The sequence below is a fragment of the Nicotiana sylvestris genome, chromosome 6 (assembly GCF_000393655.2).
Source record: "Nicotiana sylvestris chromosome 6, ASM39365v2, whole genome shotgun sequence".
Lineage (NCBI taxonomy): Eukaryota > Viridiplantae > Streptophyta > Magnoliopsida > Solanales > Solanaceae > Nicotiana > Nicotiana sylvestris.
This window is the reverse complement of record NC_091062.1, coordinates 134,877,363-134,949,451: the sequence shown is the minus strand read 5'-3', so window position 1 is coordinate 134,949,451 and position 72,089 is coordinate 134,877,363. Positions and strand designations below refer to the sequence as shown.

Here is a 72,089-nt window from a genome sequence, read left to right as displayed (position 1 = left end):
ATTTGGGTCACATAAATGTGCACCCGATTTAAGAAAAATAAATTATTTAAGACGCGCCTAAAACAACTAACGTATGGTTGTTTTGGGGAAGGCCGTAAAATTTGCTAAACGGCATGTCCCGAATTCTAAGTGTTGTAATGTATATACAGTTAGAGGGCCCCGCAGCTGAGTCTATTTTATTTGACGAGGCTCGTCTCGTTCTACTTTTAAAAGGAATTCGCGACGTCATGGATATGCCTCTCGGATCACGTCACAATCAATGTACCCGTGATTAGAAATACATTTCGAATCCGTCGAGATTTGGATTTGGGTCACATAAATGTGCACCCGAGTTTAAGAAGGTAAGGTTTATTAAAGCGTATCCTAAAAAGACTAACGTGTTGTTATTTTAGGAGGGTTGTGAGATTTGCTAAGCAACCCGTCCTGGAAACTAAATGCTTCAATAATATACATTTAACGAGGGCCCCGCACCTGCGCGTTTTGTTTATTTTCATCGAGGCTCGTCTCGTCCTTATTTTAAAAGGATATCCTATAGCAACTACGTTTCTTGTGGTGTTTGTCTCTACTAATTGAAAGCAGTAAATAGCCCTAATCGATTACATGATTGCGAGCTTACTTATAACAGGATTTAAAATGCTTTTACAGAATAATAAAACGTGACTGCGATTATGGACAACTAGTCGAAAATTATGGGCCCAAACCTAGCTCATGCGAGATGGCCAGACTTGGGCCCCTGTTTTTCGATATGGGCCTAACTGATTTGTTTCGATTTGGGCTCGGCCTTCATGAGATTGAGGCCTAGAACTGATTCTTTGTTCTGTGAAATGAGTTTATCAATTTATATGGGACAATCTGGCAAAAGGAGAAAGAACTTTAACTAAAGTGGATAGTTTTCCTATTTGGCCTACATTAGAGAATATATTACACCCTCAGACTAAGTCTAAAAATACAACTTATTACACTGGGAATGTTTTTCACCTAACAGCACACATACATGACTAGCATTCATTAACCTACATTGATACACTAAGCATGTAGGCTACTTCTATTATCCAAACGAAAATGTAACTACTATATACTACATGACATTTAACACAACAGTCCACGTGTATATAAAAACAATCTGCAGGTCCTCTCTTTTGCATTCATGTTCAAACTCTCAGTTACATTAGTGGTATCGATTGTGTACCTGGTAAGGAGGACAAAGAAGAAAGGAATGATCAGCTAGGCAATATGCAGTGAATACAGCAGCGGCAGACACACAGCAACAACACAGCAATCAACCAACTAAACCAAGTGTTTTCCACAGTCCACGAACAACCAACAATAGTTCCCAGAACAAAAGAAACCAGCAAATAGTCGAATGCCAAACCAGTAATTCCAGACGAAGAGTAATGAACACCAGAAGTAAAAGAAGTTCGATGCAGCAAATAACAACAGTTCAGCAACCAACAAACAGCTCAGTCAGTGCAGATGACAGAACTTGGCCAAGGCAGCTTGACCAATATGAATTCTTATTCAACTTTCAGATGGTGTTTGGTTATAATCTATTTGGAAACTAACTTATGTTTTTCAGCTTTCTTTAAACTCAGTAAACCTTCCTTCAGACTAAAAGTTTCAGCTTTTAAACTAAAAATTCCAGCCTTTTGTTTTCTCTTTTTCTGAAGACTAAAAGTCCAGCCTTTTTTCAGTTCTCAAATGGCCTATTTATAAGCCAAAGTGACCAAGTGCAGCTAAGCTGCCCTCATCTGCAACTTGCAGTCTGCCCATACCCTGTTAAAGCCCATGCCTAAGCATCTTTGGTGCCAGCCCCTTTTGTTCCCCATGCCTGGTTTTGTTTAATCAAGAGTTATGGGCATCATTTTATTATTCATTTTAAGCCCCATACTCTCATGTCTTGCTCCCCATTGGTATTAGTTTAATCCTAAATTAGTACCCTACTTGTCAGCTCATTTAAACTAATCTTTCTGTCCTTTTTAACACCCCAGAATACCCCTGCTTAACCTTGATTATTACTGCCCTGCCTATTGCAGCATCAGGGCAGTTTTGAACTGATGAAAGTTCAAATTCAAGGCTGCCTGGACTGAACCTTTCCAGTCAATTTTTACAATGCAAACAAACCATTTTAAACAATGCTGGGGCATTCAGTTAGTGGCAACGTTCAATTAGTTCTATGACATTATTAGCTCATCTGATTCATTAGTTATAGAAAACTAATCAACGACATTTATCGAGTCGACTATACTAATTATAGCAAGTAATAATCAGTCGCTCATATAAACAATACGTTCGGGGACTTAAAGGGCATCAGACAATTTTGTGTTCAATTACTGGGAACCTATATAAGTTTATTCATGCGACGACTATACTAATCGGACATGCTTATCATAGGATACATTTGAATCATACACAGAACACAATCGACCAAATAAAAGGTCTTTTACAGAGATGAAAGAATTTAAGAAACTATCAGAAAGTAACAAACAATCAACACAAAGCATGCTAATGACTTAATCAACAGTTGATATAAACGAAAAGGGAAAGAAAAACTTACCGACAAAGTTTGAAATCAAAATGGACCCCAAGTCAGACTCAACTTCGAACTCTTGAGGCCGAACAAACTTTAATCAGGGTGTTCTCACATGAGAACACCTTGATTAAGGTCTATTAGACCTCAGACCCTTGTCGAAAACCGGCCGGATTCCCCAGGTGCAGGTGTTCTAAGGTCTGGATTTCCAGATCTGATTTTTAGGGAGTTGTGGGTAGATTCGGACCAAACCAAGCTTGGTTTGGTCACGAGGAAGGTCAGGGGGGTGTCTGGTACAAAGATGGGGTAACTTGGCATAGGTCCGGGTTCGACTCAAATCTTCAAATGAAGATTCGAGACGAACGAAAGTGATTCGAGGCTAGGGAGTAACAGATCCATGTTCAGGAGAGTGAAGGGGTCTTAGGGTGTTCGGGAGGTGGCCACCGGCGTTCATGCCGCCGGGTTTTGGTGGAAGGGAAACTAAGGCGGCTTGCTAGGGTTTGGGGGTTTCAGGCTGGGGAAGGAGACGAGTGAGGGGTGGGGTTCGGATAGGGGGTGCGGGGTAAAGGGCTGAGTTTATATATGGAAGGGGAAGAGAGATTGGAGCCGTTAGATCAAGTGATCTGAACGGCTTAGATCTATTGGTGGGTAACAGGACGGGGTCGTTTGGTATGGGAACGGGGTCGTTTTGGTTTAGGTGAGGGGTTGGGTTAAACCGGCTAAATAGGTCGGGTCATGAGGGAGCCAGGGACCGTTGGATCAATGAGGTTGGACGGCTCAGATCAACTTGCCTGAAACGGCGTCGTTGAGGTGAGTTGGACAGCCTGATCTGGACCGTTCCTTTGAATCAGATCAACGGCTTCAAATGGGGACGCCGATACGACGTCGTTTGAGTCCGTGCTTGGGCAGGCTGGGTTTGGACTGGATCAGTACTATGGTTTTGGGCCTTGTTTCGGGGCCCAAATCGGATTTTCCTTTTCTCCCTTTTTTTTTTCAATTTAAACAAAAATTCCTAAAACAATGTAAAATTTAAAATAAACCTACACGCATATTGAGTGACACCCACAACGATAAACACACATAAATGGACAATAAAAAATAAAAATAATAATAAAATAAAAAAAAATGGTTAGATCACAGCTTAGAACGAACGATGCACATAGACATATATTTTTTTGAATTTTCTTTTAACGACAGGCATTTTGTATTTTTTGTTTGGTAATGACTAGATGTAAAATGGACAGACCCATAAATGACTAACAACACATGTCACGGAAAACTCGAAAAATTGTACAGCGAAATCATTTGTCACTATTTTTATTTTCTTTTGGAGCGATTGCTCGTAAAGCAAAAATCACGTGCTTACACTCGTGACTTGTGACACCCCGGTTAGGGCTGTGTCGGGTTGGATTTCTGCATTTCTTATTCATACTTTCCGCTATTTGGTACTATTAAACCATGTTTATACTATATTTGTGTTAAATTACTGTTTTAAAGGATGAGTTGTCTTAGACTGGCTGGCCTTGTCTTTACGAGAGGCGCCATCACGACCAGGGTCGGGATTTGGGTCGTGACAAGTTGGTATCAGAGCCTAGGTTACATAGGCCTCACGAGTCATGAGCAGGTTTAGTAGAGTCTCGCGGATCGGTACGGAGACGTCTGTATTTATCCTCGAGAGGCTGCAGAATCTTTAGGAAAACTTCATATTCTTGAATTTTTATCGTGTGTCCTTTGATTCAGCTTGAAATGTAACTCTTTGAATTCCTTCCACGCGTTCGTGTGCGAGATACAATCTCTGTGTGTTGATGTTGGGCCAGTCTAGAGGACTTGAGGCCGGATTTTTGCCTATAGCTTGAGCACCGAGGTGCTGATTGTGTGAGCAAGTATTTTTGAACTTATATGTTCGGTAGTGTCCCTATTAGTGGGAGTGATGGCTGGATAACTATGTGATGAGTATGTTAGTACTGCGAGATGTATCCCTCTTGATTTGAGGTATGCCCCGAGTTATGGGTGTGCAAAGAGTCTTTTCATGTGTCCTAGTTGGGAGTGAAGTAAATTTCATGTTGCGGTATGAGTTTAGACTCAAGAAGACTAAGTGACTGTGTAATGGTTATAACGGTGGAAGGAATACATAAATGTTAGTTTAAGGCGAAGAAGGTGGGTTATCTCATGCGAAGTGTTCTAAGGTTGTACGATCCTTATGTGTCTATTAGATTTGCGAGTAAAGGATATGTGTTGCAACTTAAATTGGGTCACTTAGTGAGTGGGTGTAACTGTTGCGAGAGTGGAATGCGAGATTTGCAGAAGAGTTAAAATTCTAGATGATCTGTGTTTTCACAAGCTTATAAAAGATTTGAGTTTAATCTCATTATGGTATCATGGCATCAATAGAGTATAATCGTTATGAGTTATTGAGCATGTGTTGATCTATGGCTTCGAGCCAAGTGGGGGAGTCCACTATTGAATAGTTGATTGCACAGTTATGTGCTCTAATGGTTCCAGTTCGAGGCGTATTTGTAAATCAGTTGTGGCTCGAGTAAAGGAAATTTCAATAAAGGCTATGTTATGCTTTATGGGTGTACGATAATTGAGGAATGACTTGAGTTGTGGTTGGTAACGAATGCTCGGTGCATAGAGCAGGAAGTTGCTTGGTTATATTAGAATGAGGTCACATTCTACAGTGTCGGAGTGCAAATGAAACACAGGTTGTTCGGTTTGTTCAATCAATCTAACTGCGATTTGAGTAGAGTGGATGCCTCTAGAGAATGGTCCTATTGTGTTCAAAATTTTACATGCAATAATTGGAGGCTTTCAAGTTGTACTTATGGATAGAAACTGAGTTTTCCTTGGAAGATGTCAAGACTTGTGGTGTTTTCCATATTAATTGTGGGATTCTATGTATCAGTATCAGGAGGTAACAGATTTAGATCTGCAGGAAGTTCTTCAGAGCGAAGTATTTCGAATGTGGTGCTTTTGGGAATATTTAAGAAAGAATATCAAGTTGAAGATGAATCAGAAGGAAATTTAGATAGATGGGGTAGCTTGATAGTAGACCGAATCGGTATGGTAAGGATATGATTAATTCATGGTGTGTGTTCGAGGTAATAAGTTATTTCAAATATTTTGCGGCGATGCTCTTAGGTGTTGATGGCTTGCTTAGCTTGATTGAGTTAGAAGGATTCAGTCCTAACAGGTCTGATTTGTGCAAAGGGAACTCGGAGAGTTCTTGATGGTTTTAGCGCAGTTTGGAGATGTATATTTTCTATGGGCATGCGTAGCATGGGATGTATAGTGATTTTCTTCTAGATGGGACCAATGGAAAGTTCTTGACTGGTTGAGTATGTAGATGTTTGTGGCTCGGAAGGGATATGAATTTCTCGTGGTTATCCTAGAATGGTACGGTTTATACGGTATGTTAGGTAAGACTGAGATTTGCATGTGTAAGGTCACGGTTCAGATTTGAATGGAAGGTCATAAATTCTTAGGCAGCGCGGGCAGTTTCAGATAATTAGAGAAATGAACTTCAGATGATTTGAGAAGGGATCTCCAGATGATTAAGGAAATGATAACGCTAATTGAGGTGATTTGACGAGGTTATATGTTCCAGAAAGAGTCAATGTGATTGAGTTGATGGTACTTCGGTAGTATTGCAGCACTTCTTGTCAGGTTAGCTGCTGATATTCGGGTTTGCTTGGCAGCACCAAAGAATCTTAGAGTATCTCCCGTGGGGTGATTGGGTACTAGAGGTGAGTTATATATGAGAGTGGCGGAATTGGGATCAGATATGGTAATTCATGTGTTTTATGAACTTTGAGACTGGGAGTTCTCATATACAGGTTAGCTTGTGGTTGTGGATGGCAAAATGTGGGTAAGTTAGTCAGATATTAGTATGTGCTATGATTCAGTCATTATGGACCTTCGAAGGATTATTTATCTGTTGTGTGTAATGGAGTTGATGTATGGTCCATTGGTAGACCTATATGGGATATGTGTTTGGCATCGAGACAGTTTTATTGACTTCAAGTTGCTGTTGGCGAAGGATGTGTTGCTTCGGTTGTTTTGAGCTATTAGCAATTATGGGGATCTATGTGTTACCTTTCTGTGTTGTGAGACGATACGAACTGTTGGTTATAGGCACCTATGGTGCGGTTCTATCAAAGTTTTATAATGGAAGTCGAGCGGGAAGAGTAATTTGGTGTTGCTCGGTGAACGGCGTATCGGTTATGTCCTATCGGGTGTGCGTGGTGTATATTATTTGTTTCACCATGAGTATGATGAATTGCTTTGGTTCCAGATATCAAATTGTGCGTGGTTGTCGATTTCGAGCATAGTGACTTAAGGTAGTTCCATGTGGAGCAGTGTTTAAATAAGGTCGCGCATTGCAGTGAATATATGTGGAGGTATGACCTTGCAGGTTAGATTCATGTGTTCTGTTCCTATGATGTGAGACGGGTTCTCTGTCTTGTGCTGTAGTAGTAGTAGTGAACTTGAGGTTCAGCTCTTTCATTTGAGTCATTTTCATGATTTGAGTATGTTCGGATTGTTGCGTATTGATGCATATATTGTGCAAGTTGTGGCTTAGGTCTGTATGGATGTGTCATGTCACCAGAGTAATGTGTTGGATTAGAGGAGATCATTGGGGATCATTAATAAATACAAACGGATTCGATTTCAGCATGTTTGATGGGTAAATATCGAGGTTGGGTTCAGAAATTTGCTATGGTCCTTGCCAAAGGAGAAGTAACCTTATGGATGATTGATCTGAGAGATGGTTATGATTTATTGCGTGTTTCATTTATCATTGACAGTATATGGAAGTGTTGGAATGAGACTTTAGTTGATAAGAGGTTTCTACCGGTATTCGGGTGTTGTGTGCAGCTGCTGTGAATGAAAGTTATCGCTACATGTGTTTGAGTTACGTGGTATATCGGATAATTGCACTTGAGGTTGCAGGCATGGGTTACTACAGCTAGTTCGGGTCTATTCAAAGTATAGGTGTGCGGTTTTTATCGTATTGATGTTTTCAGAAGTGAAAATGTGGTTCTATGGTTTATGGGCTAGATTGGATTGTGTAATTTTAGTTAAACGGTGTTATCGGACCTATATGAGATAGGGTGACGTGGGATCACCCCCGGCTATATGCATGGTAAGGTTATTCAGCGATTGATGGGCTTTTAGAACAACTCTAGGTACATTCGAGAACGAACGTGTGTTTAAGTGGGGGAGGATGTAACGACCCGACTAGTCGTTTTGAACTTTTGCACTTTGATCGCCAGTTCCCGGGCATGACTTGCCCCGTCTAACGTATTATGACTGATGTAGATCGTTGGTTTTGGTTTTCAGGAAAAATCGGAATGAATTTGAAGGAACAGTCTCAGTTGAAAGCTTTGAATTTGAAAGGTTGACTAAGAGTTGACTTATTTGTATATGATCTCGGATTGGAAATTTTATGATTTGGATAGCTTCGTTGGGTGATTTATGACTTAGGAGCGCGATCGGAATGCATTTTGGAAGTCCGTGGAAGGATTTGGCTTGAATTGGCAAAGTTAATATTTTGGCGAATTCCGGTTGATAGGTGAGATTTTGATCCGATGGTCGGAATGGAATTCCAAGAGTGTACCTTCGTTATGTCATTTTTGATGTGTGTGCAAAATTTCAGGTGATTTGGACTTCGTTTGGTCGACTTTTTGATCGAATTCGGATTTCGGAAGTTTTGGAATTCTTAGGCTTGAATCCGAGGGTGATTTGATATTTTTGATGTTTTTTTGAGCGTTCTGAAGGTTGGAACATGTTTGAATTATGTTATGGGGTGTGTTGGCATATTTGGTCGGGGTCCCATGAGGCTCGGATATGTTTTGGAAGAGTTTTTGGAAGATTTTGCCATTTTGAGCATAAGCATGTAATGATCCAAAAGTCCATTTTTTAGTTCTAGAGATCGAAATTTGATTTTAAGACTTCCGGAATTTTGATAATGAATTATAGGAGTGATCTGGAAAGTTTGGTCTAATTTCATCAAGTCGCGATTGGGTTTTTTATGCGAATCATGAGTTAATTGTTTAACGAGCGAAATGGATATCGCACTGAGCAAACGAGCTCCGAATTGAGTTTCGATTGAAGGACTATGTTCGTATCATTATTTGTGACTCATAGGAACAAGAATCATCGAATTCCGAGTTCGTATGGTGGAGTTAGAGCCTTTTTAGTGAAAATAAACATTGCTGGTGCAGCAGGATCTGGTGCGCACCTTTAGCGACCGGATTTGTCACTTTTAGCGACCGGAATGGCTCTTTTAGCGACCAGAATAGGTTTATTAAAGCTGTTGCGTTTTTCTGCTCATTTTGACCTTTTTTTTGGTGAAAGAACACGGCTTGGGGCGATTTTTGAGCAAGAAATCATGGGAAATCTTGAGGTAAGTCACTTGTGATCATTTCTACTCCATAATATTGAATTATTATCGAATAATCCGACTAGATTACATGTTTTTGAGGTGTAAATTGGGGATTTGGACCTAGGGATTTGAAAATGTAAAATGATGATTTGAAGGACCAAATGGTATCGGAATTGGATAATTTTCGTATGTTTAGACTCGTGAAAGTAAAAAGGATTCGATTTTTGTGAATAATTCCAAGATGTGGGCCCGGGTGTCGGGCTTTACCAATTTCGAGAATTTTGTGGTAATTTGATTATTTTCGAGTGGGATTTGTTACCATAGTACATTTTGATGTTTTTCTACTGATTTCGGCTAGATTTGGAGCATTCAGAGGCCGATTCGAGGGGCAAAGGCGTCGCGAGCTAGAGGATTTGCACATCGTAGTGCTATATTGAGGTGAGACACGTGTTGGATGATGAGCGCAGGGTCTTTTACTATCGGGGATTGTGACTTGGTCCATCCCAATTGAGGATTTTACGCATATTTGATTGAAATTTATTTGTTATCATCATGATTTTGGCTGATTGCCATACTTGGGCTTCGTGCTAATTATTTTAATCCTTCGGGAATTTTTATCACTATTTCCTCACTGCTTTGATTTATATTTAAACTCAGTCATGTTTATAATTATTGTTTTACAAACTCAGCCGTTTTTATGCAGATTTGAAAACTCAAATGATATTTCTAAATGGTATTTTGGGCTGAGAACCACTGTTTTACAAATGCCCGAGGGGCTTATGATGATTTCCGGACTGAGTGAGGCTGAGGGCCATATGTGAGGATATGCCGAGTGATATGAGGCCGAGGGACTGAGATACTTTATATGCCACGCGGTGGCTTGAGTGATGTGAGGATATGATGAGTGATGATGCCACGAGGTGGCTTGATATAGCGCTTGGGCCGTAAGGGGCCCCTCCGGAGTCTGCACACCCACAGTGAGCGCGTGTACCCATTGTTCTGAGTGATTGATACTATGCCCGAGGGGCTGATATGAGTGATTGTGAGGTAGCCCGAGGGGCTGATACTATTCTGAGAGTGAGCCCGAGGGGCTGTTACTATTCTGATATTGAGCCCGAGGGGCTGGCACTGTTCTGATATTGAGCCTGAGGAGCTGATTCTATTGATATTATGCCCAAGGGGCGGTTTGTTGTACATGTTTTGCCCGAGGGGCTTTTACATTTCTATCATTTTTGTTACTCACTTGTAAACTACTTGCTTTACTTGTTGGAAAAAGGGATTTTCACTTGATTTCTCACTGTTTTACTGTTTAAAGTGATTTTACTGCTTCAGCATGGAATGCCTTGTGTTTTTGCGTGATTACTTGCCTTCAGTCTTTATTTATTATTATTACTCACTGAGTCGGAGTACTCACATTACTCCCTGCACCTTGTGTGCAGATTCAGGTATGTTTTGGCTGACCGGAGGCAAAGTCATCAGGGTTTAGCAAGGTAGCTGCCGGCGTTCGCAGCACTGCTTTTCTCTCTCCTCATTTCATTAGTCTGTATTTGTACACTCCAGGCTTTCAGTTGTATTTATACCCTAGTAGATGCTCGTGACTTGTGACACCCCGGTTAGGGCTGTGTCGAGCTGGATTTCTGCATTTCTTATTCATACTTTCCGCTATTTGGTACTATTAAACCATGTTTATACTATATTTGTGTTAAATTACTATTTTAAAGGACGAGTTGGGTTAGATTGACTGGCCTTGTCTTCACGAGAGGCGCCATCATGACCAGGGTCGGGATTTGGGTCGTGACAGAAGGTTTACAAGAAGATCAAAAAATAAGAGATTGTATCAAGAATTATGTACAAAAGAATATGAGAACGTCCTCTAGCGTCGAGGGAATTGCACGCATAGAGATTCAAAAAAGAATCGATCTGATCCAGGTCATAATCTTTATGGGATTCCCAAAATTATTAATAGGAAGTCGACTGCGTGGAATCGAAGAATTACAAACGACCTTACAAAAGAATTTAATTGTGTAAACCAAAAACTGAACATTGCTGTCACAAGAATTGCAAAACCTTATGGAAACCTAATATTCTTGTAGAATTTATAGCTGGAGAAATAGAAAGAGTAAATATGATTTTCAATACTTTGCTTATGTACAACTACAAAGTACCAAGCATTCTAATTGGATTAGATTAATATCAATGGATCCTTTATCAGTCATTCATTGAATGATAAATAACTACAAGTGACGGAGACAGACGATTTAAATAACGGAAAATCCAATATTTAAAAATTGTATCGAGAATGACTGGAAAGGTGGAAACAAGACCAGATATGATTTGATCATTATGAACAAATCCAAAATCTTTATAGATAGAGCCAATCATTAATTCCCAACCGTGGGGTGAATGGAATCCGATACATAAATCAGTTAATAAAAGAATAGAAAAAGCTTTTACTGTGTCACTTAAGTTATATAGGAATTCCTGAGCCCAAGAGTTAAGAATAACAAGTTTTTCATTACCCAAAATTGAATACCCGCTTAGAATAATAAAACAGATGATATTTGTCGAGAAGTGCAAAATCGTATGGATACGATTCTCATTTTGTATCTTGATTAATTGGATCGTTTCTTTATGGATTCCTATCCCAAACTCTTCGAGATGTGTTTCCGAGTATTCCTTGATCATTTCGTCCAAGAAGAGGAGTTCCTCTAATTCTATGAATTTTTCTAGAAGACTCTTTTCTTGAATATTATTCAAAAAAATTTCGGATTGCCCAGTATTCCACCAATTGGTAACCCAAGATTCCAGACATTTATTAACTGAGAAAGAAATCCACCAGGGCAAAAATACTATAGATGCAAGATAGAAAAGAGGAGTGAATGCTTTCTTTTTTGCCATTTTTTCATCTGTGAATTGTTAATCAACCCATTCGTACACTCTATGCGATCGAATATTTCTTACACACATGAGTTTTATACAAGGTATCGGACTAATGAATCTATTTTCTTTGTGATTTTGTGGTTAGTCTTTGAATCTAGAAAGAATCCAGAAAAAAGCTAAGAATTCACTTCGAATGAAGAAATTCAGAATATTGTTTCCTGATACTGATATCTCAATTTCTCAAAATACTTCAATTGGTACACGCAAGAAATAGGCTAATTCAGCAGCCTTTTGTTCAATTTCTCGTGGAGTCAAATTCTCATCAGTACGAGTCAAGGGAATGGACCCCTGGCCTCGGATGTCCATATAAAGAACACGACGAGCAGAAATACCCTCTTTAACTTCTATTCTAACGGACTGAATATCTTTTATAAGGAATCGGAGGAATATGCGACGATTTTTTCCCGGAAATCCCCAACGAAAAATACAGACTATTCCTTCCTTTCTATCGAATCGATCATAACCACTACCTACATTCCAGGAAATTGTGCACCACAAATAAGAGCTAATAAAGAGACCCGCAATTCCGTAGAAAGACATCACGAGTCCTTGTGGAAAAAAAATGATTTGCTGAGGCGGAAAAATCAAACTAGTGGTTGGTTAATGAGACTCCTAGCTTAATTTAGATTGAAAACAAAACGGATTTCTATATTATAGTTATAATAATAGTAATGGTTTCAAAGTAGATAAATGATATCCAAAATCGATAGGTTTAAACTACTCGTTCGACGAATAAAGAATTGATAGTGGTCCAATAAAATAAAAGCATCTACGTCAATTCATACCCATTACAATTTCATTCAATTAACAATTAAGAAGTATCATAAAAAATTGAAAAACTTCTTTTTTCCTGGTCAGGTCAATAAAGTCATGAAATTCTTCGTTTTTGATTTTTGATAAAAAATGGATTTATCTGAACCAATACATGATTTTCTTTTAGTCTTTCTAGGGTCGGGTCTTATATTAGGGGGTCTAGGAGTGGTATTACTTCCCAATCCAATTTATTCTGCCTTTTCCTTGGGATTGGTTCTTGTTTGTACATCGTTATTCTATATTCTATCTAACTCCTATTTTGTAGCTGCTGCGCAGCTACTTATTTACGTAGGAGCTATAAATGTTTTAATCATTTTTGCTGTGATGTTCATGAATGGTTCAGAATATTACAAAGATTTTCATCTTTGGACCGTAGGAGATGGAATTACTTCGATGGTTTGTATAAGTCTTTTTATTTCACTAATTACTACTATTTCAGATACGTCATGGTACGGGATTATTTGGACTACAAGATCAAACCAGATTATAGAGCAAGATTTTATAAGTAATAGTCAACAAATTGGAATTCATTTATCAACAGATTTTTTTCTTCCATTTGAACTGATTTCAATAATCCTTTTAGTTGCTTTAATAGGTGCAATTGCTGTAGCTCGTCAATAAAAAATTTCTATTAAAACTTGGAATTCAAATAAAATTTTGTTCTGTCTTATCACATTCATTTTCCTTCAATTCTATTTGAATTCCTGTTGTATAAATAGAAAGACTTTAGGTCAATCTAGTACCAATATATTTCTTTGTTCCATACTTGTTATATACTAGTCAATTAAATCGGTTGAATTGTTGTTCATATTGAAAGGAGTCGAGATTGATAAGGAGTTGTTTAATGATTCTCGAACATGTACTTGTTTTGAGTGCCTATTTATTTTCTATCGGGATCTATGGATTGATCACAAGTCGAAATATGGTTAGAGCCCTTATGTGTCTTGAACTTATATTGAATGCGGTTAATATAAATTTTGTAACATTTTCTGATTTTTTTGATAATCGTCAATTAAAAGGAGACATTTTCTCAATTTTTGTTATAGCTATTGCAGCCGCTGAAGCAGCCATTGGACTGGCTATTGTTTCATCAATTTACCGTAACAGAAAATCAACTCGTATCAACCAATCAAATTTGTTGAATAATTAGTATTAATCATCTAGATTCTAATATTGATAAATCGATTTTAATTAGCATGTTTGCTACGTAAGGTGTGATCTTGTTTGCAAAACATAAGAAATCAAAGTATTTTGGCCCTCTCTCATATCTCATAAACCAATCCAGAAGGGGGTTGATTAGAAAATTATGATAACTCATTGATTCATCTGGTATATAAATATATGATTATATGATTCGTTTCTAAGTTTACTAGATCGAAAATTTCTAACATTCAAAAACGTATAGACCCAATGTCACATTCAGTAAAGATTTATGATACGTGTATAGGATGTACTCAATGTGTCCGAGCCTGCCCCACCGATGTATTAGAAATGATACCTTGGGACGGTTGTAAGGCTATACAAATTGCTTCTGCTCCACGAATAGAGGACTGTGTTGGTTGTAAGAGATGTGTTCACTTCTTAAAATATCCTATATACGTAGGCGGGAACAGGGGAAGGGGTCAGATTTATCCCGACGGCAGCAAGAGTAACAATACTGTTTATAATGCTACAACAGTAGGTATAGTAAGCAAAATCATACGAAAAGAAAAAGGTGGGTATGAGATAACCATAACGGATGCGTCAGATGGACAGTCCTTTCCAACTACGAAATTTGTTTGCAATGAATTTGTACAGAAAAATAAAGCTGCAATCACAAACAACTATAAAGAAAAAAGGATTTTATTGATAAACGTTGTAAGTTACAACTCGTTTATCCCCTGATTCTTCCCTCTGATTTGACATATTTGACATGTCTTTTGATCTCTGAATGAATATACCAAAAGTTTCATGGGATTTCGGAGATTTCATATTTGATCTCTTTGTGCATATTCCGAGAATTTATGGAATTGCTGAGACCGTCTTTGAAGGACACATGTAGTCTTATTTATAGGCATGAATTAGGGTTTGGGTGGAGTAGCCACCAAGTAACCCTAATAGACTCCTAATATTTCAAGAGTTGAGTTGTCTTGAATATAGGAGTTATCTTTGTTAAAATTTCAGTGTCTACAACAACAAACCTTCTTTTATATTCTAATTATGTTTCTCTTGAAAAAAGATTCTAGTGTTCAAACCAAACTATTAATCAAAATTTTGGACATAATGCGGCTGTTCATATGCTCATATTTACAAGTAGGAAAGAAATGAACTCCAACTTTGTAAACATAGTGATCATCTTTTGAAAGAAAACTACCAAAAGTTGCATTCTACTAGAACAATTCAGTAGAGAAGGATAAACAGACAATTCCAAAGTTGAACACCACTTGCATAAAAAAATCCAAGTCACTTGCTACAATTTGAACAGAGCGACTGATTCTTATTCCTGAAAACAGAAGTTCATTGACATTTAACACCAAAGCCAAACTTAAAACTGTCCTTTGATCTGGGATGAGAGGCGACAATTAAGACTGTTCTTCAACCTTGTTCTGCCACCATTCCATGAATTTCACCTGGGCAGCCATGGTGTCCAGCCTATATAACTGCAGCCAGTGGTTGGCAACTTCCTGTCCGAATGTCCAGCCAAAGACAGCTCCAGCTCCAAAAGAAAGTGCAGTACCTACCGAACAGAACATAAGTAAGCAATAAAATCATTCGTCTTAATCAGTCCATGGCTCTCCCAAAATCTTGGTTTTAAGCAATAATCTTGTTTTTTTAAAAAGATGGTAAATCTTGGTCGTAACAAAAAATTAATACAGTAAAAGCCCGTTCTGTTTAGTGTTCTCCACAAAATTATGGTGAAATCTTTAACAAGTTGCAGAGACATTAAATCGGGGGTTTAATTCTAAACTAGGAGGAATTGAAAGTATAAAACCTGAACTGTATCAACTTTGACCAAAAAGGGTGGTAACTATTAAAATTGTCTAAAAACTAGATTTTTTTTTTTTTTTTGAAGACGTAATTAAGTAAACAAAAGTGTGCTCTCTCCAACGGCTTGAGCTTTTAGATGAGATGTCACACACTTTAATAATTTTCCTATAAAATGAAATTAACAGTTGATCTGTGTAAGATTTTTACTTTCTTTAGGCCATGGACAAAGATGCAAGAAGAAATCAATCAAGTCAGATAGAAAATCGCCACATTGGTGGAAAATAGTCTTACAGATTTCAACTGTAAAAGGCCACAGAACAGATTAGAACATGGCAACAGTCCGTTTTAGCTCGTATACAGTCAGAGGTAGTACGGAGAGAGCAAGAGAATCATTACATGTAAAGATTTTCTTATGGAGCACACTCTGGGAAGATGAAGGAACGGAAGCTGAAGAAGGACAGGAAGAGGCGGATGAAGCCTTGTGTGATTTAGGGGACATAGAGTTTCACAAGATAATGCAGCAGGAAGATCCAAAATTATTTGGTTCTTTCAGGCTTAATTCATATCTGGAATGATGGGAAAATAATGGGCTTTTAAGGGTTTTATGGTGATATAGCAAAAGAGAATTTCTGAGATCTGAAGAGAACCGATATTTAAGGCCTTCTAGGCACTTGTTCTGAACATCTGACATAAAACTGTGAAAGACCTTGAGTACTCAACCAAAAATCTTAAGGCAACAGGTGGATTGTGCAAAGACATCTAAACTCCTTTGGATGCTCTTTTATACCCGAAATGCCACTCTATATGACTCAACAACACTTATGCTCGTTTAACCAGATTTTGGAGTTCACATGTGAAATCTAATGCAAACTTACAAGTATGACAATAGACTAACCAAAATTCGGCTCTGATACCATGCAAACAAGAAAAAGCACACCTATTTATAGGTTTTAAACACAACAATATGATATTTGTCCTATATGGGACATAATCTAGCATAAATGTGTTTCCCTTTGTCTGCATTAGTTTGTTAGTGTTAGTATGGTACCCTTTTATCCTGAGTTTGCTATTTTCGCATATCTTGTTATGTTATTACTTGTCACAAGTACTTCCTTAGTTTGCTATCAGTGCTCCTTTTATATACTCTATTGCTATCAGACCTCGGATTTAGTTTTCTCTAAATATATTGTCTTGCTATTATTTGCTATCGGTACTTCTTTCATATTCTTTATTGCTATCTACAATTTAGTTTTCTAAATATATTGTCTACTAGCGCTTCTTCCATCTTCTCTAGCCGAGGGTTTATCGGAAACAGTCTCTCTGCCCTCCCAGGGTAGGGGTAAGGCTGCGTACATCCTACCTTCCACAGACCAAACTTGTGGTATTTTACTGGGTTGTTGTTGTTGTCGTCGTCTTTTGAGAAGAGAATGTTGAACCGGCATGCATCGGGGGGTTATTAACCCGTTAAATATTCTTTAACTCCAACATTTTGATATTAAAAATTAACACGCTAACACAAAAGAATACCTAGAAAAGTACTTAACTTGTTTGATATAGACATTGTTGATTATCATGTGGCAAAAGCTTCTCGTAGAATCACATTTATCAAAACATATATGAAAAATGTTCGAATCCTAGGATACTTATTCCTGGAGTCTCTGGTTCCTAAAAGACTTTAGTGCTTAAACATTCATGCAATGAATTCGTAAAAAACATGACAGCAATGTGCGTGGGAGTTGAGTAGGGATCAAGTTCAACATACCATGCAAACTCCTGGAGTACTTCCAAGCAACACCTGCAGTTGAAACAGCTCCGATTATGCCTCCTACAGCACTGATCTTTGCTGCTTCCCTAGCAGTCCTCAGCTGGAAAGAAGAGCGGAAAATAGCACATCAGCTCGAAGTGGTTAAAGGGAAAAAAAATAGAGGAATGGTTTCTGACAAACAGAAAACAGAAACAGTAGGATCATCAAAGGGAAGAAAGGCAAAAATATGCAACTTCATTTGATGTTGGCAATATATTCCATACCCTCCTGCTCACAGTGACAGACTAACCAATAAGCATTTAACATGCACAAAGAGAGAGCGAGAGAGAAAAGATGGTTTCAAGATGTTCAGTGAAAATGCTCTCTATTGGGGAATGTGCCAGAATCACTTTCTCTCTCCCACCCTCATCTCTAAACCCCGACAATGTTTTTCCTAAATTTGCCCAACTATGGATCGAGGGCTCACTTTTAATTCTAGTGGCAAAACTTTTGAATTAATTAGTATCAACGAGGAAGCTAAGGGATGGTATATTTACAGAAAAGCAAGATTAAAATAGATGACAGCAACCTCCGAGGGGTGTGCGAAGCTTTGATCCAAGCTTCTCTTCAGACCGGCAACAGCTGCAAAAGATGGGGAGAAAGGTACAAACATACACTTTTCGGGTGGTCCAAAATTTTAACAGTTATGGTCGGTTCGTTAGAATTGAAGCTACCATAGGGGCTACCAGATCTGCAATCGTTATCCCGGAAGGCAATTACAATAAAGGGGGGGGGGGGGGGTTATAGCAGGGATGCATACAAGGTTATCTATGAACATACGTAGACCCAAGATTTTATCTTTATGCTGATCAATCGAGGTCTTATAAGGAAGCTGCTAATATATCACATTGGCCACCTACAACTAAGGCCAATGTTGGGCATGGTACACTCCAGGAAGAGATGGGAAATGAAAACTTCCTTTCGAAATGTCTCATAGGCCAGTTCAATGACCCATTTAGCTAGAGCCCAAAGGCAAAAGTGATTCAGAAATGGTTCACAAGCATATGGCAAGAAATAGTTCACAAGCATATGGCAAGTCACAGCTGGTCTCAAGATCACTCCCATCGAGCACAACCAGTTCCTTTTTGAGTTCCCTTCCAGATTCGAAGCAAACAGAGTCAAAGCTGGTGACTGGTTCTGGAATGGAAGAAGATTGAACTTGAAATGGTGGTCTCTAGTGGCCGGAGCATATATGAAATTTGCAAAATCGGAGCATCGAGGTGAAAGCTTTTGGAATTCCTATCCACGCATGGACGGCGGACCCTGTCAAGTTCATCGGAGACAAGTGTGGTGGCTTCGTCGATATTGACAATGACACTAAACATAGAGTCCACTTTTTTTTGGGCACGTATCTGTGTGGTTAATCGAAGAGAAGAATTACCAAAAAATTTGGAGTTGATTACGAAGGACTGGGGCTTTGAAATCTTGTTACTAGAGGATGCGCATACAAAAATCAGACCCGCCGGAAAATCCTTTTCCGATGAAGCAAGGGAGAAGATGACAGGAGTGGGTACCTCGAACCTTGCATCAGGCACAGTCTCACATGTAGAAGGACAGGTTGGCAGGAACCTTGCGTCAGATACAATCTCACATGTAGAAGGACAGATTTGAATGCTGGTTCATTTGTTAAACTAATGGGTAAAGGGCCACCAGGTATACTGGTCTCTGATAAAAAGGGTAAAGGGCTTTCCAATCAATCACAAAACTTGGGCCCAGAAGCAAATCAAGAATATGACAAAAAAAGCCCAATTAATAAGAAGACCATATCAAGGAAGTCAAAGGTTAATCAGAAAAACAGTGTGGAGGGTTACTGGGCTTAAACCCGACCCAAATGCTTTAAAATTAAAAGAACTGGCAGCTGAACCCTCATTCTCGAAGGAACAGAACAGGACACAATCTTGCCCCATGACTTTGGCAAACCAGAGCTCAGACAACTCCCCTTCAGACGCAGATAATGAAGGGATCCCACGAGAGAGAGTCCACAGGCCACTTTGCATACACTCGCCAACACTGGATTTGGTTCCAGCAATTAGCTCAGACACAGACTTTTCTTCTCAGGCAGTATGTGAAGCCCTTCCACTGACAAGGTATGAGGGAGGTCCCAGCGCACAGCTAATTGACACTCCATCCACAATCGAGACTTTAAAATGGACCAAACTCACTATGGTCAAGGCATGCAAGGCCGTTGGGGTCAATGTGACAGGGTTCGAGCATGATCTTCTGAACATAATTCTAAGGGTGGAGCAGCGAAGACAAGTCCAAATCCAACAACAGAAATCAAAACAAAAGGTAGGGAAGGAGAAATGGAATAGAGGAGAGGGGGAAAGGAAGAGATTAGCAAGTGGTATTAATTATGACAGAAGAGGGCAGCAGGTTAAGGGGTTGAAGGGTAGGCAATACCATTCATGTTCTGGATGAAGCTAAAAATCTTGAGTTGGAATGTGCGGAGGTTGAATGAGGATTGGAAAAAAAGCACCATTAAATCTCTCATCAGAAGTGAAGGGTGGATATTTTGTGTTTGCAGGCGACTAAGGTAGAAGATTGCTCTACTAGAATGATTCAACAATTATTGGGGAATAGATGGGCTGATTGGGTGGAGTTAAAAGCAAGTGGTACAAGGGGAGGGATTATGGTGATTTGGGACAAAAGAAAGTGGGTCAAATTAGATGCACTCCGCGGGTTCTATTCCATCTCTTGTATGTTAGAAAGCACCACAGAAGTGTTCAGATGGTGCTTCACAGGAAACTATGGACCACACAACAATCCAGAGAGAGAAGTAACGTGGAGTGAAATTGCAGGAATAAGGGGACTTTGGGAAGATCACTGGATAGTGGGAGGTGACTTCAATATTGTTGGGTTTGAGAGCGAGAGGCTAAACTGTACTAGAAGGTCAAAGGCAATGAAGTTGTTCTATGATGTTATTCAGGACCTAGATCTTATTGATTTACCTTTACAGGGGGCTCAATATACCCGGTCTAAAGGAGACAATTGTTTGCAGGCTTCAAGAATTGGCAGGTTCCTTATCTCCAATTATTGGAATGACTCTTTAATGCTGTGAGACAGATTGCCTTGCCTAAGGTGATTTCAGATCATAGACCAATTATTTTGGAGAGTGGTGACTGGGATGCAACTCCTTCCTTCTTTACGTTTGAAAACATGTGGCTTCAATCAGAAGGACTTTTAGGCAAACTAAAGAGCTGGTGGCAGAATTACACATTCACTGATAGTGCTGATTTTATCCTTATGCAAAAGCTAAAAAGCCTAAAGAAGGATATCACTACCTGGAACGGGGAAGAGTTTGGGAAGGTGGAAACCAGGAAAAATAGGGCACTAGAGGAACTCATGCACTAGAACAGGCTGCAGAAGACAGGCAGTTAACTTTATCTGAGGCTAGCCAAATAGCTAGTATAAGAATAGAACTACAATAGTTAGCCAAAGCAGAAGAAATTTCATGGAGGCAGAAATGAAGGTGTCTTTGGCTTAAGGAAGGGGACAGAAACACCAAGTACTTCCAGAAGATTGCCAACTCTCATAGAAGAAGCAATTGCATAGACAAACTCATGGCCGGGGATGAGATCATAGAAGATAAGGAGCACATAAAGCAAGAGACACTGGATTTTTTTGAAAACTTGTACACTGAGCAGGAAAATTGGAGGCCATCTGCTAATTTTGAAGAAATTGCAACCATTACAGAAGAAGAAAAGGAGGAGCTGGAGGCATCTTTCAATGAGGAGGAGGTTCTTGCAGCTTGACAAGATCAGAAGGAACTTTCTATGGGAAGGGACTAAAGATGGTCACAAGTTCCACGTCTAAAGTTATCTTACCAAAGCACCAAGGGGGACTAGGAGTCAGGGACTTAACTTTGCACAACAAATGCTTATTGATGAAATGGCTTTGGAGATATACACAGGAGGAGCAGAGCCTATGGAAGAAAGTTGTCAATGCCAAGCATGGAACCCAAAGCCACCGGTGCACCAAGCTATCTAGATCACCACATGGCATTGGAGTTTGGAAGAGCATCTGCAAACTCTGACAGGAGTTCTCACAAAACCAACATTTTGCAGTTGGAGATGCAACAACAACAAAAACAACATCCCAGTATAATCCCACAAGTGAGGTCTGGGGAGGGTAGTATGTACGCAGACCTTACCCCTACCCCGAGGGGCAGAGAGGCTGTTTCCAGGAGACCCTCAGCTCAAGAAAGCATCAAGTGACGATATATTAGTACTATTGATAGACTCATAATATAATAACATAAAATACATAACATACATAAAAGAAATTAAAATAGCAAAATAACAGCCATATAAGAGAATATAGGAAATACGAGAGAGATGGAAGGACAAATAGCTAGGCAACACACCCCTAAGGTATGACTACCCTGCTCTCTTTCAAATGGTTAGTTATCCAGACTCAATAGTTCATCAGTGCAGAGAAGGCAACTCATGGAACATAATATTTAGAAGGAACTTGCAAGACTAGGAATATGAGGGTCTGCTCGGACTTCTTTCCTCACTCAACAATTTCTCAAGCAACACACTAATACCTAACCAGTTCAAACGGGGTAATGCAGATGCAGGAAAGTACTCAATCAAAGTAGCCTACAAGTTAGCAGGAACTCATAATATCATAACTAACCATTGGCCTTGGAAGTTAATATGGAAAATCAAGTTGCCACCCAAAGTCATCTGCTTCAACTGGACTGCACTTTATGAGGCTTGTCTGACACGGGACAACTTAGCCAAGAGGAATTTTCAGATTGTGAATAGATACTACATGTGCCAAAGGGAGGCAGAAACTCACAACCATCTTTTTCTTCAATGCACTGTTGCAACAGATTTATGGAGTATGTTTATATCACTCTTTGGACTTAGACAGGTCATGCCACATAATAAGGGATGCTTTCGAGTCTTGGAGTTACTGGAAAGTTGATAGAACCATCAGCAAAGTTTGGAAGATGATACCTGCAGCTATTTTTTGGAGCATTTGGAATGAGAGAAACAGCAGGTGTTTTGATGGAGCATCAACTTCTCCCCACAAACTCAAGGCAAGATGCCTTATGTATTTGTATAGCTGGGCTTGTCTATCCCCTATAGACTCCCCTAATAGTTTTTTGGATTTTGTTAGCTCCCTAGTACTAGTATAAACATTTGTAAGGAGCTAACAATTGCTACACTCTTTTGTAATTTATGCATCTTCTTGATGCCAGCAATGAAACCAATTACTTCATCAAAAAAGAGAGAGAGAACAAATGTTAAATTGTCATTCCAAAAGTTGTGGTAATGCATCAGAACTAGTTTAAAGACCTTGCCCAGTAGCTCAGAACTGGATACAGAAACGAACAAGGACTAAAGTAGCTAAAATGAGGTAGGGGACAACTTCTCTTCTTTTTCCTTAGTTGTTGCTGTTTGTGAGAGGAGATGACAATTAACAGAAACTGGGGATAACCCCCAGTAGCACACGACAGAAATTTTAAGAAGTGGCAGTTGCCCACTTGCCCTTTGTATGCCCACTTCTCTTTCTCATTTCCCCTCTCCCTGACCTATCTCATACTATTTGGAAGAGGGAAAGGGAGACAAACAAGAACTGTTCCAAAATTCTCCTCTTTGTTTGCATGAATTGAAGAAGAGAAAAGAAAACGAAGCGAGGTAGTTATACTTGAACAGAGTAGAAAGAGGTAAAATTTTATGTTTCTCCATCAATAAGTCAAACAAGCATCTTTATTAGCAACTTTTTCTCATAAGTATTAAGTGTATTTATTAGCTACAAATGCTCGAAAGAGTTATGGGGAAACACGGAAGGAGCCTGATAATGTTCTATAATGTTCTATCTCCATGGCTGGGCTACTCTTCTTGTCTTGTACCCAGCTTCCAAATTTGAAGCATCAGCAAAAAGAGACCGGGCAAGAGTGATGGTGTCCGAGAGAAAAGGGTGCTGGATTTTTGCAGTGGTGCAGGGTGTAAATATTTGGGAACACAGTGACCGGAAAAATCATTTTACCAGTGAAATTCTATATTTTCAGGCAGAAGCCTTCTCTGTACGCGCTCAATTTTGGGTGGGAACACGATCTGCCATGTGAGCCTCAAAGGTTTAATGGACAGATATGTGACCCACTGATGACTGACCCTACAGTTCATGTGTCTAAATGAAAAACAGTGTCAAGTATAAGGGGCTGTCGATGTATTTGGGCCCAGGAGAATCCATTCCAGGTATAAATTCATCAACTATAAAAACAAGCTAAATTAGTAGGTGACAGCAAGAAAAAAAACGTTCTTAAATAAAAGTTTTAGCTATTGAGAAATGCAATAAAACCAAAAGATTCTCCAGGACACCACTCAATCAAGAGGAGCTCTGAAGAGATAACTTACGCCAACTTCAGCTAGCACTACGAAGAAATGCATTCACAGTTGCAACAGATGCATACCAGCGGTAAATCAACTTAAAACCAAATTCCAGAGAAAGCACAAAGAGTATACTGAAAGAATTAAGCACAAAATAATCTGTTACAAACTAGAGAACTAAAATGACATTCAAAATTGAATTAAACACCCAAATTTGTTACAATCACAAAAACCACCCACCCAAATTGTAATATGGCATAAAAGGTGCACAACCAGTGTCCAATCGGGAATCAAACAGCTTGTACCAATTAAGCAAATCAGCCGAAGATTATCCATAATAAAATCAAAACACAAATTAAGCAAAGAGAGAAAAAGCAAGAAGCATACGGATCGATAGATACGAATCAAAGAGAAATGCACAAAGTCCAATGAAATGTAAGCATATGAGCTGATCTGAAAGCACAAAAAAAGGAAGAAGAAGAGGGAAAGGGAAATACAGTGGGTCCGTGAACTGGGTCAGAAGCAATGAACTCCTCGACATCAGATTCGGACCAAGAGGGGAGTGGCTTGTCGCGCTTAATGAACCTGGAATAGTTGTCCAAGAAGGAAAATCGCTCGCCCCAAAACTCCTTGTATCCTTCCCAGTATTTCCTGAAGAAGGATTGCGATGAAGATGATGAGTCCTCGCTCATGTTAATCAATGGTTAATTCAATGATTATAGAGTTGTTGTTCTTCTTCTCCTCTTCTCAAAAAAGTGGTCCAATTTCGGGATTCTAGAACTAGGCCTAGGTTGGTGTGATGAAATGATGTAGTAGTGATACTGATTGTTCAATCGCAATCCGACCCGATCCAACTCCTATACGAGGAAAATGGTTCGCGGGGGAATGACTCGGGCTACTCTCCGGTGATAATCGTCTTTAATTCTGGGGCGGCTGGAACAAGTCTAATGCCAAATATTAATATGAGGCCTTTTTTGTATAGGCTGAATACATTTATGGTCTTTGATAAGTAGTCTATAGTTCACTTTCGTTTATGCCTTGTCTCGATCGGCTCTTATGCCGACGTGTTGGATACCACCCTTAGGTGCAAGGCATCTAAGAGGCGGGACATAGCCGAGAGGGAGAGCAAGAGGTCAAGACTACAGGAGGACAGTGTGGTGCTCCATTTGGGAACAAGGGCAAGCATGGTCGTGGTCAGTATAGACCTACTTATATAGCACTTCAGGTTACTTCCGAGGCACCCCCAGTCCAGCAGGGCCAGCAGCAAACTTAGAGATAGAGAGGTGGATCATCTCAGACAGGGTCACGTTCATGTTCTACTTGTGGCTGCACTTATCGTACCTCGGTTGGGGAGAAAAGCTTTTTTGTTGCCGGAAATTTCCTCTTCGCTTTATTAAACTCGGTATAGCTATTAATATTGACCCGCCTCTACGGGAGGTGGGTGGGGGTCCTAGCTGAAGGAGGGTAAATTTAAGAATTAATTTTTTCTGACTTAGTTGTTGTCGTATTTCTTTTCTTCCCGGTACCGTGAAGAGATTAGGCTTATGCCCAAGGGTTAGGAAAACGGGGTTGATAACTTCGTGGGGAAGAGGGGAAGAAAGACTATAGAAAGGCTAAGTGAAGTACTTATAGGGACTTCTTTAACATTGTACGGATAGCATGTTGCATTGGCTAAAACTTTAACCTCATATCAGTGCCTAGGGCCTACTGAAGCGCTGCAGATCCTAGCAGAGTTACACAAAAAGCTAGCAACTCGATCTAGAGATCGAAGAATGGGAGAACGACCCGAACAGGTAAGAGATACTGGCGATAGGCCTCAGAGATACAATCGATGTTTATATGAAGACACTTAAAGTTGGCACCATTTTTTATTTAGACACCTAAACTTAAGGGTGTTCCAATTGAGCACTTATAGTATCCTAAACTTTTCTCATTAGTTACTTCTTGCTGAGTTGGCATATAGAGCGAACTTCACCCAAGATACGCGCGTGAAGAGCCCAAAAAACAGATTTTATCTTCATTTTTGCTTCTTCTTCTTCTTCTTCTTCTTCTTCTCTCTCCACCATCACTTCTACCATTGTCTCCCCACTTTCACCATTGTTGTGCCTTCACCATTAATTTAGCTCGAAAGTTTGAACCAACAATCGTCTCAGTTGATTGAAATCGAAGTGAGACCGTATTCTTCATTTGAAGTCAAAACACCATTAATGGAGTCTTTAAGAAAGCTTGAAGGTTTAAAATGGGTTATTTGATTTGATGAAAATTTGAGAAATTAATATTGGGGGTAGTATTCGCAGGGAATCTTTAGCTGAAGTTATAACAAATTTGGAGGAGTTTCTCTTGAAATTTTGGATTAAAATCGTGGTTGGAATAAGAATACACATGAAGATAGTGAAGAACACCAAGAACAATGATTTCAAGAACACCAATATGACCTTTTTTGTCTTCTCTTTTGTTAATGATGTGCCATTTTCTGATTGGGTGTAAATTAAAGTTTTTTTTTCTTTTTGAGAATGTTATTTTATTTTGTTTACTAAATAGATTTTAAAATAGTTTTTCTTTTTTTTTTAAACTCAAAATGATATATGTCCTTTTTTTATTTGTCATTCGCCACATCAGCAGCGAGTGCATTGCACACACTTTGTAAGTTTGGCTAATTGTCAAAAAAGCGTAATTGGTACAAGTTTAGGATAATATAAGTGCTCAATAAGAACACTTTTAAGTTTAGGTGTCTAACTGAAAAATGGTGACAACTTTAAGTGTCTCCATATGTGTTCAACCTTTTTTATATATAATTTCTATCTTAATTCAATATTTTTTTAAAAGGAAAAAAGAAGAATTAACTCATATAGTCGCCCATCTAATCTCTGAAATTAAAAATAGCCAGCGTATGTGTATGTGTGTGTGTGTGTGTGTGTGTGTATATATATATATATATATATATATATATATATATATATATATATATATATATATATATATATATATATATGTATGTATATATATGTCGGCTTGGAAAAGTCCTTCAATTAGTGACTATTACTGAAAAATGGAGCCTTCAAAAATTGGGGGACTAAAGCACTTGCCTTAGTGGCTTATGCATTAGAACCGGCCCTGCTTTAGTTATTGGATTTTACTCCCTTCTTTTAGTTATTCACTTTTGAAATGATAAAGTAATTTAAGAATATATATATATATATATATATATATATATATATATATATATATATATATATATATATTAATTGATAATTTTATTCATAATAATAATAATAATAACATTTCGAAAAATCTTTAAAAATAATTTAAGAAATAAATAGTTAATGATAAGGGTAAAACAGACAAAAAATATTATCTATTTTTTGATTTGCTATAATACACAAGTAAACATAAAAGTATATTTTTAATATAATGAAAAACTAAAAGTAAACGGAGGAAGTACAAATTAATTACAAAAACTATACACGTGTACTCATTCATAAATTTGTCCATTAAAAAATTAATGCAAAATACATAAGTTACCACATGAACTATGCATCAAATTCATGTTACACACTTTCTGACAGCGAAAATCATATTACACAATACACACTCAACCTTTCAAAAATTTAACTAAGACACGCCACATTTGACAGCTAACATGTGCGTGTTATACACATAAAAGAGGCGAGTGAATGTAAAACTTTTGGGTTTAAATTATTATTTAAACGTCATATGTCCAGCCTTTTTTGCTTTAAACGTTTTTTTGAGTCAATTCTTCTCTTTTCTATTGTTAGTTATTTCATCTTCAAATAATTTGGTCCATTTTCCACAACCCACCACCCCACCCGTTTTCTCTTCCCTTGGACACGTACCTAGTCTTCTCTAGTGATTAAACTCTAAACACAAAAATAATCTTAGAGCTAGATCCAAGTTGTAAATTATTAGTCATCTCCTCCAAGTTTTAACATTTTTAGATCTGCTAATGAAATCAATGACTGATTTCTCCATTTGTCTCCAGATCTGCTAATTTTTTCTTTGACTTCAAAGATCTAATTTTTTTTATTGAGTGGGTGTGAAGAAGGGGGCTATAGTGTTTGTGGGTTTTTCTCTAAAAATTAATAGTAGTAGTGGTGACTGTTATGACAGTGATGGTGATAAGGTGTGGCAATGGTGATTTTAATAGAGGAAAAAACTTTTTTTGTAGAAGAAGATGGATGTTGGGTGGATGTCAAAAATATTAAAATTAAAGTTAATGTATAGGTCAAAATCTGCCAAAGGTATTTAGCATGAAGTGCGATGTGGCCGAGGTCGACTAGTAAACAGTGGAGCACGTAGCCAGGCGGTCAATAACGACCGAGGTCAGTCATCAAGGACAGTACTAACGGCTAGTTTTTATAATAGGATATTTAAGTCTGTACTTGTACTTTTAGGATTGACTGGGAATATGTCCCATATAAATAGAAAAAAAAGATGAGGGGAAAGGGCATGTTATATTTTTTGATGAGAACACTTTTGGAGAAGAAGACTCCCTCTCTAGAAAAGATATAAACACTACCTTTCTAATAAGATTTTCGCATCCATTATTCCACATTTTTCCATCAGATCCGAGAATAGTTCCAATATTTTAGGATTTGTTTGTCATTCATCACTGTCAGAAAGAAGAATCATCCACCTCATTCAATATAGAGGGAATCGTTTTCTTTATGTATATTAATGCAATTTATTGTTATTTATTACTTGATATTCTCCGATCATTACTCAAAACGCTTAGAATATTAAATGCACACTGCATTTAATCCCCCCACCAATACTATTTTATGTTATTTGTGATAATCAGTTATAAATTTAGGGATATTATCATAACTAGGTTTAATCCCTCATTATCTAAAAATAATTAGTTTAACTTGAGATTTACATTTTTTGGTCAAACAATTTGGCGCCATCTGTGGGGATTTCCTAGTTAAATAATTAGGCTCTTCCAGATCTATAACTAGCACGGTTTACAAAAGAGAAGAAGAAGAAAACTCATTTTTCCTTGTACACATGGATCTGACATGGTAGGTAACGGAGAAGAACGAATGAGGGTAATGGATGACCTCACCACAAATCTCTTAAACACCATCAATGAGGTTTCTGAGATAAAAAGCGAGGATATAACGCTTAATGCCTCTCCCAGGCGACGTGGGTTACCCCTCCCTCACGGCAGTATCACAACATCCCATCGTAAAGGAGCTTCCACATTCACAACGGAAGAAATGCCACGAACAGTGAAAAAACTCCTTGAGACTTGGCTAACTGACATCCTCAGCAAGCCCGCCCAGGAGACAGTCAGAGAAAACGCAAGGGCTTGCATCACACTGACAGTGGTCAAGCAGCACATCCCTTTCCCTCTAATAATAGGTATCACTCACAATGTTAGTAATGCAGGTGACGGCACCCTCACAACCATTTTGAAAAAGATGGAGGAAATGAAAAATGAGAACAAAGTGCTTCAGAACCAAATGAGAGAGCACAAAGAAAGAGTCGACAAAATACTCTTGCCAAAAAGAGATGTTGGTCGGTTTGTCGAACAAACATATAGTGATGAAGTTGGACCCCATGCCATACCAAAAACCTTCAAGATGTCACCCTATTTAAAAATATATGATGGTACAACCGACCCCGAAGATCATGTGACTCGCTATGTCACCGCTGTAAAAGGCAATGACCTCGCCAAAGAACAAGTATCCTCTATCTTGTTGAAGAAGTTCGGCAAGACCCTCACCGGAGGAGCATTAACTTGGTATTCACAACTGCCCGTGCGTTCCATCGATAAATTCGAAGATATGGCCGACAAGTTCGTAACAGCCCATGTTGGGGCCAAAAAGGCAGAGGAAAGAGTGAACAATATATTGGCCATCAAACATTCACCCGGAGAGGGATTGGGGGACTTCCTCGCTCAATTCAACTGAGTAAGAATGACCTTACCAAATGTATCGGAAGGAATGGCCGTAGCAGCTTTCCAAAACGGGTTGAGCAGGAATAGTTCAAGGGTGACCAGAAGGTTATTAAGTCGGCTTATGAAATATTCTCCAACCACTTGGGATGAAATACATAATGCCTACTTTGCCGAGGTCCGTGCAGACGAGGACGACCTAAATGGTCCAACTCATAGGTTGACCTCGATACAGGCCGATCCAGGAAGGGTCGAAGAAATTATGTCAAGAAAGATCTCGCAGCTCCACGACCTAACCGAGAACGGCATCAGCCATATATCAGATACCCAAGGTTTGATTTTCCCTCATTATGATGCCCTTGTTATCACTTTACGAATATTAGATACAGATGTGAGGCGCATTATGGTGGACGATGGGAGCGGTGCATGTAGTATCCACCCTCGAGTACTTGCACGAATGAAACTCGACTACTAAATAGTGTCGTGTTGCATCACAGTAACAGGTTTTAACAATGAAATTGAACAAACATCTGGAGAAATCACACTCCCCGTCCTGGCCGGCGATGTCACTCTAGAAATCACATTCCACATCATGGACTAGGACACAACGTACAACGCCTTAATAGGTCGATGTTGGATATACACCTTGAGGGCCATCCCCTCCAGCTTATACCAAGTTATCAAATTTCCAACCCCATGGGGAATATTCAGCATACGATGAGAAAAATGCACATCTCGAGAATGTTACCGCATCACCCTGGATTGTACGACCACCCAACAATGAAGGGCAAAGCAAAAGAGGCATAACAATTAACAGGGTCGAGGTCGAGTTACGATGAAAAAGAAGACATCATTAGAGATCTCAAAATAGTAGAAGCCACGGAATCAACCATAGAAGACCTCGACCCCATCCAACTTGATGACAACGACCACAGCAAGAAAGCCTACATTGGCTGCAAGCTTCAAGAACTAAGTAAATTCCATCAATTCTTAACTGCTAACGCGGACTTGTTTGCTTTTAGCGATGCAGATATGACAGGTATCCCATCCCGAGGATATTGCTACACACAAGTTGAACGTCGACCCATTCCACCCCCCTGGTGAGGCAGGTTAGCCGGAAGTTAAATTCCTCAATAAATGACGCAGTGCGTGAGGAGATCGAAAAATTATTGGAGAATGTCTCCATCAAGGAGTCAAAATACACCAATGGGTCGCCAATATGGTCATGGTGGAAAAAAAATGGGAAGTGGCGAATGTGCGTGGACTTTACAGATCTAAATAAAACATTGCCCCAAAGATTCATTCCAATTACCTCATACCGACCAGCTCATTGATGCAATGGCCGGGCATGAACTGCTAAGCTTCTTAGACACCTACTCAGGATATAATCAGATCCTCATGGAAGAGGAGTATCAGGAGAAAACCACTTTCATCGCCCATCAAGGAACGTACTGCTATAGAGTTATGCCTTTCGGACTAAAAAATGCAGGGGCGACATACCAAAGGTTGGTGACCAAAATGTTCAAGGATTAACTCGGCAAGACTATGGAAATCTACATAGACGATATGTTGGTTAAGTCCAAAAGGAGAGAAGATCACATCTGTAACTTGAAAGAAGCCTTTGATATACTCAAGTGACACAAAATGAAATTAAACCCCGAAAAGTGTGCATTCGGCATAACCTCAAGAAAATTCTTGGGTTTTCTAGTATCAGAATGAGCCATCAAGGTCAACCCCGACCAGATCAAAGCCATAGAAGGAATACCAGAGCATTTAACCACCAAAAAAGAAGTTCAGAGGCTGACTGGCCATGTCGCCGCCCTATCAAGATTCATCTCGCGATCATCCGACCGATGCCACAGGTTTTTCGGCGTACTCAAAAAGGACAACGGCCTCCAGTGGACCTCCAAGTGTGCCCAATCCCTGAAGGAGTTGAAAGCTTACTTATCTTCATTGCCACTGCTGTCTAAACCAAAACTTGGGGAGCACCTCCTCGTCTACCTAGTTGTATCTGAAGTAGCAGTGAGTGTGGTCCTGGTCCGAGAAAATAAAGGTTCGTAATCTCCCATCTACTATATTAGCAAAACTTTAGTCGATGCCGAGACGAGGTACCCCCACCTCGAAAAATTGGCCCTGGCCTTGGTCGTAGCTTCACAAAAGCTTAGACCCTACTTCCAGTGTCACCCCATCTCGGTAGTCACAAACTTTCCCTTGAGATATATTTTGCACAAGCCCAAGCTACCGGGCAGGTTAGCCAAATAGGCCATAGAATTAAGCGAGCATGATATCACATATCAACCGTGAACGGCGATAAAATCACAAGTACTCGTCGACTTCGTCGGTGACTACAATGCAAAAGTAATGCCCGAAGTCAAAAAAGAAGCAACACACTTCTCCATTAACACAAGATCTATTGATTTTGTACACCTACGGTGCTTCTGATGCGTCGGGGTCCGGACTGGGACTTGTACTGAAGTCCCGACAGGCGAAGTGATTCGCCAGTCCATAAGATGCCTGTTGATACCCAATTTCCCTATATATTTTTAGTATGCATAAATACTTTCAAAATAGAATATATATGCATATATAAGCATGCATAAGATTTTTATAATTTTCCTATAATTTTAAAGAGTTTAAATTGATTTATTTTCTTCCCTTTTACTCATAAAATCCCCAATAATTATTCCTCAAATTATTGTTGTGGTGATTTAGTCATTTATTTTCTATATGTATGCCAAAATATGGTTAAAATATTTTTTATGCATTTTTATAATTGCATTTTGTATTTTTAAAGCTAAATTGTATATAGCAATATTAGCCTTATTAATGTATAATTACAATTATATGTATAAAATCGGCCTTCCATATTTTTAAAATGATAAATATATATTTTAAATCATTTTAGTATATAAAATTATTTTTTTAAAATTATCTGTTATTTATTATAAATTATATAGGGGAAAATTGGCTATTTAAAAATATAGCCAGATTTGCATTTCAATTTTAGCCTTAATTTAAACCCAACCCCAGCCCAATTTCATATTAAAACTACCCGACCCAAACCCTAAACCTGCCTACCCAACCCAGAATAAATTGAATCATGGCCGTTGATCTGAGAGATCAACGACCCGTATTAACCCCTTCCTTTTTTATCCCAAACGACCCCTAACTCTAAGTCATTTTCCAAATCCGCCGCCTCTATATTCTCTCATCTCCTCTCCTCTCTCAGCAACCCAGCCAAACCCTAGCCCCTTTAGCCGCCGATTTCCCTTCTCAGGTCTTCTCCGGTGATCTCCCATCAACTCCTAAGCCTCCAATGGCTCCTCTAATGCTATGCTTGCCTTCTCTAAGGTCTTCAAGGGCCCAAGTCCACACCGACTTGCACCTAGGGTTCGTCACTTGCCTGTTCTTGGCTACTCCAGTGTGATTTCGAGCAAAATCACGTCGTATTTGTCATGATCCTTGGGATTCTAGACAGGTTCTTTCATCTCTATATGGATTTCTTCTGAAAACCCCATTTCTTCCTGTATCTCTTAGATCTGTACAGATCTAGGACGATTCGAGTTGGTTTCTTTAGTATTTTACACTGTTCTTGGAACATCTTTTACAAGAATCATCAATTTCAAAGTGTTTTCGCCTTCTTCTAAAATTAGGGTTTTCGGAACTTCTTCTAAAACTTTATTTAAACTGATTTTTATGTTTAAACTTCTATTTCTTGCATATTTCGACTGATTCTATGATGTTACTACCTTTTCAACTCGCCTATGTTAAAAGCCTTAATTTTTCTAGATTTTCTCTGTTTGGTTATGTGTATTAGCATGACTGCTCATTTCTTGTTTAATATTTCTGTGACTACCTTGCTTCGAATGTGTTTCTACTGAGTTTCTTATGCCTAACTTATATCACCTTTATATGCTTATGTTCATCTTGATTGTTCAGACTTGCCTATTTCTAGTGATACTGTTTAACCTGCATGTTTGCTATGTCTGGTTATTCTTATCTTACTCTATTTATATGATGAATATTGAATCGTGACTTCTTCTTCAATTGATTCTGGATTCCCTATTTTATGGTTTGATTGAAAGACCTTCCTTTAAACCCTCAATTTCTACCTCTTCTATTCAAATTAACTGATTCGCCTACCTTGTATGTTGTGGTACTTTATTCTTACTGACTATTTCCTTAATTAGAGTTTTTTGAACTTAGCCCTAATTATTTACCCTATACTCACTGAATTTGATTCTTTCCTTATTAGTCATACACTGATTTCTTTCCTTATATGTTACTTATTCTTACCATTTGAATTGATTTCCTTTACTTAAGGGAGTACTTGTCCTGATTTTGCTCTAATTGGTTCTGAGTTCCATAATTACTATGCTACTATGATTCTTGCCTTATTTTACCTAATTTTGAACTACTATATATACATACTCTCTCATTAACACAAACACATGAACACTTTGGTTCAAAAGCTCTCTCTCACACACACTTAAACTTTCTGCTCTCTCTTTTGTGCTACTTGCTATTCTTCCGAGTTAGTCGACTGCAAGCCAAGGCTAACTATTGTGCTCCCCTGCTCCTTCACTTTTGTTTACTATCTTCTTTACTGGTATGTTCTAATTCAATTCAAGTTCCAAAAACAATATGGTTCTTTTATTGCGTCAGTTCATCTTGTTTCTAGTTTGCTTTTACTTATGGTTTTGTTGTGAAACTTGCAGTTGATATGATTGCATGATTAGCATGTTATGTACTCTCCTTCCTTAGGATCAGTATAAACATGTTAACATCCCTCTATGTAGTCTGTCTCCATGTGATTTTGCTCTATCTGGTTTCTGGTATGAGTCTCCTTGTGAAGTAGTCTGCACTCCTAAACTTGTATGGTTCTAGGATTGACCTGAAGTCATGTGGATCCTATACTAAACCCCCTTAAGCATTGCTGGTTCTATGACTATGTCTAATTAGTTGTGTCTGAGCATGTCTGTACCAATTCCTAAGACCTTTGCCTGTTATGTGTTTACAATCATGTATTTTATGTATCCCCAAATCCCCTGGCCCCCTGTTTGTGACTACTGAACCTGCTTTGGCTCTATGATCTCTGGCTTTGTGTGAACCTGTCTTAGGGGCGTTGTGTTTGGACTATTGTTTACTACTACACTCTCTTTTAAAACTATCTCTGTTGTTTTACTAAACTATTTCAAACAAACCTCCTTTTAATGTCGTCTTCCTACTGAAACCTTTCAAATTGTGTCAAGCACTCTCACTCTACTCCTAAGTCAATAGGTTCTGCCCCCTCCAGTATGTGTACTGCCTTGAGATCCTCTTGAGAACCCTGTGAACTCTGACATACTGAGGCTGGCCCTTCCACACTGCACTTACTCAATTTGGTTACCAAGTCTAGGTATAAGCACTGCCCGAGATCCTTGAGATCTTTAGGGAACTTTGATGCACCTAGACAATGATAGTGTCTATGGAATTTGGGCATTTGAGGCTGTCGACCCCGAGGTCCCCCATCGACCAGACCTACACCCGGGTAGCAGGCCCTTCGGTTCGATTACTATCTCGTTTTAGCTTAAGTTCCATCATTAAACTTTATATTATTAGCATCAACTGCTCTAGCAACTAGCTCGGGAATAGATCACGTATTTTTAGAATCCCATTTACAGATTTAATTGTTGTTACCATTTTCACGGTAAACAGAGTGGTAGGTTTAGGCCAATTCTTTACCGCTTCAATCTTTTGAGGATCAACCATAATTCCTTCCCTGGAGAATACATGCCCCAAGAACGTGACAGATTCTAGCCAAAATTCACATTTTAAAATTTTTGCATACAATTGATGTTGCTGAAGAGTCTGTAGAACTGCCTTGAGATGGTCAGCATGGTCCTCCCGACTTCTGGAATACACAAGAATATCGTCAATGAACACTATCACAAAGGAGTCTAGAAAAGGCTTGAAGACTTGATTCATAATATCCATGAAAGCTACCGGGGCATTTATTAGCCCAAAAGACATCGCCAAAAATTCAAACTGCCCATACGGAGTCCTGAAAGCTATTTTTTGAATATCCTGCTCCCTTATCTTCAATTTATGATACACGGACCGCATGTTAATTTTTGAGAAACTCGAAGCACCTTGCAATTGATCAAACAAGTCATCTATTCTTGGTAGAGGATATTTATTTTTGGCTGTGACCTTGTTGAGTTGCCGATAGTCAATACACATCCGTAGTGACCCATCTTTCTTTCTTACAAACAAGACCGGTGCGCCCCACGGCGACACACTTGGCCGGTTGAAACCCTTTTCTAGCAAATCCTTCAGTTGCTCCTTTAGCTCTTTCAATTCTATCGGTGCCATTCTGTAAGGTGGAATTGATATAGGCTGCGTGCCTGGCATTACATGGATCTCGAAATCAATCTACTTGTCTGGTAGGATCTAGGGAGCTCATCTGGAAAGACATCCGGAAATTCATTCGCAACTGCCACGGACTCAAGGCTAGGCGCCTCGGTATTGGTGTCCGTAATCCGAACTAAATTATCTCCCTTCCATTCAACAACGGGCTCGTTAGGAAATTCAAGCCTTATAGTTCTAGTCCGACAATCAAGCTTGAAAAAGCATGAATAAATCCAATCCATTCCCATTATTACATCAAAATCGACCATCCATAATTCAACAAGATCGGCTATGGTATCCCTACCACGCACCATGACAACACAACCTCTATAAACTCGAGCAGCCGTAATTGACTCACCAACCAGTGTAGACACCAAAAATGGCTCATGAAGCTGATCCGGTTCTATCCCGAATTCCATAGCAACAAAAGTGGTAACATAGGACAAGGTGGAACCAGGGTCAATAAGTGCATACACATCATGAGATTGGAAAGTCAGAATACCTATAACAACATCTGGAGAAGCCTCTGCAGTCTGGTGACCACTCAAAGCATAGAACTGATTGGGTTCTCCTGAACACTACGCACCACCTCTAGCTGCACCACGCCCTGCGGGTGCTGGGGTACCTTGAGTTAGAGAAGGGGCTGAAGATGTAGCAACTGCTGGGCTGGCTGGCTGTGTTGTGCCCCTACCCGCTCCCTAGTGGGATACACGACAATACCTCTGAATATGACCCCTCATCCCACATCCATAACATACAGGTAACTTCAATGCAGTCGTAGAAGCCTCATTAATAGTCAAAGGATTAAGGCCCCGAACAAACAGGCGCACACTGGCCTCCATTGTGGGAAACATATGAATGGCATACTTGGACAGGCGAGCAAACTCCATGTGGTACTCCCACATACTTCTGCTACCTTGCTTTAGATTTTCAAACTCTGCTGCACGGGCTACCCTTGTCTCAGTAGGTAGGAAATGATCTATATAGGCATCGGAAAACTCGCTCCACCTCGCCGGAGGGCTCCCCTCCTCACGGGAATCTTCCCACAACTTAAAGCACGAATATGCCACCCCTTTCAGATGGTAGGCAGCCAAATCTACTCCATTTATCTCAATTGCACGCATAACCCTGAGCGTCTTGTACATCTCATAAATATAATCCTGATGGTCATCTTCTGGATTGGCAACCATAAACACTGAAGGGTCTAATTGAAGAAATATATTCACCCTGGAACTAGTGGAATCCCCTTGCTGGCTGGATGAACTGGGCAGAACATTGGAACTCTAGGCCTAAGAGGCTACTAGCTGGGTCAACATTTGAATAGCTCCCCTAAGATCCCCATCAGAAATACCAGAACCGAGAGATGGGCTGGGAGCGAAACATGAGTATCAATGGGAGGGATAGTGGTACCCTCTGCAGGTCTAGAAACTGGGGTAGTCTGCTCTGGAATAGAAGAACCAGGCAGGGTGATAGCAGGGCAACTACCCTCACCCGCAGTGTTAAGCAATGAATCATCAGCCACTCCTGAGGTGGCGTTGGCTTCTTGACCAATTCTCGCTTTCTTCTTAGGTTCCATTTACTAAAAGATAGAACAATGCACTAGTTAGAGGGGGAATAATTTCATAACAAGTTTTGCCGCACGATTCAGAATATCAAAGAAGGGTATTGTTCCTAAATGCCCAAGTAGCCTCCAACTTATAGACGTGGTCGAGTACACACAGATAAGAAGGACTCTACTAGGCATGGCTCCGAGACATCCTAGGGCACTTTAAATCCTTAGGCTCTCATACCAAGTTTGTCACGCCCCAACCTTGGGAGGCGCGACTGGCGCTCAGTTGAGTGATCCTAACTGAGCAAGCCTTTTTAACACTTTCTACCCAACTCAATATGATTAAGGGAACCATGCTTTCGTTTACTTAGACAATAGGAAATATTGTAAATTCAACATTGTTAGTTCATTTTATATCACAACCTTAAACCGTAGTTAAGTTCCAAGATCTCATACAATTACAATCTAGAGAAACAAGAGTTTAGATTTACAATATAGCTCATAGACCTCCAATACCCGTACATAATCCACGCAAACGTCTTTAGAGCCTCTAAGGATACAGAAGACAATTATAACAACACCGACAACAAGGCCCCGACTATACCTTAAAAGTGTATATCTATAACAAAAGATGTACAACATAACCCATTGAAGGAGAAAGGGGCTCACCAAGACTTTGAGAGGGGGATACTCCGCTACGCATGATCAGTACTATCCGCTATGGAGCCACCTACATTCATTTAAAAATGTAGCGCCCCCGGCAAAAGGGACGTTAGTACCATGGAATTGTACTAGTATGTATAACTAAACGCCATCTTATTAGAAAGAACTATCATACAAGAATTCAAGGAAATCACAAGAGACAATCAAAGCTTTAACCGAACACCACATCATCAAATAAAGAATCGTACAACTTTCACATGATTTCCATAACTTTAGTTTGGAGCATTTTATATGTTCATCATTGTTCTTAATAGCACCGCTATCTTGAGGGGAGTCCGATCACGACCCGATCGGCTAGGTTGCCTCATTTGAGACATATACCTCAATCACTATCTCATTTCCCTTTTCCGTAATTCAATATCAACACATTACCACCATGTGTGCGGCATGGTATCCGATCACGGCCTGATCGGCTAGGCCGCCTTACCTAGGCATTGTTCCTTTCTTATTAATCAGCTCATTTGAATCTTTATTTCACATATATCAGATCAATTCATTGGCTCTTAGGGCCACAATTATCACATCATTTCCACTTTCAATGTCAATCTTGCAATTTATGATCATAGGCACATACAAAAGCAATTCAAGTTGTAAGCATAGATAAGATTTCACATAATTAGCATGACAATCTCAGTTTTAACTCTTGACGTGAAGTCTAGGCAATTTCAACACATGGTTCATATTCTTTGCACATCTTTAAATATCTAGAATAGTACTTTGCACGAATTGGGGCACTCTTTTCATGTATATATACAATTTCAAAACAAATTCATGTAAAATAACAATCAATACATCAACCAAGTACAATCAAGTTTTCGGTCTTACCACATTTGCACATACACATACCAACGGAGCTCAATTTCTAATAGGATGGGGGTTTTATCCATACATACCTCAATAGAGCTTTCCTTAAATGTCACGCCCTAAAATCCGAGGAGCGCAACCGGCGCTCAACCGAGTAAACTCGACTGAGCAAGCCTGTTAGGTTTCATTCTACCCAAACTAATTCATGAATAAATAGGAGATGGACTCCATTAATCATACTTAGTATGTATTTCATTAACAACTTCCATTTCATTTTCATAAGTCGGTTAAATCATAATAATCAAAATATTACAAGCATTATGAATCTGTGCCAAACATCAATATTTCTACTTTGATACCAACACCCGAATCTGCCCACAACTTGTCTACAGAGCCTCTAAATATAACTGATGAATAATATGGAAATACCGGCAACAAGGCTCCGGCTATACCTCTAAATACAAAGAACATGATAAAAAACGGTACAAGACCCCGAAATGAAGTGGGTCTCACCAAATCAACTGAAAGGAAGATACGTCACTAGATGCGACTAACATTGTCTGCTATGGAACCACCTACATCCATTTAAAGATATAGCGCCCCGACAAAAGGGACGTTAGTGCCATCGAATAACACTAGTATGTATCTCTAAACATACAAGAACAAAGAAATCATAAGGATTCAATAAAAGCTTTATCTAGTTAGAAAGAACTTTCATACAATAATAATAAAATCACAAGTGCAACTCAAACACTTTAAATGATCACAACATTATCAAATAAAAGAATCAAGTCATTTTCACAAAATTTTCCCATAACCTTTAGTTTGGGGGAATTTCATACTGTTCAACATTGTTCACAATACCATCGCTATCTTGAGCGGAGTCCGATCTCGACCCGATTAGCTAGGTCGCCTCATTTGAGACATATACTTCAATAACAATCTCATTTTCCCTTTCTCCGGACTTCATTCACAATACCACTGCTATCTTGAGCGGAGTCCGATCTCGGCCCGAACAGCTAGGCCGCCTTACCAAGGCATTGTTCCCTTCTCATTAATCATTTCATTTCACATCATTCTTGGCACTAGGCCGCATTTCATAACTCAATCTCTTCTTTCCCACATTTCACATCATTTCCACATATTTCATATCAATATCAATTTCAACAACAAGCCATTCAATTCAAGATGTCAAGTACACCTGAGAGGAATCATGAATCTTGGGCATATACAATATTTTAGAAATCATACACCTCAAGTTATTAACAATGGAACTTTAAACACAACGAATTCTCGCAAAAGGAGAGGATACACCAACTCGCAATAAAAACATACCTCAAAGGCATAAGCAAGCAATTACACCAATTGTTCTTGAATTATTCTTTTACAATCATGACAATAAATAATTTCAACATCGAAGTATGTAACAACTTGGATCATATGGAAATCAGAGGCAAGGCTCATTTCAGAATCTATTTCATATTTTTGCATGTCATAGGCATCACCAGGCACCATTATAATTCAAGTTCTCGGCACATTGGCCATACTCTATTTCCCAAATTCATTTTGATTTGTTTCAAACATCTCTACCCATAGAGGATTTCACACAGTTTGGTATAACAATCTCAATTTAAACTTGACTTGAAATCTAGGCAATTTAGCATATACTTCACATTCTTCGCATATCCCCAATTTACCAAGAATATCATATTCAACACATTGAAGTACATCTTTCACATATATTCTTGCAACACCCAAATCCTTTGAAATAATGAATACTACACAAATCAAATTCTGGACTTACAACATATGCGAGGACACTAGGGGAGCTCAACATCTAAAAAGAGGGAGTTTTAGCCATACATACCTGAAATTTGCCCCTTAATGATACTACAATGATCCAATACACTTAAGTAACTTCAATCTACAATACAACATTTAATAGGGCTAATATTAGTAATAAATTCCATAACTTAAGCCATTTAGGCATATTATCAAACACCTTGTAGGTATAGATCTATACTCCTCATAACTATAGTATTGGTTCATCCAACTATCACCATTAACCAACAATTCATCCCACCATTATTCTTTAACAATTTATACTCCTAACATCACATGTGTGATCAACCATTCACACTCAACCAACAAAATTCCATCAAATAATCACCTTTAAATCCCTACCATGGTCATGTATTTATATTGGGAATTTATGGCTTCCAATCACCATACCATAAGTTGTAATACTTGATTCATACTCATAATTCCATAATAACTCCATATATGTAAGTCTAAGGGTAAAAGTTTACCTCTTGTAGACCAAATCTTGAAAGACAACTTTGGGGTGTTCTTGAGATTTTGAAGAAATCCTATTAAATCCAATCAAAATCATGTTGTAACTAGTGATTGAGAGGTGAAATCACCATGAAAACACACTTAAAAACTCACCTTAGGTGTGTAATTGAAGCCTTGATCGGATGGGTGATGGAGAGGATGCCCTAGTCTTGAAAAATGACTTAAATCCTCTCCTTTCCCGTCCTTAGGTGTATTTAGGGGTCTGCTACTAGCGCGCCCGCGCTAAGGCCGTGCTAAGGAGGCAGAATACTTCGCAATATGCGCGGCCGCGCTAACGCCGTGCATATGACACATGCCTAGTAAGATGGACGTAACTTTCTGTATACACCTCCAAATGATGAATGGTTTGATGCGTTAGAAACTAGACTCAAAGATATTTAATTTGATACATTTTGCATAACACAACTCTTTATATAACCGTAGATATGATCGTCCAAATGAGGTCTAGTGCGCACTCATTTACAACTTTAGTCTATTATGAAATTTTCCAACTTGGCGTAGACTTAGGCCTCTCCTTAGACCCCAAATAACTTATAATATGACTTATACGCTTATTAACATATCCAATTGATATCCATTATATCATGAATCCTCATTTGCACACACAAAAAAAAATAATTAGCCTACCTTGGCACCACAAATCTTAAATTTCTTGGAAATTATTTTCGGGGCCTTACATCCTCCCCCCCAGGATCATTCGTCCTCAAATGAGGATCGAGGTTCATTCATTATCCATCCTTATGTAACTTCAGCTTTTTCACATCATGAAATATATCAACAGCCCCGAATTTGGCTAACTCCATAAATTTCCGAAAATTTCGCCAGAGTTTCCTTTGTAACTAGGACTATCCACCTGTTAGAGAACCACCAAAACCATCCTAAAAATACATCTACATTATCACGATGATACCTGGATATGGACTGCACATTTTAAATCATAGCACCTACAAAGTACCTTTCAAACCAAAACTAATTATTACACAATCAAGCGAATCTTTCCACGACACTTTCGACCTTTCGACTTACAAGCTTTACCACAACCCATTCGCAAAAACAATCCCAACCTTCAAACTTATCTAACAAGGATGACAACTAGATACCTCGCATAAGCTAACTATCCATTAACTTCACGTTCAATAGTTTCTACCGGGATAATACACAATAGGTCTCCAACTACCTTCTTGGACATAGACATACGAAAAAACATAATACATGTAGAACAACGATGGTAAAAATCATACTCATAGCACGGCCCAATGCGAACTACACTTAGGCAACCTTCATACATAACATCTTTAGGGGAAAGTATTAAGAATAACTCCTTCACCTTCCTAAACTCCAAATCTCTACACGAACGCCCATGCTAAACCTTTGATTACCTTCCACAATTACTCTAAGATGTGCTATCATAAACTGACGGTAAAATTACCTATCGAATATATGGGATCACATAGGGATACTTCCTCTTAGACATGTTTGAACCTTCAATACCTAATAAATCTAATACAGTAAGGAGCAACAGAGTTCAAGATTGGGCTAGAATTATTCAAGAATCCATTTAGGCGCTGAGCAAAGTATTTCATGAGGTTACATGCTAAGAGACACGAGGATTTCTATTAATGATGCCGATATGGTTAATCATTGTGACGACATCAACTATTAGGCAATTAAATCATAGGGGTAACTCGTACATTGGCAATAGGAACCACTAATGAGGAATATTCAAGTACGTGACCCAGTCGCCTCCTGGAGTGTAGGGAAAATCCAGTTATCAAGAATGAGAATATTCTGGCACCTTGAATGCGATATGGGTTTCAAAGCACATGAAGTTGACTTACACTTTTAACGTTAATTGACACAAGGAATATATGCCACAAGAGGATGAAAAGAATTTGAACACTTATGAGATTATCATACTGCAAAGAGCTTAACCCTTCTAGATAATTGATACTATATGAGAGAAGTAAGGATACAATAACTTGCCTTCCAAATCAATATACTCATGATATGTGCAAAAATCTGAAGGCATCTAATCTCAACCTTTCACGAGTGAAATCACATAGCTAGGACATTTTAATATTGGGATGAAATCATGTATTGGTTAGAGGGGTTCTAATGGCTAACATGATGCTCCGAGAGAAAGACAAATAATACCCTTACCCACCCAGAAAAGTGGAATACTAAGTGTAGCAAAAACTCCCCGCACATGACAACGATATAGTCCATGATTCTAGAAGTTGATGGTGTAAAGACAACCAAACTCAATGAGACAGTGCAAAATAATCATAAAAAGTTTGCAGATGTTCATGATGAACTCTCCATGGGTTTGACTTGAAAAGGGAAGTTTCATAGTGACACCTATAAAGGCATGTTCTCTCATGGTTATCGAATAAGTGTTGGGATCTAGCACAATGAATTCACTAACTAGGGAATACAATTAACACATTGTGGAGGTATAAAGAGAAAATAATCATTTGTTATAAGCTATATACTTCTGCTATATTAACTCCTAGACTGCAATACAAGACCACATCATGGGTGACCACAATACTAGAAACCAAGTGAGCTACTTGCTACGGGATATCTCAAGTGGACACGAAAGTTATGGCGACACAAGATCTTCATGTGATGGGGATGTGAGGATCTCAATTTTCATAAAGACTTTATGCACACGGTGACCATTTCGATTGATATGCACTCATATGATACAACACATGCTCTCATGTTACTTGACGGTGAGAAGGTTTCATGATGATATTCGCAAGAGAGTAGATTGGCTATTCAAACCATATAAGCCATATACACGACTGAGTAAAAGAGTGACTTGAGAAGGATCGCAATGCTGGGATGCTTTGCATGGAACTTGACACCACATAGGTAAACTTTATGATGGTGCATGTATAGGCACAAGTGAGAAGATGTTGTCCATTTAAATGAAACGTTTCTGTAAGAAATTCATCGAGAATAGTCCCTTGTTGAGAATTTAGGAAAAGCAAGTGGGAAGTATCAATAGTGTTATAACTCAATTTAGGAACATAATTAAAGAGCTCGATTCCATAGGAGGCTATAAGTAAGAGAACCGTGATCGGGAGACTTTGTGAATAATACGTCTCAATCAAAGAGTAGGTGCATGTAATGTTTTGTGATTTAGATTCTTTTTAAGAACATATCTATGCAGTCTTCCAATATAGGTGTACGTATATAATCAGGAAAAATATGTGGTGTTCAGAATGATGTACTAATGGGTCACTTACTTGGTGACTCTAGATTGGCGGGGCAGTGCCTTAACTGATGCACCCCGACTTCATATCTGTCACATACATTGGTAACATACTGATACACTACATGATCTGGTGGTGCAGTGACATTAATAGGAATAAGGGTACTCTCATTAGCAACAAGTTCTACCAATCCCTCCATGGCTCGACACATTCTCCTAACAAGTCCTTGGGCAATCCACTCGGACTCAATGGTGGGATCAATCCCTTCTTACATGCTTCAAATTCGCGGATTATGGTATCAGGATTACCAATCTTGAGAATAAGACTTAGAGAGGAAATGAGCTCCCTATCTTGAGCTATATCGCACGATTTGGAGTATCGAAGAAGGGTGAAATTCCTAAATGCCCAAGTAGCCTCCAACTTATAGATGTGGTCGACAACACACCGATAAGAAGGACTCTACTAGACACGGCTCCAAGACATCCTAGGACACTTTAAAACCTTAGGCTCTAATACCAAGTTTGTCACGCCTCAAAATCCGAGGAGCGCGACCGGCGCTCAACCGAGTAAACCCGACTGAGCAAGCCTATTAGTTTTCATTCTACCCAAACTAATTCATGAATAAATAGGAGATGGACTCCATTAATCATTCTTAGTAAGTATTTCATTAACAACTTCCATTTCATTTTCATAAGTCGGTTAAATCATAATAATCAAAATATTACAAGCTTTATGAATCTGTGCCAAACATCAATATTTCTACTTTGATACCAATACCCAACTTTACCCACAACTTGTCTATGGAGCCTCTAAATATAACTGAAGAATAATATGGAAATGCCGGCAACAAGGCTTCGGGTATACCTCTAAATACAAAGTACATGATAAAAACAGTACAAGACCCAGAAATGAAGTGGGGCTCACAAAATAAGCTGGAAGGAAGATACGTCACTAGCTGCGACCAACACTGCCTGCTATGGAACCGCTTACACCCATTTAAAGATATAGCGCCCCCAGCAAAAGGGACGTTAATGCCATCGAATAGCACTAGTATGTATAACTAAACACCGTCTAGTTAGAAAGAACTTTCATACAATAATAAGAAAATCACAAGTGCAACTCAAACACTTTAAATGATCAAAACATTATCAAATAAAAGAATCATGCCATTTTCACATCATTTTCCCATAACCTTTAGTTTGGGGGCATTTCATACTGTTCAACATTGTTCACAGTACCACCGTTATCTTGAGCGGAGTCCGATCTTGACCAGATCGGCTAGGTCGCCTCATTTGAGACATATACTTCAATCACAATATCATTTTCCCTTTCTCCAGAATTCATTCACAATACCACCGCTATCTTGAGCGGTGTGCGATATCGGCCCGATCGGCTAGGACGCCTTACCAAGGCATTGTTCCCTTCTCATTAATCATTTCATTTCACATATGTCATTTCATCGGCCCTTGGGGCCACAACTCTTCACATCATTCTTGGCACTAGGCCGCATTTGATAACTCAATCTCTTCTTTCCCAAATTTCACATCATTTCCACATATTTCACATCAATATCAATTTTGACAACAAGCCATTCAATTCAATATGTCAAGTACACCTGAGAGGAATCATGAATCTTGGGCATATACAATATTTCAAAAATCATACACCTCAAGTTATTAACAATGGAACTTTAAACACAACGAATTCTCCCCAAAAGGAGGGAATACACCAACCCGTAATAAAAACACACCTCAAAGGCATAAGCAAGCAATTACACCAATTGTTATTGAATTACTCTTTTACAATCATGACAATAGATAATTTCAACATCGAAGTATGTAACAACTTGGATCATATTGAATGTACTTATAAGGCAAAACATTATCTCGAACGGCCGCTTATGGGCATAAATTGTGTACAAAGACTTTAGGGTACTTTATCATTGAAGTCAATTATGGATATCAGAGGCAAGGCTCATTTCATAATCTATTTCATATTTTTCGCGTGTCATAAGCATTACCAGGCACCATTATAATTCAAGTTCTCGACACGTTGGCCATACTCTATTTCCCAAATTCTTTTTGATTTATTTCAAACATCTCTACCCATAGAGGATTTCACATAGTTTGGTATAACAATCTCAATTTAAACTTGACTTTAAATCTAGGCAATTTAGCATATACTTCACATTCTTCACATATCCCCAATTTACTAAGAATAGCATATTGAACACATTGAGGTACATCTTTCACATATATTCTTGCAACACCCAAATCCTTTGATATAATGAATACTAAATAAATCAAATTCCGGAATTACAACATATTCGGGGACACCAGGGGAGCTCAATTTCTAAGAAGAGGGAGTTTTAGTCATATATACCTGAAATTTGCCACTTTAATGATACTACAATGATCCAATACACTTAAGTAACTTCAATCTACAATACAACATTCACTAGGGCTAATATTAGTAATAAATTCCATAACTTAAGCCATTTAGGCATATTATCAAACACCTTGTAGGTATAGATCTATACACCTCATAACTAAAGTATTGGTTCATCCAACTATCACCATTAACCAACAATTCATCCCACCATTATTCTTTAACAATTTATACTCCTAACATCACATGTGTGATCAACCATTCACACCCAACCAATAAAATTCCATCAAATAATCACTTTTAAATCCCTACCATGGTCATGTATTTAAATTAGAAATTTATGGCTTCCAATCACCATACCATAAGTTGTAATACTTGATTCATATTCATAATTCCATAATAACTCCATATATGTAAGTCTAAGGGTAAAATTTTACCTCTTGTAGACCAAATCTTGAAAGACAACTTTGGGGTGTTCTTGAGATTTTGAAGAAATCCTATGAAATTCAATTAAAATCATGTTGTAACTAGTGATTGAGAGGTGAGATCACCATTAAAACACACTTAAAAACTCACCTTAGGGGTGTAATTGAAGCCTTGACCGGATGGGTGATGGAGAGGATGCCCTAGTCTTGAAAAATGACTTAAATTCACTCCTTCCCGTACTTAGGTGTATTTAGGGGTCTGCTACTAGCGCGCCCGCGCTAAGGCCATGCTAAGGAGGCAGAATACTTCGCAATATGCGCGGCCGCGCTAAGGCCGTGCATATGACACATGCCCAGTAAAATGATCATAACTTTCTGTGTACACCTCCAAATGACAAACAGTTTGATGCGTTGGAAACTAGACTCAAAGGCTTTAATTTGATAGGTTTTGCATCACACAAATCCTTATATAACTGGAGATAAGATCGTCCAAAGTGAGGTCTTGTGCGCACTCATTTACAACTTTAGTCTATTATTAAATTTTCCAATTTGGCTTAGACTTAGGCCTCTCCTTAGACCCCAAATCATTTATAATATGACTTATATGCTTATTAACATATCCAATTGATATCCATTATATCATGAATCCTCATTTGCGCACAAAATAAAATAATTAGCCTACCTTGGCACCACGAAATCTTAAATTTCTTGTAAAATTTTTTTGGGGCATTACATTAAATTCTTACAAAATTCCGAGATTCTTAGCAACTTTAATTTATTATATGAAAATTACCAATTTAACCACGAATTAGAGCCGTGCTCATGATTCTAGCTCGTTTAAGTATATTATCAAGTACTAAGTGTGCATTGTGATTTTAGGACCCTTTTGTGAGGGATTTTCATCACCTTATATCCCAATTGCTATCTTTTTAATTCACAACCACCCCACATCATATTATCTTCTATGCATGCCAGAAAGTCCATTCTTATACCCATGAACCCACAAGCTAATTACTCATTCTAGTGTGAATTTTGAAACCACAGATTAGGGCTGAAGTTCTTACCTCTTGGTGTGAAAGCCTAACAATTTTTTCTTGAAAGTCTTCAATGATTTGGCAAGGTTTGAGAGTTAGTTTCTCCCTCTAGAGCTCCATCTCTCACTCTATATGAAGTAAAAAAAACATAAAATAGGTCTAATGGGTGTTTTAATGGGATGGGGTCGGGTTTAAAAGTTTGAAAATAGGAGCCCCGACACAATCTGCGATCGCATAATGGATATACAGCCCGCAAAATGGACCACAAAAATGGTCCCAAAATCTGAACAAACTGTCTAGGTATGCGACAGAAATGCGGTCCGCATACCTGTTCTGCAGTCGCATAATGTACCGCAGAACTGCCCTTCACAAAAATTCCAAGGGGATTATGCGATGACTATGTGGCCCACATATTGATTATGCAATCGCATAATTGGCAGCATAGTTGACCTCAAATTAACCAACAAACTATCTGACTCTGCGGCGACTATGCGGTCCTATCTTGGCACTACGATATTTCGGGATTTTGAGTAGAAATTTTCACGGGGCCTTACATGATCCTATAGGATAACCATCCTAGGACCCCTCCTTCACCAAAATTCCCCTTTTATTCAAATCCTTTGCTTTACAATTTGTCCCAACCTCTATCTTACTACTTGAGTTATCCAACGTGCTTTATTTGCAACTTATTTGATTCAACTGTTTATATGGACTAATTTATGAATATAAGTTTGGTCGGGACCCACAATTGTGAACCAAGAGGGGTGCCTAACACCTTTCCCTCGAGGTTACTTCGAGCCATTACCCTAATCTCTAGTAATGCAAACCAACCCAAGAGTTAATCACTCTAGGTGCCCTAACGCACCATAATCCGTTAGGTGGCGACTCTTCAAATACCCAATTCCCAAAAGGAAATGAGTTATTACCTCCATGAATGTCGAAACCCGGACGTCCCCGTTAAAGGGGAAAAAAGGGGGCGCAACAGCATGGCGAATCTGCTGGGGAAATTTTTAGGCTCTTACCATAACGAACTTGTCTTTTACAAATTAGTCCAAGCATGCTCTATCCTATACCCTTCTCCATTATTTGAATTTAATTGTCCGTTTTTAAGTATTTATGATTCTTTATCCCTGGAACTGACCTATCACTTTGTTTCCTTTTTCCTACAACTGTCTTTCAATTGTTTAAATACTGTATTTATTTTTCCTACGTGAAACTACTTGACTACATGTTATTTATTGCTTCATAAATCATGCTCCGCACCATATTCCACTCATGTGTATCAAATCCTATAGCAATGCTTTAATGAGTGGTTGTACTCTTCCCATTTACTACCCTTATATTTGGAAAGGCTTATTTACGGTAAAATTAGTCGATCAGCGGTGTAGTCGATGGTTCTGTGCCTTCCCCCTCAAGTTGTCCACTTAAGGGTAACAGTCTAAAACCCCATAGAAACCATCCTCTATTTGAAATTGTGCATGCATCATGGTCAAATCTAGTCAGATCACTTATGTTGTCCACATAATGATCCTTTAAGATAAGCCTTATCCAAATTCCATCGGGTTTTCCACAATCCCAACGGACGCAAACAAATTTTTTGCATTAATTTGGAGAACTAAATGACGATATATTGATCATAAATGTATAAGTAGTCAAGTCCGGTGGGGATAAGGTCTACCCCTTTTGTTTTGCAGAAAATGAGGCACGAGGTCCCCAAATTCGGTATGGTTAGAAACATCCCACCATTGCTGCTAGATTGGTGGGAGGACCTTTCCTCAAGTGACAGGAAGCATGTGAAGAAGTACCTGGGTAGCTTGCCTTCCCTGCTAGATATCGAACCAAACAACAAATTGATCGAGGCTACTACCTTGTTCTGGGATAGTGAAAGAGCTGTGTTCCCTTTCGGTGACATAGAGATGCCACTGCTTATAGACGAAATAAGAGGACTTGCGGGGTTGAATTGGGACAGTCCTGGACTTTTGGTACCAGAAAACCGTACGGGTAGGGGAATTTTGAAGATGATGGGGCCAAAAAAGTATGTCGACCTAGTGTGCTTGAAGGATTCCTACATATCTTTTGAATATCTATACGAGAGGTATGGCCATATCAAGTCTTCCTATACTTACCATGATGAGATCGCCCTCACATCATTGGGTCACATCCATCGCAGGGTGTTCGTGTTCATTGTATGCTTTATAGGCCTGATAGTGTTCCCAATGAAAAAGGGAAGAATCCACACTAGGTTGGCCATGGTCGACCAGACTCTGATGGAATAAATTAATGGGCATACATATACCATAGTCACCATGATCACAGCTGACATCTACAGGGCTCTGGAGCGTTGTAAGAGAGGGGTAAAGCATTTTGAGGGTTGTAATTTGTTGCTACAGTTATGGTTGGTAGAGCATCTCCTAAAGGGTCTCTATCATCAAGAATTTCCGCGAAGTGCTTGGAATGACCATATTGCCTTCCATCACCCTAAGCAGATGACCTACATTCCAAAAAGATTTGCTCAGCCGGAAAGTGCCAGCGAATGGGTAGAGTTCTTCAACAATCTGACTGAGGAACATGTACAATGGATGGTTGAATGGTTCCCAACAGACGAGTTTATCATCGGGTCTAGGGATGCTCCGCACTTGGTGCTAATTAGGTTGAGAAGAATATATCCATTTGTCCCTATGCGGGTTGTGAGACAAGCAGGGAGAAAACAGGTTGTACCAAGGGTTGTCAAGATGAGTCATTTTAGGGCGGATTTCCAAGAGGACGATGTGTCTTACAAGTGCCAAGCTCAACAAATGTTGCATTGCAAAGTCATTGTGGAGAAAACCACTGTTGAGCCAAACAGATATCATGCAGGGTGCGAGCCTCTCTACCCGGCATGGTTGGAGGAAATCTGAAAGGAATGGTGACACTGGGGACTTGTCGAGGGAAAAAAATCATAGACGAGAAAGTTGAAACCCAAGTCAAACACATTAGGTTGCACAAGAGAGTCCACGACTCTGAGAATGAGCATCGGGAAATACATGAGAGGAACGTGAGGTTGATCGAGGAGTGGAAAGATATGGCAATCACTTCAAAGAGGAAACTGGAATATCTGGAGCGAGGAATAGTGGAACTAGAGGGTAAAGTCATAAAGAGGATTGAAAACTGCCAGAGACTACTTGCTGCAGGGACTGCGCGATCTGCGATATCTGTATGATGGAGTCCGGAAGATCAAATCTGGGGAGGGTCCTTTTGGGAGCAAATAGATTAGATTTACTTGCTTTTCCTAAAATGTAATAAGGCCAATTGCCAGTAGTGACTTATTTTATCATTATCTTTGTGTCATTTTGGGATTCGTCAATTTTTATATTATGAGATGAAACAATTATTAGCATTCAAAGTTCTCCAAATTTATTTGTTGCTAGGCCTACCTCGGGCACAACGAGGTTCCCGAAATAGGATATGAATTCACATTTCCGCAATATGTGTTTAAATACTGTAAACATTTCAGAATCCTCGCTGACTTGTTACCTTTTGTTTTTCTTTATTTTTTTAATATTCCCATCCCCTTAGGCTGGTTCACTCATACTAGCCTCGTCGGCATATCATACTAGATCCAGAGGCCCTCCACCTCTCCTCTTCTAAGCAACACAAAAGGCAGGAAAATCAAAGATGGATGACTTAAGTGGAATCCAAAAGGAAAACGTTGAGAACACAGAGACTTCCGATGGCTGCACTACTCCAGCCCCAAAATGACCTGGTTTTGAGACTGGAACAAAAGATACTAGAACTTCAAGGAAAACTTGAGCAGGTCCGTAACATGGCACACCTGTCACTTACCCTCAATGTCCCTAACATCCACCAACAGAACACAAAGAACCCAACACCTCCTCAAAACACAAAAAACCAACAGCCACAAAATCCTACCTCACCAAATCAATATGCAACTCCACCCCAAAACATCAATCCAGTGTCAATACCAACTCCACCACAACATCATCATCAACCGATTCTGTACCCACCAACCACTACTTACCATACTCCCCAAAATACACCACCACTTATTCTCGATCCATAAAACTCCACCAATGACCATCACTATACCCAAGTCCCTAGCACCCATCAGGGCAACCCCATATACGTGGAACTATACCACATTCTACCCAACCAATTTCCTGTGCACCGGAACCCTCTGAGAAGGACCTGCTCATTAAGAACATGGCCGAAGAACTCAAGAAGTTAACAAGTCAAGTTCAAGGTGTTGAAGGCGATAGTGGAATAGAAGGTTTGAACTATAAAGATCTGTGCATACAGCTAGATGTGGAATTGCCAGAGGGGTACAAACCTCCCAAGTTCGTAATGTTTGATGGTACAGGTGATCCCAAGGTTCACCTAAGGACCTACTATGACAAGCTTGTCAGGGTTGGAAAAGATGAAACGATTCAGATGAAACTCTTTATGAGGAGCCTTACTGGGGATGCTTTGTCTAGGTATATCAGCCAAAATCCCAAGAAATGGTCCAATTGGGTAGGCATGGCCTCGGATTTCATGGACCAGTTCAGGTTCAACATAGAGAATACACCGGATGTCTTCTACATTCAGAATCTCAAGAAGAAACATACTGAGACTTTTTGCGAATATACCACTCATTGGAGGTCGGAAGCCGCCAAGTTCAGGCCCGCTTTGGACGAAGAACAGATGAATAAATTCTTCGTCAGGGCACAGGATCCACAATATTATGAGAGGTTGATGCTTATCAAAAATCACAAGTTCTATGATATCATCAAGCTCGGGGAAAGGATCGAGGAAGGAATTAAGAGTGGGATGATAACGAATTTCTAGGGACTGTAGGCCACAAACAAGGCACTACAATAAGGTAGATTATCAAAGAAGAGAGATGTTGGGGCATAAATGGTGGCCCAGGGCCCAAAAACTCCACGCACATATCAAACACCTCCACCCACCTATCCAACACCTCTATGCACATATCAAACACCTCCACCCACATACCAAGCATCACCACCTACACATCAACCTTCATCTCCCAAATATTCCCATCCAGCCACTGTCCATCACACCTATAATTCCCAACCATCCCACTTCCAATCACCACCAACTCGCCAAAATTATCCAAGACCAAGACCTAACTTCGACTGCAAACCACCTAGACAATACACCACCATTGCTGATGTTACGCCCCATAGTATTACGTCGATATTATGTTCTGCAGTAATATATTACGATTGATGTTATGTCCTGCAGTATTAAGTTATGACAATGTTGTACCCAACAGTATTAAATTACGGTGATGTTACGCTTCACAGTAATAAGTTACGACGATGTTGCACCCTACAGTATTTTACGTTGAATTTGTCGTAAGTTAATTGACATCAGTCTAAGGAAAAGATTATTTGAATATTATAAGGATTGTAAGTGATGAATAAATTTGTGAAGGTGAGAGGGGAAGCAAGTCGAAGAAAATGAATTTCGTTGAAATTTGATATTTTGGGATAAAATACGGCTCAAGCTAAAATACTCAGTATTTATGGACTAGTACCATATAAGTTACCACATGACCATAATAGTAAGGAGTATAAGGTATGTGAAAAGTGAGTAATATTTCAAGTAGGTGGGAATAATTCTCAGTTATGCGGGTAATTGGTTAATTACTGGATAGCGAGATATTACCTAATTAATTAATTAATTATGGGATAAGATAAAATCCCAAAAATGTGACAGCCCCATATGGTCTGTTAAATGACTCATACACTACATAGCATGATGTCACATTGTTAGTACATAAGAAAGGTACATCTCAGTTGGTCCTCACTATCCATTATTTACATATAGCTTTATCTGTACCCAAGTCAATCCTATGCAAAGAAACCTAATAATATGAAAATACACAATCATTTGCCAAAATAACATGACTTCCTGAAGAATTTACGAAATCTTGAATAATACCCTTTATTTTATTTTTCCAATTAATCTTAGCACAATTTGTTTTTTGCAGACAAATTTAGGCTATTTATAAATACTTAGGCTTTTGGTTCATAGCAGTGGTGAAATGAAAAATATGGCAAAGATTGAAATTTTCTGAGATGGGGTTGAAGAAATCGATTATATACTTTGTTTATTAAAGTGACTCAAGGTGTTCGATAGTTAAAGGGGTTGTATATTGGATATTTATTGCTTTTAAAGTTCTTTTTTTTGTGAGTGCAATATTTATCAAGAATTTCTTAAGGATTTTTGCCTACTTCGATCGAGGGTTACGTGTTTTATCACAAAAGATGGGTGTTAGAGGAATTTCTAAGAGAATCGACTCAAGTATGTTAAGGCTATCCCTTCTTTCTTTTTGGCATGATCAAAATAATACAAACGAAACGAGAAAAATATGAAACTTTCATAAATGACTCTATTCATAGAAATACTAGGGGTGTCTGTATTCTTGATTCCCCATGTCAATTATTATTATATCTTCTGTTCATGAGTCTCAGAAAAATACGTAAGTTGAAAAAAGTTTATTTCATGATATTATTCAAGGACATAATGTTCTTATGAAATTATGAACGATTTTATTAACGTACTTCTCATGCATTGCATTTGTTTATATGTGCATTTACCCATGACAAAGACGGCGTTATATACGTGTATATATGTATATATTTGTATATGGGATATGGGAAAAGGTTACGTTGTTATATACACATCACCACCTGATCAGCTGGTATACGATGATAATGTTGTCCACAATAGCTGAAATATGGCTCAGACGGTGTTATATGCGCGTATATATGTATATGGGATATGGAAAAAGGTTATGGCATTATATACGTACCACCACCTGATCAGCTGGTATACGATGATGATTTTGCCTACAGTGGTCGATATGATATGATGGGATGCCCTCAGAGGCTGATGATGTGATGAAACATGTACCTATGCACGACATAACATTCATACGCATATGCATGACGCTAAAAGTAATTTATGTTTTACAGAGATATCCAGACTTACAGGTTGAGTCAATTACTCTATATTTCTTTCATGTCTGTTATGTACTTATTTATGCGCCTTACATCCTCGGTACATTTTTCGTACTGACGTCCATTTTGCCTAGGGACGCTGTGTTTAATGCCTGCAGGTCCCGATATACGGTCGAGAGCCCTCCAAGTAGGCTATCAGCTCACCAGAAGATGTTGGTGCGCTCTATTTGCTTTGGAGTTGCTTGTTTGGTTAGTACGAATTAGACGTGTATTGTTTGGTATGGCGGGACTCTCACCCGACCTTTATGACATTTATGTACTCTTAGAGGTTTGTAGACATATGTCGTGTACGTGAAAGATTGTACGGTCTTGTCGGCCTATGTTTTGAGTTTATAAATGATTATGTTGGCCTATTAGGCTCGTATGTCACGTGTATATGATGATGTAATAAGAAAGATACATTACGTTGGTGCTCGGTTGAGTAAGGTACTGGGTGCCCGTCGCGGCCCATCGATTTGGGTCGTGATAGCTGAGCCCATCGACTAATTGTATGAAAGGTTAAAGGCCGCAAGTTACTCTCACGCCCCAAAATCCGAGGAGCACGACCGACGCTCAACAGAGTAAGCCCGACTGAGCAAGCCTGTTAGGTTCCATTCTACCCAAACCAACTCATGATTAAATAGAAGATGGACTCCATTAACCAGATTTAGTAAGTATTTCATTAACAACTTTCATTTCATTTCCATTAGCAACTTAAATCATAATTATCAAAATATTACAAGTTTTATAAATCCTTGCCCAACATCAATATTTCTACTTTAATTCCTAACACCAAACACCACCCACAACCTGTCTACGGAGCCTCTAAATATAACTGAAAAATAATAAGGAAATGTCGGCAACAAGGCTCCGGCTATACCTCTAAATACAAAGTACATGATAAACAACGGTACAGGACCCCGAAATGAAGTGGGACTCACCAATTCAGCTAAAAGGAAGATGCGTCACTAGCTGCAACCAGCACTGCCTTCTATGGAACCACCTACATCCATTTAAAGATATAGAGCCCCCGGCTAAAGGGACGTTAGTGCCATCAAATAGCACTAGTATATATAACTAAACACCATCTAACTATCATACAAGAGCAAAGAAATCATAAACACGTTTTCATTAGAAAGAACTATCAAACAAGAATAAACAAGCCATTAAGGTCAATCAAAAGCATTAACAATCACCACATCAACAAATCGAAGATTCATATGACTTTCACATAATTCCCATAGCTTTAGGTTGGGGCACTTGATATTGTTCATCAACATTCACAATACCACCGCTTTCTTGAGCGGAGTCCGATCACGACCCAATCGGCTAGGTTGCCTCATTTGAGACATATACCTCAATCACAATCTCATTTTCCTTTTTTTCCGAAATTCATTCACAATACCACCGCTATCTTGAGCGGAGTCCGATCTCGGCCCGATCGGCTAGGCCGCCTTGCCAAGGCGTTGTTCCCTTCTCATTAATTATCTCATTTCAATCTTTATTTCTCATATATCAATTCATAGGCACTTGGGGCCACAACTATCACATTATTCTTGGCACAAGGCCGCATTTCATAACTCAATCTCTTCATTCCCACATTTCCCATCATTTTCACATATTTCACATCAATATCAATTTCAACAACAAGCCATTCAATTCAAGATGCCAAGTACACATAAGAGGAATCATGGACGATGGGCATATACAATATTTCAGAAATCATACACCTCAAGTTTATTAACAATGGAACTTTAAACACAACATATTCTTTCAAAAAGGAGGGGATACAACCAAACCACAATAAAAACACACATCAAAGGAATAAGCAATCAATTACACCAATTGTTCTTGAATTACTCTTTTCCGATCATGACAATATACAATTTCAACATCGAATTATGTAACAACTCGGATCACATTGAATGTACTCATAAGGCAAGACATTATCTCGAACAGCCACTTATGGCATAAATTGTGTATAAAGCCTTTAGGGCACTTTATTATTGAAGTCATTTATGGAAAGCAAAGTCGATGCTTATTTCATAATCTGTTTCATATTTTCTTATGTCATAGGCATCACCAGGTACAATTATAATTCAAGTTATCGGCATATTGGCCACACTTTATTTTCCAAATTCATTTGATTACTTTAAACTTCTCTATGCATAGAGGATTTCACATAGTTTGGCATAATATATGCAGCTCCAACCTCAATTTAAGGTCTTAGTATTTGAATACATGATTCATATTCCGTGCACCCTTTTTAAGTTATCAAGAATAGCGCATTGATCATGTTGGAATGTATCTTTCACAAATATAGGGTCACAACACCAATTCATGTAAAGTATCAATCAAAGCAAGAATCCAAAGTTCAGTCTTACCACATTTACACAAGCACCAATAGAGCTCAATTTCTAAAAGACGGGGTTTTAGCCATACATACATTGTTTAAGCTTTCCTTAAGTTACTACAACATTCTGGAAATTCTAGCAATCCCAATCTACTTTGAGACATAACAAAATTGAACAAAAATTAGGAAGATATTCATGGTTTCAGCTCATTTGAGCATTTTATCAAATACTAGTTGAGCATCTTGATTTCAAATCTCTTTTACAAGGTTTCATTCATTCCGCAACTCAATCTTTACTTATTTATGTTCAATAATCTTCCCAAAACCTAATTTGTACATGCATGTATACATAATACTAATACACCCAAGAATCATACCTTAATAACCCATCTTATACCCCAAACTTGAAATTAAAGTCTAATGTATAGAAACTTACCTCTTAGATGAAGAACATGTGATTGGGTTCTTTAATTCTTGAATACTTGAGAAAGATTTGGATGATTATGAAGCTAGGCCTCTCCTTTCTCTGTCTATATGCTCTCATCTCTCTCTAAAATCAGTAAGAAAATGACCCCAAAATGAAGCCCAAAGCCTGTATATTAAAATGGGGTCGGGTTATAAAAATAGGAAGATTAACCCTCTGAAGTCGGGTCTGCGATCACATAATGGACCGCTGAACGGGTATGCTGGCCGCAAACGTGTCGCAAAACTCGGTGTCCAAAACTGGGCTAACTGGTCCAGTTTGCGACCAGATTTGCGATCGTAAGTCGAGTATGCGGACCGCATAATGGTTTTGCGATTGCATATCTAACACAGGATCACATTTTTCTAGCCTTTGGTAATTTGATCATAACTTTATGTAGGAATGTCCAAATGACGAATGGTTTAAATTATTGGAAACTAGACATGAAGACCTTTCATATGATAGGTTGTTCATCACATAAAATATTATATATATTTAGATATGCTCGTTCAAAGTGGGGACTTGTGCGAACTCATTTGAAATCTTAGATTATCATGAAGTTTTCCAATTTGACTTATCCTTGGGCCTTTTCTTGGGCCCCAAATTACTTAACACAAAACTTGTACACTTATTTACCAAGTCCAATTATGTCCATCGTGTTAATGCACATAAAGTATTATAATTAGCCTACATGGCACCACGAAATCCTAGTTTACTTAGCGAAATTTTTCCGGGGCCTTACAGTTACGTAACTCCTGTTCCCGCTGTGGAATTAGAAAATCCGTCCCAATGGGTCAATCCAAACAAAACTTGTGTGTACCATTCCGGAATGAAAGGGCACATGACTGCAGAGTGCCAAACGTTGAAGGATAAGATCGAGACACTCATTGACAACAAGGTCATCCAAGCAAAGGAAGCCGCACCTAATGTCTGCAATAATCCCCTGCTGACCATAGAGGTGACGGTATACATCTTATAGAAACAAATGAAGAGTGGGACCCTGAGGGGTCAATTGGGCTCATTTAAGAAGGTGATGACTTTAAGGTTGCAGTCACACTTACTCCTATCGTGGTTCAGACTCAGGCACCTATTGATTTTGAGGTAACTGCATCAGTTCCATTCGAGGTTGAAGTAGCTCCGCCCGCAGCCACCTCCGCTCCATTTAAAGTAGAAGTGGTCACAACTTTTACTGTGATGGTGTCAACCACACCCCCATTCAACTCAAAAGCAACACTCTGGGATTATTTTGCCGAGGCTAGACGAAAAGGGAAGACTAAGATAGAAGATTCTGACGCCGCACAAGGAATGATTAGAACTGAAAGAGTCTATACACCTGAACACCTGGGATGTTCAAGTAAGGATGTCACTGCTAGGAAGCCTGTCATTGAGACCGGGCCAAATGACCTATGGAGGAAAGTACAAGCAAAAGAGTATTCTGTTGTTGACCATCTGAACAAAATCCCTGCTCAGATATCTATCTTGTCACTATTACAAAATTCAGAGGCACACAAGAACGCCTCGATGAAAGTACTGAGCCAGGCTTATCTACCCAATAATATCAATGGTGGAGAAATGGCCAACATGGTCGGTCAAGTGCTGGAGAGCCATTAGATTATCTTCCACGAAGATGAGCTACTGCCCGAAGGTCTGAATCACAATCGAGCATTGCATATTACGGTACAATTTGAAGATAAGTTCATTGCCAGGGTCCTGGTTGATGGAGGTTCGAGTCTAAATATTTGTCCATTGGTCACCCTGAAAAGGTTGGAAAAAGGTTTCCATGAAATACGGACAGGAAGCATGAATGTGCAGGCTTTTTATGGGTCACAGAGGCCCACGCTCGTGGAAATCAACATTTGCTTGCAGATGGGGCCAACTTGGTTCGACATTGAATTTCAAATGCTTGACATACCAGCCTCATATAATCTTTTGTTGGGCCGCCCATGGATCCATGCTACTGGAGTCATGCCCTCCACACTGCATAAATCCGTAAAATTCGAATGGAACCATCAGGAGGTAATCATTCATGGAGATTGGAGTAACCCCATCTACACTAGTCAAACCATCCCGGCCATTGGTTCTAGAAGAAGGCTAGGAGGGGAAACGCTCGATTCATCAAGCCAAGCTTTATTTGAACAATTTTCTCAATTTTAATCAAATGCATTTATCCTTTATCATTATTCATTACTATTTTTACACTTTTCCCGTCTACAGTGTTATTATTAATTTTCCTGATGAACCAGTAATTGTGACATGTAATGAGGCAACACAACATGAGAATAGTGACTCAGAGGAAGAGGATGAGATACCCGAGGAGATTGTCCGGGAGATTGAGAATTTTGAGAACAAGCCTAAGTCCAATCTGGACGAAACAGAAGCAGTAAATTTGGGAGACACCGAGACCATCAAGAAGACCCACATCAGCATTCACTTGTCAACAACAGAGAAGGAAGAGTACATTCGGTTCCTATGAGAGTATGAGGACATTTTTGGATGGTCATATGATGACATGACCGATTTGAGCACTTCTATAGTGGCTCACAAGTTGCCTACTAATCCCATGTGTTCGCCAGTCAAGCAGAAACTTAGAAAATTAAAACCAGACATTAGTCTGAAAATCAAGGAGGAAGTTACCAAGTAGATCAAAGCCAAAGTTCTTAGGGTAGTCGAATATCCAACCTGGTTAGCTAACATCGTGCTAGTTTCGAAGAAAGACGAGAAGGTCAGAGTATGTGTTGACTATCGGGATTTAAACAGAGCAAGTCCCAATGACGATTTTCCACTGCCAAATATACACATCCTGATCAACAACTGTGCCAAGCATGAACTCCAATCCTTTGTAGATTGCTTCCCGAGTTATCACCAGATTTGGATGGATGAAGAAGATGTAGAGAAAACAGCTTTCATCACACTGTGGTGTATGTATTGTAACCAAATGATTCCATTAAGTCTAAAGAATGTTGGGGCCACCTACATGGGAGCCATGACAACCATCTTCCATGATATGATACACAAAGAAATATTAGTGTATGTAGACGACGTCATTATCAAATCCAAAAGGGACGCAGATCACATGGCAGACCTGAGGAAGTTCTTTGACTGACTAAGGAGGTACAATTTGAAGGTGAACCCCGCAAAGTGTGCATTAGGGGTTCCCACAGGAAAATTACTGGTATTCATCGTCAGTAGTCGAGGGATCGAACTAGATCCGACCAAAGTCAAAGCTATTCAGGAGTTACCACAACCTAAGAGCAAAAAGGACGTAATGGGCTTTTAGGGTGTCTTAACTATATCAGTCGATTCATAGCACAGTCCACGGTCATATATGAACCCATCTTCAAGATGTTAAGAAAGTATGCCGAGACAAGCTAGATCGAGGATTGTCAGAAAGATTTTGACAAGATGAAGGAGTACCTATCAACACCTCCAGTTTTGGCCCCGCCAGAACAAGGATGACCTTTGTTACTCTATCTGTCTGTATTGGATGGAGCCTTTGGATGTGTTTTAGGACAACATGACGAGACAGAAAGAATGGAGCAATCCATATATTACTTGAGTAAGAAGTTTACACCTTATGAAGCACGATATTCTGTGCTGGAACGCACTTGTTGTGCTTTCACCTGGACAACCCAGAAATTGAGGCATTATTTCTATGCCTACACTACATACATCATATCCAGGATGGATCCTCTAGAGTATATTTTCCAGAAACCCATGCCGACTGGGAAGTTAGCTAAGTGGCAAATACTACTAAGTGAGTTCAATATCATCTATGTAACTCAAAAGGTGGTCAAAGGACAAACATTAGCATATTGCCTCGCTGAAATCCAGTGGGAGGAGAATACAAACCCTTGAAAACGTATTTTCCTGATGAAGAAGTATCATTTGTTGGAGAAGACATCACCGAAGCATACGACGGTTGAAGAATGTTCTTTGATGGAGTTGCAAATTTCAGAGGAGTGTGCATTGGAGCAGTTTGGGTATCAGAAATGGGATAGCATTATCTGGTATCTGCTAAACTCAGATTTCCCTACACCAACAACATGGCAGAATATGAAGCCTGCATACTCGGGCTCAACATGGAAGACGACATGAACGTTCAGAAGTTGTTGGTGATCGATGATTCAGATTTGCTTGTGCACCAGGTGCAAGGAGAGTGGGCCACCAAGAATTACAAGATACTACCATATCTACACTATTTGTAGGAATTGAGAAAGAGTTTCACAAAGATAGCGTACACGGCAAAATCAGAGAACCTGATTTCTTGCTGTCAAGTCATTTCGGAAGAATTCCTCGAGACCCCGACGACGAGAAGCCATGACTGAGTTCCCGACCTTAGGGATCATCGAGGCCCGACTCAAAGAAGATGGAGATCGAAGCTAGGACAGAAGGGGAAGCTCCCAAGGCACACGGCTAAGTCTGACAGGGCCGGCCTATCCAGAGCCTATGCTGAGGCATCGTGTCAAGCCATCCCATATCCATACTTTGTAATTAATCTCCACGTACGTATAGCTGAGTTCCCCTCCTATATAAAGGGGACTTACCCTACCTTGTAAAGGGCTGATGTTGCTCCATTTCTCCACAAGAGCAATACTATCTCTCTCTCTCTCTTCTTTCTAACTTGCTTGTTCTCGCCGGCCCGAAGCCACCTTAGTCTCCATGCTTTCTTACTAGTTCTTCATCGTATTGCTTAGTATTGGCTTCAAAGAGCCTTGTTTAATTATATCCTCAACTGTTGTCCCATCCTCGACTATCCCCGTTAGCTCGAGCTCGACCTTGATGTTGACTCCGAGGTCCCCCATCGACCCGACCTATATCTGGGTAGAATGCCCTTCAGTTCGATTACTATCTCGTTTTAGCTTGAATTTCATCATTAAACCCCATATTATTAGCATCAACTGCTCTAACAACTAGCTCTGGAATAGATCAATTATTTTTAGAATCCCATTTACAAATTTAATTGTTGTTACCATTTTCACAGTAAACAGTTTGGCGCCCACCATGGGGCTAAAAATAATAGTGATTATTTTCTTGCTAGTTTCATTGCACAAACACACATTATCTTTCACACTTTATCTTGTCCAATATCCTTTGATTTCAGGTCAAAATGTCTGGCTCGGGAAATAGAGTCCAGAACGACAACCTCAAAAATCATAGGGAAAATGGCTTAGCTATCCCTGCTACCAGAGCACCACTACAGAATCCTGATAACGCCCTCAGACCGATTCTAGTGGACACGGACTCACAGGACGCACAACATGTCGTCAAAACTTCTCACACCAACAGGCGTATACAGCACAGTGACCAACAGGAAGTTCAAAAAACCCCAGCTCTAGAAGAATAGGAAGTTAGTCTCCATGACATTTTTGAAATATTGCAAGCACAACAGTTGGCTATCACTCAGTTGCAGAGCCATACGGGCATCCCCAACATAGTAGCGCTGGAAACGGCTCCCTGCACCGAACGAGTACCCAAAAGATCAAACAACAACGGATCAATAACAGACCCCGCCACAACAAAGATGCTGGAGGATCACCCGAAGAGAATCAAGTCAAGTTCATGGAGGCTCATGAAACAGTTATATCCCGAGGAAGCGATCCTGGAAACTTCTTCACGAAAATACGGAAAGCAGGAACTCCCTAGGTGCGACAGGACCTCGGATCCCGATGAGCACACCATCGCTTACATGTGTGCAAAAAATAGAAGCGACCTTTAAGATGATGAGTTCGAGTTGGTCATGTTGAAAAAGTTCGGGGAACCACTCTCGAGAGAAACCATGATGTGGCACAGTAGCCTAGCACCTGATCTCATGAACTCACTTACCACGCCAGTAGATTCCGCTGCAGAAGCTCATGCCGACACCATTGAAGCAGTAACGAAAGAGCCCGGTACATCGGAGGCCGAACAAAAAGAGAATGAAACACCACAGGAAGTCGCGCCTCATTCCCTAATAGGACGAATGAGATCGCTTCCAGTTTCAGATGACTGGGCAACCCAGGCTTTCGCCCAAAGTTTAAACGAAGCATGCCCGACAACTCTGGGTCATTTCAAGCGAAGCTTAATTAGATACCTTGCCAAGACCTGGTTGGATGCCCGTACCTGACACCTGCCACGAATCAGGGCCACAGACAACCATCCGGGAGCCTATACGGGCCCGGTATACCCAAGCAGGCTCCCAGCAAAGAAACTAATGCCAAATAGATGGAGCATGCGCCGCGAATGGGAGGAACGCCACAAGAAGCAACCTACCTCGCAACAGTAGGGAAGTAGTTCGAGGGCAACATCCTCAAAGAACCTTCAGTGGAAATCTAACGAGGCACAACTGGAAGAGGAACCCCGCTCATCGGTGTATGATTTCAACATTGCCATGATGAATATCGTGATCACCATAAGCGAAACTAGGGACACTGAACGACTCATGCTTATTCGACCAAAACCCCTTCAAAAGAACCACAACCCGGTGCGGGAACCACAGGGCACGCGCGACTGCGTGATCAAAAATGGCCACTAGCTCAGAAGGACGACAACCATGTTGTTCAGTAAAAATCACCGCCGAGTACCATCGAGCGGTCAAGATCGAGTCCAGCCCCAAGGGAGGAGGACAACCGAGAGGGATGAAACGAACAAACCACAACATATTACCACGATAGTGAAGGAGCAACGACACCCTCTGGGGACTCATAAAATGGGAAGTAAAAATGTTTGTCATCAGGAAAAAATGGGTCCAGGGAAATATTTCGTAGGAAAATGGGGACCGAGACTCCGCCCCAGCGTCACATTGACGCATCAGTAACCCTCTCCCTAATTTGATTTATCTTAAATAAAACATGTGTTCATGAATTCAGGTGGTTCGATCACGTACAACAGCGATGTCGGACAAAAGTCAATTGGGCATTTCGGACTAACACACCAAATCACTCCCACATCCCGAATCCCTGACAAATTCCAAATGATAATCGCCACAAAGACCATTCTCTTGATACGGCCTGTCTAAGCTCGGGCCGGGACGACGAGCTCTGTACCACCAAAGGAAGCGCAAAGCACGGACGTCTTATTCAGATGACTACCGGCACACCACCCAGGGACACTATCGGCCCCGTTTTTTCCAAAAGAATGAAATCCCTCTCAAAGGGCAGAACTAAAATAAGTCGGCAGAGAGCAATACACGATGAGAGGAGGTTCTTCACCATATGGCGCATCGACAACGTCAATGCCCCCACCCTAGGAAGGATCAAAGGGTAAGAAAACCACATCTTCGGTCAAGCCTGATGAGACACGACGGAAGGTTGAACCGGCGCTCACACCCCAAAAGGGTAGAAACATGCCCAATCTCGAAATGCCGCCTATGCATCCCGCGGTGAGGAAGATCTGCTTTACACCCTTGCTAATTTTTCACTAACCTGTATGCAGATAGTAGGCCAGGATATTCGGAGGTTCTAACTCTACCCGAAAATCCCTAGGCCTTAAAAAATGGCCCGCCATGCTCTTTCCCCTCAATTGGGCTTCCACCCCAAAGAGGGCCTCATTAGCAAGATTATTAGCGTAGCAACGTACCCCCAGAGGAGGATCCGATAAGGTCCCATGATTTCTTCTACAGTCCAACGACGAGCGATCATCTTCTTCTAAGAGCACCGTCCCCTCGGGAGGACCAGGAAACAACAGACTAAATCTCAATCGGGAGTTATATACCGGATCGAATGGTCTGAGAAGCCGCGCCCGCGTGGGCCGAGCTCACAACAATGAAACAATATATGTATACACCAAGCAATAGAAGGATAGCTATTCAGCATCTTATTCTCCAAACAAGGAAATTTAAAATATACCCCCGACAGGGGCCCCCTCCACCAAATGCATCTCGAACTACTCGAACACTTAACGTCAGCAATTCAGCACCTACACAATCTCAGGGTCGGAACTTTGGGCTCATAAAGCCCCTACAAGGCAACTCCGAGCTCACGAGAAGCGATTTTCAAGCTTAAACAAACTCGGTGACTCGGAGACTATCATTAATCGCCATGCTCTGGAAAACCTGAAACTGTAAGACCCCTAGCGGGTAGACTCGGCGTAACCAGATTTATTCTATATTACAACAAAAAACTGTAAGACCTCAACAGGCATGACAAACTATAAGACCTCAACAGGCATGAAAATCCTAAAGTTTAGGCTATACATCGCATTTGTAAGAATCCAGAAAGGGCATACCCTCAGTGTAGACGCCTAAACTATCACTCGGGATCAAAAATGGCTCCGGCCAAACATACGACTATGGTCAAAATGGTTGATACAGCCAAATTAATGCAACTCGAGGATGCCCAACCATTACCAAACAAAATCGCAGGCCACTACTTTGAATATTCTTCGGAAAGAACCGGTTCAAACTGTAAGGCCCCGAAAAATTTGGCTAAGTAATTTAGGATTTCGTGGTGCCAGGTAGGCTAATTATAATATTTATGTGCTATTAACATGATGGGAATCAATTGGATTTGGTAAATAAGTGTATAAGTCTTATAATGTGTAATGTGGGGTCTAATGGGAGGCCTAAGTCTAAGTCAAATAGAAAAATTTCATACTAGGCTAAAATTCCAAATGAGTTCGCACATGTCCACACTTTGGACAGGAATATCTAAATATATATAAGGTTTTATGTGGTCAACAACCTATCATATGGAAGGTCTTCTAGTCTAGTTTCTAACGCTTAAATCCGTTCGTCATTTAAACATTCCTACACAATGTTATGATCAAATTACTAAAGGCTGAAAAAATGCGATCCTGTGTCGAATCTGCGATCGCAGATATGTCGCATTTTAGACTCTGCGATCGCAGATCTATCGTAGATTGGGCCAGTGTTGCCCAATTTTGGGCACCTATTTCACGATGCATTCTGCGGCCCACATTCTTGTTTTGCTGTCCATTCTGCGATCGCAGACCCAATTTTGGAGGATTATTTTTCCCATTTTTATAACCCGGCCCCATTTTAATATATAGTCTTTGGGCTTCATTTGGGGTCATTTTCTACTGATTTTAGAGAGGGTTGAGAGAATATAGATAGAGAAAGAGAGAGAAGGAGCCTAACTTCATAATCACCCATCTCTTGCTCATGTCTTCAAGAATCAAAGAAGCCAATCACATGTTCTTCATCTAGGAGGCAAGGTTCTATACATAAGAATTTAATTTCGAGTTTGGGGTATAAGATGGGTTATTGAGGTATGATTCTTGAGTGTAATAGTATTATGTATACATACATGTACAAATTAGGTTTGTGAGAAGATTGTTGAACACGAATAAGCAAAGATTAGGTTGGGTAATGAAGGAAATCTTGGAAAAGAGCCTTAAAATCAAGATGCACAACTAGTGTTAGATAAAATGCTCAAACGAGCCGAAACCATGAATATTTCCTAATTCGTGTTCAATTTTGTTATCTCTCGAAGTAGATTGGGATTGCTAGAATTTCCGGAACGTTGTAGTAACTTAAGGAAAATCTCTTCGAGGTATGTATGGCTAAAAAACCCCTCTTCTTAGAAATTGAGCTCCCATGGTGTCCCCGCATATGTTGTAAGTCCGGAATTTGATTTATGTAGCATTTGTTATTTCAAAAGACTTGGTGTTGCAAGAATATATGTGAAAGGTGTGTCTCAATGTGTTCAAGTGCTATTCTTGGTAAATTGGGGATATGCGAAGAATGTGAACTATATGCTAAATTGCTTAGATTTCAAGTCAAGTTTAAATTGTGATTATTATGCTGAATCATGAGAATTCCTCTTTATGCTTACAACTTGAATTGCTCTTGTATGTGCCCATTATCTTAAATTGCAAGTTTGATGTTGAAAGTGAAAGTAATATGGAATGCAAGTTATGAAATGTGGCCTAATGCCAAGTATGATGTGATAATTGTGGTCCTAAGTGCCTATGAATTGATATATGTGAAATAAAGATTGAAATGAGATGATTAATGAGAAAGGAACAATGCCTTGGTAAGGCGGCCTAGTCGATCGGGCCGTGATCGGACGCCATGCCGCACACATGGGGATATTGTGCTAATATTGAATTCCAAAAAGTGAGAATGAGATTGTGATTGAGGTACATGTCTCAAATGAGGCAACCCAGCTGATCGGGCCATGATCGGACTCCACTCAAGAAAGCGGTGGTATTATGAATTATGATGAACAATATTAAATGCCCCAAACTAAAGCTATGGAAATTATGTGAAAGCTATGTGATTCCTTTTATTTGATGATGTGGTGATTGTTTAAAGCTTTTGTTGAATCCTTATGATTTCTTTGTTCTTGTATGGTTGGTTATACATACTAGTGCTATTCGATGGCACTAACGTCCCTTTTGCCGGGGGTGCTACGTCTTTAAATGGATGTAGGTGGTTCCATAGCAGGCAGTGGTGGTTGCAGATAGTGACGCATCTTCTTTTCAGCTGACATGGTAAGCCCCAATTTATTTCGGGTTCCTATATCAAATGTTTATCATGTACTTTGTATTTTGAGGTATAGCCGCAGCCTTGTTGCCGGCATTTCCATATTACTCTTCAGTTGTATTTAGAGGCTCCGAAGACAGGTTGTGGGTGGTTTTTGATAATGGATAATTGAGTTAGAAATCTTGATATTTGGCAATGATTTAAAAAATTTGTAATATTTTGATAATTATGAAGTTAGCTGCTAATGGAAATAAAATGATGTTGTTAATGAAATACTTTCAAAGTATGATTAATGGAGTACATCTTTGGGTAGAATGAAACCTAACAGGCTTGCTCAGTTGGTTTACTCGGTTGAGCGCCAGTAGCGCTCCTCGATTTTTGGGGCGTGACAAAAACAGGCTTCCCTCAATAGGCAAAAACGAGCTTCGACCATGACAACTCCAAATCACAAAGGCTTCGACATACTCAGCCTACGAGCTATGAACCTTCCGAGGTGCTCGAAACATCGCCGATAACAACTTGAAATCGAGGTTCTTCTAGAACCGAAGACGGGTCAGGCAAAACTATTTCAAAAGACCTTAACGAGCAGAAAACAAAGCCTATAAAAAAGCCCACGGGTAAAAACAACACAAGAGCCATTATCGCCAGCTATAAAATTGACAACTTGAAGATTAAAATGAGCTCGAATCATAACCCGATTCGGAGACCAGATCCAAAATAGTTAAATATGCAAGCCTTCGGGCCACATATTAAAAGGTCTCAACGACCAAAACAGTGTAAGAGACACTATCGCTGGTATGAAAATACTTTAGGGTCAATTGAAGCTCGAATCTTAACGTGACTTGGAGACTGGACCCGAAATGGACATACTACAATATGCCTAAGGGTACGGCATAAATGCCACTATCGCCAGCTGAGTGAGCCTCCAGGCTACCCACCTGTAAGGTCACTTCGACCCAAAGCACAAAAGGCCATTGTCGTCCGCCCATGCAGGCAGGAAAGAACCCGACGGTCAATTGAAACTCGAATTGCAATGCGACTCGTAGACTGGATCCGAAATGGTTAAACTACAATATGCCCAAGGGCAAGAAATGGGAACTATTACTACGTGTCCGCACGGGCATAGATGATTTAAGGGCAAGAAAGCTCGAGTCAAGGCCTGACTCGAAGACTAATCCTAAACAGTTGGACAAAGCACGGAAGCCCCAATGCCTGATCACATCAAAGATCACACTTAAGAGCCTCTAGGCCTGTCTGATCAGTTCTGGACCTACGAGGATTCCGCCAGACACTGAAACTAGCCTGCCTGGTCAAAAGCAACAACAGAAAAGAGATGCGGAAGAAATAAAGCTTCCATTTTCCTCTTATCTTACATACGCAAAAAAAGGGGGCACACTCTCCATCTACAGACATGCCCTACAACTATCAAATATGAAGCAACAATACAGCGAAATTTACGCTCCGCTCCAAAGGGCTACAATTTGCCGGGTTCGCTCTTCACCTCGTCATCAAGAAATGACCGTGCAACACGCTCGTCCGCCTTTTCTCGAGCCAATTCCTCCGAGAGAACGAAGCCCCTCGCACCGATCTCCTTGAGTACCTCTCTTCGGGATCTGCAATGAACATATTCTTCAATCCTCTTCTCCCGGTCGAGGGCTTGCTTTAGCTCGGCTTGAGCATCCGCAGTGTCTTTCATACGAATCACCATCCTCTGATCAGCCTTGGTTCGGCTTAGTACCGCTTCAGCCCGGGCATCTATTGTCCAAGCCATGATCTTCGAGAGATTGGATTCAAGTTTCCCGATCATGTCCGCTTGAACTTTGGAATTGTCACGAGCCAAGCGGAGCTGGGCTTGGAAGGAGGGGACCTTGGCCGAAGCGCCGGTCTCCTCTAAAGCTTGAGCTTGCACCTGAGCCCTTAGCTCACCACACGCAGTTCTGACGCGGTCAATGTCGCCCTTGAGATGCTCCAAATCCTCCGTCTTTTTCTGCAGCTAATATAACAAAAAGGGGGTTAACCTTAAGGGGAAAGAGAGCAAAGCGTGAGCTGCAAAAAGTTACCCGCTCCATCAAATAGCTCTCGTAATTCGAGCTCTGGTATGCCTCATATTGCCAATGCAACAACTCGACCTCCTTCTCCTCGCTAAGGATCCTAAGGGACTCGCCCTCTATCAGAATTATCTGAAGCCTAGCCCCTTAATGGAGCAGCTCAAACATAAGCCTATCGCAGGCCTGCACAAGGAGAGCTCAATAGGGGGAGGAGGATGGGGAATACAGGAAAACTGCGCCTAAAATCACCACGAAGTGAAGGCGTCGGACTTCCTCGAAGTCTGAATACACTCATGTTGATCTTGCCTCTTCGGCCCCAGAATAACTGACCTCGGGCAAAGCATATTCACTCGGAGGAACTGTCGCCTGGGAATTAGATACTCTATGAGTAGCGAACTCGGACGATGCCATCTCCTCGGAAATGCTGGCCCGTTCAGCACCACTAAAAGCTCCACAACATCACGGGTGCCGATCCCTCCTATCTCCATCTTCCCTCGGCTTGGGGGCCGACGACTCCTTCCCCTCTTCGGAAGAGCACTGCCTCATCCCAAGGAACCGCCCGATATTTGCAATCGGCGAATTCAATACAAATGAAAGGGGAAAATGTTACCTCAAATATACGAAGGCCAATGCAAAGGAAGCATACGCATATACCTTGGTATCTCGCTCCCCATCTGGCATGGAATATAGCTCACCACCGGTGCTCATCGCAGGTCGAATGGGTCACTAGCCTCCAAACCTAGTCGGGCAGGTTAAGGACCTCACCCGACGTCCATGAAGTTGCTGCAACAAGGGAGAAGATGCTATTATTCAACTAATTTTTGTTGTAGGAAAAATCTGAAAAGGCACCCGACGCTCCACTCACGTGCATAATTCCACCCTTCGGAAAATGGCAAAAGCTCCACAGGGATAATGTCGACCGTCCGGACCCAGATAAACCAACTGGCCCACTCTCGATCCCCGTCCTCTTTGTCATCAACTACAAAGGGCATGGACGAATGGCACCTCAGGGTTAGCACGCCTTGGTGATGAAAGGGTCGGTATAGCCTGACAAGGTGGTTAAGCGTGAATTCAAGCCTGGCCTTCTCCGTAAAGAACCTCATCATCAGTACCACTCGCCAAAACAATGGATGTATCTACGCCAAAGTAACTCGATACTTCAAGCAAAAATCAAGCACGACCCTATCAAGGGGACAAAATGCGAAAGGA

General features: G+C 39.9%; 2 protein-coding genes across 2 annotated transcripts; both read right to left on the bottom strand.

Annotated features, from left to right (window-relative positions):
• Window positions 1-14,983: 14,983 nt before the first annotated feature.
• LOC104217586 (succinate dehydrogenase subunit 6, mitochondrial-like) lies at window positions 14,984-24,744 on the bottom strand. Its single transcript, XM_009767873.2, has 3 exons — window positions 24,278-24,744; window positions 17,398-17,500; window positions 14,984-15,384 (listed from the first exon to the last, which is right to left on the bottom strand). The coding sequence occupies exons 1-3, from the start codon at window positions 24,470-24,472 to the stop codon at window positions 15,230-15,232; spliced, it is 453 nt and encodes a 150-aa protein (XP_009766175.1). The 5' UTR covers window positions 24,473-24,744; the 3' UTR covers window positions 14,984-15,229.
• An 11,345-nt stretch (window positions 24,745-36,089) lies between these two features.
• Window positions 36,090-37,663, bottom strand: LOC138871324 (uncharacterized). Its single transcript, XM_070149197.1, has 3 exons — window positions 37,439-37,663; window positions 36,846-37,337; window positions 36,090-36,620 (listed from the first exon to the last, which is right to left on the bottom strand). Exons 1-3 carry the CDS (start codon window positions 37,661-37,663, stop codon window positions 36,090-36,092), a joined length of 1,248 nt encoding a protein of 415 aa, XP_070005298.1.
• Between the last annotated feature and the right edge of the window lie 34,426 nt (window positions 37,664-72,089).

Excerpts from the sequence above, each read along its gene's own strand:
- LOC138871324 (XM_070149197.1), bottom strand. The coding sequence starts at position 37,663 with ATGGAACCTAAGAAGAAAGCGAGAATTGGTCAAGAAGCCAACGCCACC. Across the intron at positions 37,338-37,438 it reads CAGCCCATCTCTCGGTTCTG|CAAGGGGATTCCACTAGTTC; the intron begins GTATTTCTGATG and ends TCATCCAGCCAG. Across the intron at positions 36,621-36,845 it reads CGACTGCATTGAAGTTACCT|ACTGCAGAGGCTTCTCCAGA; the intron begins GTATGTTATGGA and ends AGTGGTCACCAG.
- LOC104217586 (XM_009767873.2), bottom strand. The coding sequence starts at position 24,472 with ATGAGCGAGGACTCATCATCTTCATCGCAATCCTTCTTCAGGAAATAC. Across the intron at positions 17,501-24,277 it reads ACCCAGTTCACGGACCCACT|CTGAGGACTGCTAGGGAAGC; the intron begins GTATTTCCCTTT and ends TCTTCTTTCCAG. Across the intron at positions 15,385-17,397 it reads GTACTCCAGGAGTTTGCATG|GTACTGCACTTTCTTTTGGA; the intron begins GTATGTTGAACT and ends TCTGTTCGGTAG.